Source organism: Arvicanthis niloticus, chromosome 23 (assembly GCF_011762505.2).
Source record: "Arvicanthis niloticus isolate mArvNil1 chromosome 23, mArvNil1.pat.X, whole genome shotgun sequence".
Lineage (NCBI taxonomy): Eukaryota > Metazoa > Chordata > Mammalia > Rodentia > Muridae > Arvicanthis > Arvicanthis niloticus.
In genome coordinates this window covers 14,898,513-14,968,551 of record NC_133430.1, presented here as the reverse complement: position 1 = coordinate 14,968,551, position 70,039 = coordinate 14,898,513, and the positions used below count along the sequence as shown (strand labels likewise).

The 70,039-nt window shown below is 45.4% G+C and overlaps 4 protein-coding genes across 5 annotated transcripts; all 4 read right to left on the bottom strand.

Moving 5' to 3' along the window:
- Positions 1-9,513: 9,513 nt before the first annotated feature.
- Serpina6 (serpin family A member 6) lies at positions 9,514-20,279 on the bottom strand. Its single transcript, XM_076921302.1, has 5 exons — positions 20,126-20,279; positions 16,926-17,542; positions 14,660-14,930; positions 11,499-11,643; positions 9,514-9,908 (listed from the first exon to the last, which is right to left on the bottom strand). The coding sequence occupies exons 2-5, from the start codon at positions 17,521-17,523 to the stop codon at positions 9,723-9,725; spliced, it is 1,200 nt and encodes a 399-aa protein (XP_076777417.1). The 5' UTR covers positions 17,524-17,542; positions 20,126-20,279; the 3' UTR covers positions 9,514-9,722.
- A 12,755-nt stretch (positions 20,280-33,034) lies between these two features.
- On the bottom strand, positions 33,035-39,700 carry LOC143436564 (alpha-1-antiproteinase-like). Its single transcript, XM_076920878.1, has 4 exons — positions 39,079-39,700; positions 36,559-36,829; positions 34,400-34,550; positions 33,035-33,247 (listed from the first exon to the last, which is right to left on the bottom strand). The coding sequence occupies exons 1-4, from the start codon at positions 39,698-39,700 to the stop codon at positions 33,035-33,037; spliced, it is 1,257 nt and encodes a 418-aa protein (XP_076776993.1).
- Positions 39,701-52,830: 13,130 nt separating this feature from the next.
- LOC143436626 (alpha-1-antitrypsin 1-6-like) lies at positions 52,831-57,146 on the bottom strand. Of its 2 annotated transcripts, none has more exons than XM_076920895.1 (4): positions 56,509-57,146; positions 54,906-55,010; positions 53,894-54,047; positions 52,831-53,054 (listed from the first exon to the last, which is right to left on the bottom strand). In XM_076920895.1, exons 1-4 carry the CDS (start codon positions 57,144-57,146, stop codon positions 52,866-52,868), a joined length of 1,086 nt encoding a protein of 361 aa, XP_076777010.1. In that variant the 3' UTR covers positions 52,831-52,865. The 2 variants fall into 2 exon arrangements, with proteins under 2 accessions (XP_076777010.1, XP_076777009.1); XM_076920894.1 differs by having other exon boundaries at positions 54,906-55,179; positions 56,513-57,146.
- Positions 57,147-61,489: 4,343 nt separating this feature from the next.
- Positions 61,490-67,498, bottom strand: LOC143436563 (alpha-1-antitrypsin-like protein CM55-MM). Its single transcript, XM_076920877.1, has 4 exons — positions 66,859-67,498; positions 65,151-65,421; positions 63,689-63,836; positions 61,490-61,501 (listed from the first exon to the last, which is right to left on the bottom strand). The coding sequence occupies exons 1-4, from the start codon at positions 67,496-67,498 to the stop codon at positions 61,490-61,492; spliced, it is 1,071 nt and encodes a 356-aa protein (XP_076776992.1).
- Between the last annotated feature and the right edge of the window lie 2,541 nt (positions 67,499-70,039).

Genomic DNA, 70,039 nt, shown 5'->3' with positions numbered 1-70,039 from the left:
CTGACAGATAAAAATGTAGCCTGAGGCCCCAAGGTAGTTGAAGGAGGAAGGCAGGCCTGCAATGTGTCCTATTGATCATCTGAGGACAGCTCTACACATTTCCCCCCAAACTGGCAGGGGTTGCTACTGCATTCATTTATGTCTGTCTCATACAGGGCACCTGTGTCTCAGGGCCAGCCGTGACAAATACAGTTGTCAACAGTGTCTTCACATGTTGTATCATTGTGACAAGGCTTTGATTGACAATGAGGCATCAAAGTCCCACAGTGTGTCCCTGTGAATCCAGTACCCAATGCAGGCACAGAGTAGTGGTTTCCTCCACCCACACAGAGACTTCCATGGAGAGGTGGCTGACTGGCACATTCATCAAAGTTGAGTTTACCGTAGTTTTCACAGATTCCAGGTATACAGTCACAGAAGTAATCTCCAAGAGCATCCTGACATGTGGCACCGTGTAGACATGGCTGGGAACCCCATTCATCATTTTCGAACTCACAGTTCACACCGGAATACTCTTGAGGACAGACACACATGTATCTTCCCATCTCGCTGAGGCCTCATTCGTGCAGAAATCAGAAACACTGGCATCGCTTCCAAATCACCCTTTCTATTTAAATGATTTAAATTTAAATCACTTTCTATTTAAGTGATTTAAATGGTTATCCAGTTGTCCCAGTTATGTAAGTCATTTATTATCAAATGATATTATTGTCATTTGTGCTTGGGTCGTTTTCAGACTTTCTGTTTTTACCCTTTAATTATCAATCATCTTTAATTATGTATTATTTTAATCACAGTAAATCAGTGAGCTAGATATTATTATCGTAGTTTAAAAATATTTTAAAATTATCTTGCAAAGCAGCAGGTTTCCTTTGTTTGTTTGCTTGTGTTTTCCAGCCACACTTTGTTTTGGTTGACTGTTCCTCATCCCGTTTCTGAAGTTCTTATCCTACACCATCAGTCTGACTGTTTGTTTCTGCACTGGTACCAGCATTTTACCTGTGGAGTCTGTGTCCTCCGCTTTCTGCCTGTCACAATATTCTCTCCCCTTCTTCCTGATCCTGTAGCTTTTCTGTATTATTGTTGTCCTGGAATCCTTAGACATTATCTGGGCATCAACTTCTTGGGCATCAAAATAGAGCTTGAAGTCATACTGTCAGAACTATGAGAAAAATTGTTGATATCATCTTTACTGGAACCCAATAAGTTAATATATTACACAAGAGAAAACACAGTACGTACATGATTTTGAACACTGTCTCTCAGGAAGGGACGGTGTGCAGATGAATTGAACAGTCTCTCTCAGGAAAGGGTAATTTTCTCCTTGTTCACACCTAACTTTGCATATTTAAGGAGCATCTTGTTTTACTCAGTGTAGGGTTGGAGCATTGTGACATTTATTCCCACGTTGTTGTATCTTTTGGGCTACTGTTCGCTTTGCTCTGCCATTGCATGCTTTGTTTGGCAGTTATTTAGGTATATGAAAAGTGGCATTTTATGCTAATTATAACCCTACGTCTTGCTGAATTCACTTACTGAGTTTGTGTGATCATTGGTTTTCATGTGTATTTTTTTATATAGACTCTGGTATCTTTTTGTCTATTTAACGATGCAGGCGTATGGCCACAGCATGAAAATGCAGATAGTTTTATTCCTTTTTTCCCCCCAGTTCTACTTTCTTGTCTTTAATTAATCGCACCATCTGATAAATAATCCCAGTACGGTGTGAAATGACAGTGGATATAATCAGTATTTTTTCTTAATTTTTGCTTTAGTAAGATTCAGTTTAATTTTTTTATGTAAGAAATATTCTGGCTTTAAGAACTCAGGCATTCAAGATATACAGTTAAGAAAATTATCTTTCAACTATTATTTTTCAAAGTGTATATTTCCATCCTTAGTCTGCACCTATCTAGTCACCTATCCACCCTTCTGACTATATTCTTTATCTCTGTTATCTATCATCTGTCTGTGTGTCGGTCGGTCTGTCTGTCTCTAATTATCACCTACTGCTCTGTCACACTTGTTTGGTCTGAACCAGGAAAGTGAAGCCACTTTATTCCACAACATCTCTCTGGTGCCCTCTACTGACAAAGGTCAGCATTGCATCCAATGTGGGATGCAGAAGCATTAAAAATGCAGGCTTTGATTTGCAGAGCAATGATGATGGAAGGACTTAGAGCTGATACGCAATACATTGATAATTTGCATGCCAAATTGTTACTGTTTCTGTTACAATAATTTATAGTTTAAAGATATCTTGGAAATATTTCCCCCTTTGCCCACATCTTTACAGTTCGGATGCTTTTCATTTTCTCATGTAAGTTCCGAACATCTGGAATTATCTTTCTGCCCAAATAACTACATTAAAAATATATTTAAAATTTGTAATATGCTTCATCTTTTGTCTTCTGAAATTCATGCTATCACATGTTTTTGTGTATATGGATGTATTTCCTGCATATCTGTGCACCATGTCTGTGCATGGTTCAGAAGTGGGCATTGATCCCCTGAACTGGAGTTAGCGTAGCTGACAGGTTGGTGCTGGGAAGTGAACCTGGTTCCTCTGGAAAGCAGCCAGTTCTCTTAACTTCTGGTTTGTCTCTCTGAGCCCTTTGCCTTCATTTTTGAAAGGTCTTTTTCTTCTTTCTGAAAACTGTTATCACTGCCCTCTTTTACTCTCAGAACTTTAAAGACATCTTTCTTTATATAGTTTTCAAGAGTTCTAGTTTTTAGCTTTCTATTCTAAGCATCCCTGAATTTACCAAAGTGGACCTAACCATCATATAATGATCAAACCCAGCAAATGTATAGGTTACTATATTGTGTTGATAATGTTCAATAATTCAAATCTTTTTAATTGTACTGCTTTTCTGGCTTAGAGTCCACTCTCAGATCTCCCAATGGCATTGGCTTTCATGTCCCTTGGTTGCCCTTCCACTCAGGCAGTAAGAAACTCAGATTTGTTTCTGCCTAGATATTTTTGTAGATTTTCCACTTTAGGCTTGTCCCAAATGCCTTCCTGTCAACTTCAGGTTGTATGGTATGGGTAGGGATCCCACAGGATGAGTGTACGACTCTCAGTTCGGCACATCGGCTGATTGGCACGACTTCGGATGAGAAATCCAGTCTTCTCTTTTTTAACCTTCGTCCTCTGTGTGCAGTGCGTCTTTCCGTGTGTGTGATTTTAGGAGTTTTCTGTTTATGCTCAGTCATGCTATTCCTTGCTTGAGGTTCTTTGTGTTTCTTCTGTGGATTGGCTCCATCTGTTGGACCTGCACACTTAGAACTTTCATTAAGTTTTGAGAGAAAAAAACAAACAAAAGGAGACACTCAGCCATTTGTGGTTAGCTTTTCTCATTGTTGTAACCAAATGCTTGACAGAAACAATTTAAAGGGGGGGGGAAGGAAGGTTTATTTTTCTCAGAACTCAGGCATTTCAAAACCATGATCCTTAAATCCAGCCAGTGGGGAGCTGTAGTGATGCGGGACCCTACGGTGGTAGAAACATGGGAAGGAGGTGGCTGCTTGCCTTATGTGGACAGGAAACAGAGAAACGGAATAGGGGAAGTGGCCAGGGTAAGGTGTAACACCCCACAACACACCTCCAGTGACCTGTTCCCACCAACCCAGCCCCATAGTCTACCTTCCCCATAACCTAATAATGCTAGGATATTTTTCCAAGTGGTTCTTTGTCTCCTGCGTCCACCCTCTCCTGGGGCTCTGATTTCAGATGAGAATGTTCTATGGAAGCCTGAATCACAGGGAGTTTTATTGATAACAGTATTGGTTTTATAGTATTTTGGGAAGATATATAAGAAAAAATTCAATCAGCTCCTATTGTCCCCAACTCAACACGATCTCCTCTTGGCATTTTAAAATATCAAGTGACATGGTAGAGAAATTAACTTTTATATTTTTATCCCTCCCTCGCTCAGTTTTGTCTCTTAAACTGAGCGAACTTCGTTTATAAAGTTCAATGCAGCAGCCCCTTTCTTTAGCAATTCTGGGTTTTAAATATACTTCATCCTTTTGAGGTTTGTTTTATTAGATATTTTATTTACACTTCAGATGCCATCCCCTTTCCCCATTCCCCCCCACCCCCCCTTAGAAATCCCCTATCACATGCCCCCTTTTCCTTTTTGCATTTATACATTTTTTTAAATAATGTTAATCATAAGTGTTATAAGTTTGGAATTGTTCAATCAGAGATGTAACCCACTGACCGACCTAGCTATAACAACTATCTTTGACTGGTGGAGATACATGAATATCTGCCTCCCTGTCTCCCCCCTCTTTCTCTCTTTCATCACCTAGCTTCTCCTATCCTTCTTCTCCTCCTCTTCTTACTCCTTTTCTTGCTCTCAGTACTCCTCCTACCTTAGCTCCTCCTACACATCACCCTTCCTGTTAAAATGAAACTTTTCTCTCAAAATACAATTAGAGCATAATTATGCCAATTTGTACCAGTGAGGTACAAGATAGTCCTAATACCCAGTCCATCATTTTGTTGACTAACCAGCACCTCTGTCATCTATCCTAACTAAAACATTTAGTTCTGAACCTGGCTTTAGGATGAATGTCAGCTGACTACCATCCACTCAAATCTTTTCTCTTACGGTAAATAGCTATAAGTTTTCAACCCCGTCAGAAATCCAGAATGACTGAGTTAACTATAATTGTGGGAAGCACAAAGCATAGCTTCTAAAACTTAGCCAATTTATAGAGACCTCTGAACACCTGAAAAGCCCCTATACCACCAAATGTTGGAGCATCAAATCTTCAGCCTTCTGGCCCAGAATCATCTGACAGACCTTGGTGATGCAGGATTATTAAGGACTGATTACTCTGTCTAGGCAGATATAATCAGTCGACTATTCTGCATGTGTGTCCTTTTCTGGACAGTAATTTGTCTGTAGATGGAGAGAGGCAATTCTTGCCTAGTGGCTGTTACCACACAACTGGAGTAACTCCAAGGATGCTCAATTTCTTCTTAGAATCCACGACAGGAAGCTGTCAGGAGCAGACAGGTCTCTAATCAATATGAACATTAATATATAAATATTTGTAGCATCAGTTCTATGGACTTCTGATGTTTTGAAAACCAACTATCCATGTAAGGTAACCTGGACTGTTTTCTGTTAACTCCTCTCAGCTATTTCTAAGTAAAATGTGGAAAGCACCCTAACAATAAACTCAAAAATATGAATTTGCTATAGTCCCTTAACTCATAGGTTAACCATCCCAAATCAGTTAAAAAAGGGCTGGGTCTAGGCATTGTATTCCTAAATGTGTTATACAGGCACAATGCCCATGAGTGTATCAATATTCATCTCATTTTTATATTAATAAGAGGCTCGTACCAATGAAAACCTTAAATTTGAGATCAAAATAAATTTTGTACCATTTAAGAATTTATAACTTCATCTTGATAATAAGTATACAGATTTCTACCAGTAGGTTATGGCTATGCAGTAAGTCCTAGCTAATCCCCCCTGTTCCAACAAAACCACTACTTGCCCCTAGAAAGACAGACCATTATTAACCACATTAGTCCCCAAGCTCAGGGAATAGGGGCGCTGACTCTTCTTTAACTTCTTCAAGCTGATTAAGGGCGTTGAGATTTTAGAAGAGGGGTGGGGGGGAGAGTAAGTTGATAAGCCTCTGATGCTGTGTCTTCACTGAATCCAGATGGAATTCCAGGACATCAGAGGTTTGGGCAGGTCTGCTCAGTATGCTTGATGAGTAGATACACCAAGGCTGTGTATTATGCAATATACAATTCTCAGAACAAGGTTTAGTATCAAGAAAAAAAAATTTTTTCCACCCCCAGGGCGCTGACATTTTTTTTTAAAGATGTTGGTTCTGAAGACTTTTTTTTTCCCCGCTTCTTAAAATTGGTTGTAGTATTTACGTTTCAGATTTTATCCCCTTAGCCTACTTCCTCCCACCACCCAGAAACCTATCCCATCCCCCTCCTCATGCTTCTATGAGGCAGTGACCACACCTACCCCCCTCACTATCCCCTCCCCGCCCTCACATCCCCCCCCACTGTGTGTTCATTCATTCATTTTTCATTCATATTTTTTATGGGACCAAGAAACTCCTCTCCCACCTATGTCTGACAGGGCCATCCTCCCCTACATATACCTCTGGAGTCTTGGGTCCCTCCCTATGTGTTCCCAGGCTGGTGGTTTAGACTCTGGGGGGCTCTGGTTGTTTGGTATTGTTGCTTTCCACCTGGGGTCAATAACCCTTTCTGCTCCTTCAGTCCTCTCACTAAGTTCTCCATTGGGAAACCCCTGATCATATCAGTGGTTAATTGTGAACATTGTCCTCTGAGTGTTTTAGTCTTTGGCTGACCTCTAAGGAGACAGCTATATCATGTTCTTCACATTATGCACTTCCAGCCATCCACAACAGTGTTTAGATTAGGTGGCTGTACATGGGGTGAATACCCAGGTGGAAAGGTCTCCTGATGGCCCCTCCTTCAGTTTCTGTTCCATGTTTTGTTTCCCTATTTGCTTCCTTGAGCATTTTTATTTCTCGTTCTAAGTAGAACTGAGGCATCCCCTCTTGGTCTTCCTTCTTCATGAGCTTCATGTGGTCTGTGGGTTGAGTCTTCGCTAATCCAAGCTTTTGGGCTAACATCCGTGGAGATATGTTTGTGTAACTCTCTTCTTTTGGGGTTTTTGGAAGATTACTTTCTTGCTTTTTCTAGGTTGTAGTTTCCCTCCTTGTGTTGGAGTTTTCCACCAATTATTCTTTGAAGTGCTGGATTTGTGTTGAGATACTGTGTAAATTTGGATTTGTCATGGAATATTTTGGTTTCTCCATCAATAATGATTGACAGTTTTGCTGGGTATAGTAGTCTGGGCTGCCATTTGTGTTCTCTTAGGGTCTGTATGATATCGGTCCAGGATCTTCTGGCTTTTATGGTCTCTGGTGAGAAGTCTGGTGTAATTCTTATAGGTCTGCCTTTATATGTTACTTTGCCTTTTTCCCTTACTGCTTTTAGTATTTTTTCTTTGTTTTGTACATTTGATGTTTTGACTATTATATGGCGGGAAGTATTTCTTTTCTGGTCTAAACTATTTGGAGTTCTGTAAGCTTCTTGTATATTTATGGACATCTCTTTCTTTAGGTTAGGGAAGTTTTCCTTTATAATTTTGTTGAGGATATTTACTGGTCCTTTTAGTTGGGAGTCTTCCCCCTCATCTATACCTATTATCCTTAGGTTTGGCCTTCTCATTGTGTCTTGGATTTCTTGTATATTTTGGGTTAGTAGCTTTTTGTATTTTGCATTTTCTTTGACAGTTGTGTCAATGTTTTCCATGGTATCTTCTGCACATGAGATTCTCTCTTCCATCTCTTGTATTCTGTTGGTGATACTTGTGTCTATGACTCCTGATCGTTTTTTTAGGTTTTCTATCTCCAGGGTATTGTTTCTTTGTGATTTCTTTATTGTTTCTACTTCCATTTTTAGATTCTGCATGGTTCTGTTTAATTCCTTTTCCCGTTTGGTTGCATTTTCTTGAAATTCCTTAAGGGATTTTTGTGTTTCCTCTTTAAGGGTTTCTATCTGTCTACCAGTGCTCTCCTTAAGTTCTTTGAGAGTGTTATTTATGTCTTTCTTAAAGCCCTCTATCATCATCATGAGAAGTGATTTTAATTCTGATTCCTGCTTTTCTGGTGTGATGGGGTGTTCAGGGCTTGCTCTGATGGGGGAGCTGGGTTCTGATGATGCCATGTAACTTTGGTTTCTGTTGCTTACATTCTTGCTCTTGCCTTTTGCCATCTGGTTAACTCTAGTGCTGCCTGTACTTGCTGTCTCTGACTGAAGCCTGTCTTTCTAGTTATCTAGCTTGTGTCTGATCTCCTAGGGGTCCAGATGTCTCTGTGATCTTTTCCAGCTGCACTAATTATAGTGGTACCTCTAGGATGCTTCAGGATATGGTGCCTCCAAGGTAGTAGTCCAGCTAGGTGTCTGCTGTTCTGGGTGCAGTGTCTCCTCTAGAATATCTCAGGATACGTTGTCTGAAGCTCTGAGTTCATTTGTTCCTCTGTGGATCTGGATTGAGTGGAACTTCCAGTATGTCTCAGGTGGAATCCGGGGTCCACACAACAGCAGACCTGGCAGAGGTCTGATCTAGGCCTCAGATCTGAGAACTAGTTTCTAAGACACTGTCCAAATTAGAGCGCCTGGGATCCCTGCTTCCTCCGGGTTCTTGGAGGTTGGGGACAGAGCTGCCACCCAAGATCTGCTCAGTGTTCCTGGGTCCTTTTGGTTCCCAGTTACTCCCTGTTTAGGGAGGGCCCTGCTGTCTGCTTACCTAGGATACTGCCTGAGTTCCAGTGCCTGGGATCCCTGCTTCCTCTGGGTTCTTGGATGTTGGAGGCAGAGCTGCCACCCAAGATCTGCTCAGTGAGGTTTGTTTTAAAACCATGTACTTTATAACTTAATGATTTAAACTTTGGTGCTCAAATCTTTGATCCATCTGGAATTGTTTGAAGGATGAGAAGAGTTACACAGTTCTTTCGGTCCCTAGTGATTCCCAAGCAATACATGGCTTGATAAAGTATTTTCCCCTATTGATTTCAAATGACACTTTTGATTCATGCTCAATTTCCACTCATAAAAGAATGCATATTCTGAAATGATGTTAAACATGCAATACACACACGGTATATTTAAGGATGGGTGGGATGGTGAACTTGGTTTGATTATTTTTTGGCTTGCAAAAAAAATGAAGCAAAACAAAAATGGAAACAAAAGAAAACCATAGCCACGCTGGGACAGAAACAGCATTCTGTTCATGGTCATATGGGGCACTCTAAGAAAAGGCAGAGGAACTGCCTCAGCGTGGCTGATCCAAGCCATGGGGGTTGCATCAGTGTGTGTGTGTGTGTGTGTGTGTGTGTGTTGACTTTGTAGTAAGAAAAGGAAAACAATCAAGTATTAGAATTGATATCATACATCTGCTGCTTTCTTCTCTGTCAACTCTGTGCTGCCCACCATGATAGGCTTTGTCTGTCAGCTCTTCCACTGAGTGTCCAAAAGTTGCCAGCCCCTCTTCCCCAAACTTTCTAAAGACAACCACACTATTCTGGTTTCATTTTAGAAGCACTCTGTGACCTGGGCTCTGTTTCAGGTCGGTCTCCCTCTGAAGCCACACACTACACTCAGGACCTGTGACTGAGATCAAAGGTGCCCCATGTTCTTGTCTCCATCAGAAAGAGAAGGTGGCTTTGTCGACTGGACTCACCCATCTTGTGAGGACTATGCATTATGAACTGAATGTCTCACTGATTTGTTTTGAAACCTAGTATTTGAAACCTATCAGGGAGTCACATGAGGTCACAAGGGTGGAACCTTCATGAGTAGGATTAGAAAGACCCTGGAGAGTTATCTCTGCTCTTCCCCCATGTGAGGACAGTAATAAGGCAACACCTATATATAAACCAAGAGAAGAGACACCCTCTTCAGAATGCAACTACCCAAGCACTCCAGAGTTTGCAAAAAACATCCTTTAATAACTGTTACTTCTTTCTCAGTGGTTCCTTCTAATTTGACTTGTCTTGAGAGTAACAACAAGGTCTATTCATTACTAGATATCTAAAAGTAGGAACACCTGGTTGGGTTGGAGGGACCTTGAAGAAGACTGGGGAAAGGCTTCCATGCCCCCAAAATCAGATGGCACCATGGATTCCCAGGACATCCTTTAGGCTGGATTTGTGATTTTGCTCATCATTAGGCTGCTCCATGTGAACTTGTCAAAGATCAGGACGATGAAGGGCTGGTTGAACCTGAGGGTGGGTGATTCAGAGGGCAGGTGTAGGGGAGCCCCGTTGGTGGCAACAGGCAGCGCATTCCCTTCATCCAGTTGTAGCATGGCCTTGTGGACTACCTGTGAGAAACACACCAAAGGCGGGAAATAAATCCCTGTTAGGAGGCAGGAGCTGTTCACATCTCATCACACGGACATCTCACTGTCAGTTCCATGGAAGGTGAAACAGCCAAAGTGCCCCAGACATCGTGTGTTTGCTCCACATCAAAGCAGCAGCTCTGACTCCCGACTGCACCTAACCTCTTCCGTACCCACCACACAAGGTCAGAGGAAGTCCTGTGCTCCATCTTGGGCTCTTCTTGACAGACCCTAGGCTTTAAGAGACTGCATTCTGTCTACCCTGCTATGGAACCAGCAGAGTGGAATGTATATAATGTGCGTGTGCCTACTCGGCTTAGGGAAGCCTAGACTGAAGCAGAAATGTACATCCCTGGCTGCTGCTGTTCCCTTTAATGACTAACATTAGTTAGAGTTCTGACGACATCCAAATGGTCAACAGCTGGTCTAGAAAACTTGGGACAGAGCCCACCCTGGCAACTAAACATTGGATGACAGCCAATGTATTCTTTGTACCCCCTGGTCGGGGAAACTCTCTCATCAGCTTCATTTCACAGCAAGTCTGAGGGGCTCTGGGTCTCTCTGTGATTGGCTCCTGCAGTCAATCAAGACCTCTGCAGTAGGTCTTAAGGATTTGAGATTTTGAGTTGACAGACAAAAGGTCAGATATTCCACTGTTCTTGTTGCTGTCAATGGTTGCTCCTGCTAACTCTGTGAGTACTTTGAGCTCTTTGCCCTTTCTGAGTTAAGGATCCCTTAGCATTGGGACAATGTCTACTGCTCCTATATGAACTTGGAGCTCCCATCAATGTTGTGTTCTTTAGGGCTTAGAGCAGTCAACCCCTCAGCACTTCTAGTACAGTTATACTGAAAAATATCCCCTTTAAAAAATGAATTAATTAGTTGTAAGGAGAATTTTGTGTGGCTGAGCCTTCTCAAGGGCTTTACCCATTCACACAACACATTTATTGAACTCATACATCACTAAGTAAGGCTTCCATGTACCCAAAACCCTTTTGTTTGGAGGACAGTGTCCATATCTGAGGAATGGAAACAGATCCAGATCCTAGCACAGGTACATAGTAGATATGTACCTGTTCATTCAAAATGCTCTGAACCAAGTTATGAATTCAGAACATCAAGCTGAAGACTGAAACGTGAAATTGAGTAGGTCTGGTGTGACGTTAAGGAGACCTTCACTCTGACTTCTGTTTCTTTTTGACAGGGGCTGCTCTCACTTCTGCCATGACAACTTTGTTTTTCAGTGTCCATCATCTGTAAGACTTCATGGGATGGGTAGCTGCCCATCCCATGGTAGCCAAGATGGCTATGACTCTCCCTAGTCATTAGCTTTCTGTGTGGTTGTTTTCTTGCTGGGCCTCTGTTTACTGAACTGTGCTCGAAGGGGCTTGGATCTGGGGTTTTCTGCTTGGGACCTTCGGGACCTTTAACAAATCAATGTCTTGCTTACTATTAAGATTTTTAGTGTAAAAAGAAAAACAAAAAAAAAACAAAAACAAAAACAAAAAAAAACAAAAAAAAAAAAAAAGATTTTTAGTGTAGATTTTGGAGAAAGGCTCCCAAGACACTTACCGTTAACGTCAAGGGAACATCTTCAGTGGTGTCTGAGAAATCTGATTGGTTGGTGAACAAGTCCTTAATGCCCACATCTGCCAGCACATCTTTAAGGTCAGAGGTATCAGATATGGAGAATTTCGGGATATACAGGTTCATCTGCCTGTTCAGGGTGAAGAAAAAGAAGTTAGAGGGTTCAAGGCTAGGCCTGCCAGTAGACAGAAGCACATCCTTCCCTAGACAGATGTTTACTTCTTTGTGTGATCCCACCAGCATTTGTACCACCAGCCTGACTCACTAACTATGGATACAGGGAAAGGTACCCCCTGGATGATTCCTTTCAAGAGAACATTATTTAAATTGTGGTATTGTTAATTACTTGCTGAATTTACTCAGATTTACAGGGAGAGATATCAGAAAACCGGAACAGAAAGGTGTGGAGAATACACAGTTTGGCGATGAAAGGAACTTATCCTGGATAAATATCATGAGGATAGAATGGGTTTAGATGAAGTGATTATATTTTTGTTAAAGAGATTAACATTGTCAATGAGAAACCAGGAACTCTGCACTGGGATAATAGAAAAGAGTGAGTGCAAGTCCCCACTCACTCCTCAAGAGCTCTAAATTATCATTTGAAAAGGTAGCACCTGAAATAATAGAACTTTCCAGATACCTTAAGAAAATTGCTGCCTAGGAAAGTATCTTTTAAGCATCGGACACAAAGGCAGACATCTGTGGCTCATCGGGTGGCATCTCAGCCTGGTAGCAGAACTTGGCATCATCCACATTGTAGAATTTGGGAGGCATGAAAAATGTAAAGTTGAAGGGTCATAGAGGCTAGCACCAACTTTCCAGAAAGTCTCTGAGGCCAAACAATGTATAGTATAGATTTCCTATGCAGAGCTCCTGAGCAGGCTAGGTGAAGGTTCAGTGGAGACCCCAGAAGGCTGAAAATGACAGGGCTTAGGAGATAGCTGCCAAGGAAAACTTTAGGCAGAGAGTAGTGCCATCCCTGGAGAGAGACTACATCATATACAGGCAGAAAAAGTAGAGAAATGGGGCTACCCAAAGCTGTTGGAGCCTAGGTCATGCTACCAAGAGGCCCAGCTGCCAGACATGAAATCAGGGTATTGTTTTTGTCTTTCTGAATTTCAGTCTTGCTTTTTTCTATCTCTCCTTTTCCAATCTACAATTTGGAATTGGAATTTTTTTTCTTTGTAATGTTGTATATTAGAACTATGTAAGCTGGTTTCTTTATTTTACAAGGACCCACAGTCAAGATCATTGTCTCAAGTCTCAAAGAAACTTTTGACTTTGAGCAGTGTCAATATTGTGAAGCCTATTGAATTTTTGAAGAATTATTCTATTCATTTTGCATTATGAGGTGGTTATGTACCTATGGGGGCCAGTAATGGGTTTTAATAGTTTAAAAGTGGTATTTTTTGAGTACTAAGTTGTCAAGGGGTGGATTTGTGATGATTGTTCTTCATTGTTGATTGGATTTTAGAATCACCTAGGAGACACACTTTTGGGTGCATCTGTGATGGTGTTTCCAGAGAGCTTTGACTGCTGATGGAGGACCCATCTTAACTGAGAGTTGGGTGTCTTGACTGAACAAAAGGGACAAAGGGGAGCCAGTGTTCTGCTTCACCACAGATGGGCCCAGAAACAACAGCCAAGTTATTATGGACTGAAGCCTCTGAAACAGTAGACAAAACCACATCTTTCCATCTCTTAAAATGCTTCTCTCTAGTATTCATGATAGCAGTAAAGAGAGAACCAACACACACACACACACACACACACACACACGGTACCGGGAGTGGGGTGATTTCTATGAATATCTGACAATGTGGTTTAGAAGTCTTGAGAACTGGCTTGAGGAATTTGGAAACACTTGGAGATATGAGCTAGAGAAACTCTAGAAGTCCGTAGAAAGGAGCCTAACATGTGATTAGGGTGGGGTCTCAGAAGAGCAGAATGAACAATATGGTCCTATCTAGAGAGTCAAGACTGCTTATGTTTGAGTTTCAATTGGGAACAAGAGCTGAGAGGGAAACAGGACAAAGGACATTCATGTTACATCTGACAATCAACTTATATGCTCTTTGTCCATGCCTTGAGACTTGCATGGATTTAAAGATGATGAACAAATTCACATAGAACTGGACATTTCAAGGCAGCTCAGTAGTCAGGCCATGTCATGGGCTCTGCCAGCTATTTTTGGCCAGATTTTTATAGTGAGATTGAGAACAAAAGAGCAGAGTGGAAAGATCTAAAAAAAATATATACAATCTGGTCAGAAAAAGAACATGTTAAAAGTTGTGAACAGGGAGGGGGAGGTTATGGCTGTTAAAGACATTTTTATATTTACAAAGAAATGAACCTGAACTTCGTGTCACAATCTTGTAATCTTAGTAACTCCAGACCCCAGAGCAGGAGTTTGATGTGTCAAAGCCTGCTTGAGGTACAGAATGAGTTCACAGCTAGTCTGGGTAAACCCTGCCTTTAAAAAGGGGGTTATTGGAGATATAGTTCGGTAGTAAGTCCTCAAAAAAGAGACCCTTGGTTTAATTCTGAGTACTGAATTTTAAAAATGAAATAGGAGGCACACCTTGAGGTTAGACCATAAACACAACAAGATCTAGATGTGAAAGTATAAACTCATTTACAAGACATTTTCTTAAAGTATTGCAGCTAGAGCACCATGCTCACCCTGAGCACATAGACCGTTGTTTCTCCATGATTTGTTTTCACTGGAGTCAGTTGCCCAGGATGCATAAAGTACAGTGCAATTACAGAGGTCCCGAAGATCTACAGTGAGGCTTGCTTTATAATAAGCCATCAAAGAATAAAGGAAAGGGGAAGATTAGTGTTTGATGAGCTCCCTCTAAGGAATTGATATAAAGATATAATATACAAGATGTATATGGTTATAAAATTCACAAGAAAGTGGGACCAGACTTGTGGTATGTACCAAATTACCTCTGGATAGAGGAATTGTAAGTTTAATTTCCGGGTTAGAGAACCTCACAGCCTATGGGAAAAGTAAGACCCGAGTTTGTGTGTGTGTGTGTGTGGGGGGGGGGTGTATATTGGAGAGAAAAAAGTCTACCTGCCTCATTTTCCAGAAACGTATGCCTTACAGAAATGTACATGCTGGCTGCAGGGCTTACCTTGGGGTCACAAGCTTGCCCCACCTATCAATTGTGTCCCGATTCAGTGCAGCGATGACAGTGTCCATCTGGCCCTGGTCTGGAAGAATGAGGAAGGCAGTTCCATTTCCCACATAGTTCATCTGTATCAACTGGCAGGGGATCTCTGAGTCATGAAAGTAATCAATGCTGCCTGACTGGACCATCATGGGCACCTTCACACTGCTTGTCTCGTTCACATAAAAGTCATCCTCTCTAGTGTTTTCTGGGCTGAAGGGAAGTTCCCATGTACCTGGAAAGATATGAGGGAGAAGAGATGGAGTGGGTATCTATCATTAGGTTTGTAGACCTGGAAATTAAAAATAATTCTTGGACAGCCTCTTCTGAGGCAACAGATCATCAATTCTTCCTGCAGAAACCAGTGATGCAGCAGCCTGCAGTGTGCTAGGAATAGTCCTAGATTTCCAGAGATGAGATGATCCCCAGGGACTTAATGCCTGTTCTACAAACAACTGAGTGGAGCATCAGCAGGAGGCTGGGATGGTCCTTTCCCTGCCTCTCTGATGGCTGAGGATTAGCTATGCTTGAGACTGGCTACCAAACCCAGGAGGTTGGGGGTGAAGGGCAAGGGAAGAGAAAAAAATGGCCTTGAGCCCACTTATGGTCCCACTTAAGCTAGAAGTTGGTCTCAGTGCTGAGAATTCTGGTGGTTTTAGAACTCAAGCTGTGAACTCAGGGTCTCTGGTAAGGAGAGAGAGGAGCTGGTTTTGGGAGAAATGAACCACCTTGACAGTGTGGTCAATTCCTGGAGGAGGCTCATACCTCTGCCGCTTGGAAAGAGGGCAGACAGTGAGGTTTCCTGCGTGTAGAGTCAGGACACAGTATGCCTTCCAGCTCACAATCTCTCTCACCTTCAGCTGGTGGGGTCACCATCCAGCCTGTTTGCTTGCTGTAGTACTGGTCAGTTCTGACAGAATGTCGCTCCTCAGAATGAGTCAAAGCTTGTCTGATTGCAACACTTCCCCCTCAGCCTCTTCTGTTAGGAGCTCACTCCTAACAGTGTGACCCATTCTAGTTTCCTGACTGTCATAGTTGTCACAGAACTATACTGGGAGGCCACATAGGCTTCCGGGGCGGGGGTGGTGGTGGTGGTGGTGGCGCAAGATGCTCAAGGACAGGAGAGGAATTTGATATCAGCCGGGGGAGGGGGGGAATGTGTGTATGTGTGTGAGGTATGTATATGTGTTTGTGTGTGTGTGTGTGTGTGTGTGTGTGTGTGTGGTGTGTATGTGTTTGTATATTTGTGTGTGTGGTGTATGTGTTTGTATATCAGTGTTGTGTGTGTGTGCTGTGTTTGTTTTTTGATATGTGTACATGTGTATGTTTGTGGGTATATTTGTGCATTTGTGTGGTGTGTGTGTGTATGTGTGTGTGCATGCGTGCTGTGTATTGAAATCTTAAAGGAAGAAAAGAGCTGAGACACAACTCTAGAGAAGACAGAAAAAGTAGAAGATTCTAGACCAGGCTTTCAACCTCGATACTCTGAATATTTAGGGATGATGGCACCATGGGGGGTGGTTGTGTGTTTGCATATATGTTTGTGTATTTGTGTGTGTTCTCTACATATGCTTGTTTGTGTGTGCATAGGTGTGTTCTGTGTGCTTGTGTGTATGCATATTTGTGTGGTATGTATATGTATATTTGTGTATGTGTGTGGGTGGTGTATGTGTTTGTATATCAGTGTTGTGTGTGTGTGCTGTGTTTGTTTTTTGCCATGTGTACATGTGTGTGTTTGTGGGTATGTTTGTGCATTTGTGTGTGGTGTGTGTGTTCATCCTACCCCACCCCTAGTTGTGACATATAATCCTGTTCCCCAAGGTTGCCTAATGTCCCTAGGAAGGTGGGGCTATCACCTTCACTTGAGAATCTGTGTTGTACAAGAATTACAGATTTGATTCTCTGGGATGAGGTGCCTCCAAAGCGATGTTAGGTTGGTGGAGGGCACACAATAATAATGCCTTCTGGGCTGTCCTGTAGAGATTTTGTTCCAGGAGGTCAGTCATGAGTTCTGGAATCTATCATTTTAACAACTCTTTTCAGAAGCGTTCAAGAATAGCACTGTTGATATCCTAGTTCCAACCTGATAGAGACTGGCATTTGTTAGGGGGCAGGACCTGGTCAAAGATGGCTGAGAGCTCTAGGCCATTTCAAGTGGGATGGCTTTGCGGGCTTTAGAGAGGTCTGTGGTGGAGTGGAACTTAGGGTGGTAAGGAAGGGAGAGCAATACCTTTAAGAAAGATGTAGCTGACCAGGATGAGGGTGGCTGGACTATCCAGGTCTGAGAACACATGCTCAATTTTTCCCTGGGTCTTTTTCTCAACATGCTTGTTGATCTGTTGGCTGGCTTTAGTCCAGTCCTTGGAAGGGAGGCTCAAGGCCTCGGACTCATAATAGTGTTTCATGTCTGCTAAGAAGGAGTCCTTCAGCTTCAGGTTCTGGAGGAGGAACATGACATTGCCTGAATTCATCTCCAAACCAGACTCAGACTGCTTGAGAAGGTAATTGAGGCTCTGGAAATTCTGGTGGATCACAGCTTCAGATGTCTCTGTGAGGTTGAAGCCCAGGCTCTGGAGAAACTGGGTCTGGGTAGAGCCCTGGGTGCCAAGGGATAGCATGGCCAGGGCCATGGAGATGCTCACTGGAGCGATTAAGGTGTTCTTGTTGGAATTCATGGCCACTAGGCGTTGGAACAAGTTGAAGGCGAAGTCAACGTTGGTGGGAGCCAGGCCTCGATGAGAACTTGAATCCTCATGGGTGTCAGCCTGGGCAGTCCAGAGGCCACTGGTGCAGAGCCAGAGGAGACAGGTATACAGGACAAGCGACATTGTTCTGGTTGACCAGGCCCTGCCAAATCAACAGTGTTTGTTAGGCGCTATGGCAGTCACACAATGAGGGGCACATGGCACTGTGAATGAAAGGCCCATTTTGTCCCCATCCTTCCTTCACATTGGCTGTGACCCAGGCAATCACAGCAGAGCCTTGGGCTTCAAGATTCTCATTTGAAGAAGTTTTACTCAGTGCGGTTGCTATGTGCCGAACACATCCCAGAGCATTTTGCCTATAGTCTCATCATGCAGGTTTTAAAAAAGAAACCTCAAAATAGACTTTATTAACTTGTCTGAAGGCAGCCAGAAACTCAAATAGGTTAAAATACCTACACAAGTCATACATGCATATTCAACATGCAAGAAAAACAAGCAAGCAAACACAAACAGAAACAGTCAACCAATGATCTATATCTGACTAAGCTTTCCTTCAAAATGGAGGGATTGCTAAAGCACACTCAGTGTGCACATGACTAAACTCTGCAAAAATGGGCTTCCTTTGGGTTCCAGATCAGAATGAAAAGTCACTGGACATCAGCTGGAAGCTGATGGAGGGATTAGTAAAGGTGGCCACCAAAGGGCAGTGTACAGACAATCAGCAAGCTGGGGGCCACTGGAACTTTTACTGTCCAAACCCACTGTCTTACATTCTATGTGATTTTTAAAAGCCTTGGTGTTGACCTGTTGATGGTCTTTGCGGTAACCACTGTCTACAGCAAAAAAGCAGCTTCTCTGATAAGGTAGGCTTGAGAGTCACACTAATCTGAGTATAACTAGGTTCTCCGTTGATGGCGCCTGGGAGGGAGAATCAGTTCTCTTTAGTAATGCCACTCCTGAGAGGCTAGCCATACCTCAGTAGCTGGCTCTACTCCTGTGCACACATTGGCTACACAAAGCAGCCTCAGTCTCTTATTTATTTATTTATTTTCAAGAGCACATGAGGTTGGGAAGAATGTAGGGCATGGGAGAGTTAAACCTGGAGGAGCGGCAACGGCGAGCAGATCCGGTCAGAACGCACATCCCTGCGTGAAATTTTCAGACAACAACCAAATGAGCCGTGGATCAAAATTAGACATCAATGTTTTGGGAGTTAGCCAATCCAGAAAGACAGCATCTGACTGAAGTGAGGTCCGGGTAGGACACTGCTGCACAGGAGGCAAGTTTACGGGAGTTCCCCAGTCCCCCCAGGAGATTCACCCTCACTGAGGTAGGCTAGAGGTCCTCATGACCCAGTCCTTCTTACTTTGGACTGATCACCATCTGGCTGCAGCATGGCTGAGCATCACAGGTCTCCCTCCCCCACCCCGCCACACACATCCTTACTCTGTTGAAAGCCAGGTCAGAGGTTAGGGCAGGACAGGGCAGGCGAGGCAGGGCAGGTCACTACAGCCCTGCAATGTTTGCTGAGTCCCGGCCTGAGACCTGGAGTTAAAGATGTCCATTCTTTGACTGTACCCCGGGTGGTTCCACTCTCGGCCCAGCCCTTCCTTTTCTCCCTTAGCTCATTCCCTTTTGTCCTTTGAGACTCAGGTGTTTGGTCACTGCCTCCAGGAAGCCTTTCTTCTTCCTTTCCCTCTGCCTTTCTCTTTTGTGCTCTACACAGGGACATCTTGGTTTTAGCACTGGGCCATACCTGTCTATGGATCCCCTTTGGGGAAGGACCCCAGTCAACAGTAGGCTGGGCCTTCTTTCTCTTGCTGCTGTTTCTGGCTGCAACCATGTGCCTCATTCTCCCTGTGTCAAACCTGCAGGCTGGAGAGTAAATCTCCCTGCCTTAGGAGACTGTTGGGAATGCCTGGTGTGGCTGCTGGCTGCCATCAGTGCATGATTTATGCAGGACTCACTTCATGAGCCACCTCACCGTACAGCTGGGACAACAGAGCTGGGTGAAGCAGAGCTTCTGTGAAGGACTGCATATGCACCCTCAGAGTCACGCCTCTTGTTTTCTCTACTGAAAAACACATGGCCAGCAAGGTGGCTCTTTAAGGACAGCCTACAAAAAAAAGGTTAAGGGTCATGTGTTTCTTTCTGGAAATATCTTCCTTGCCACTCGTCTCTGAAGAGCCTTGGATTAGGCAGGGATTTAGGCATCATAGCACTTGGTGTGATGTAGAGAGTTGCAGGTCCTTCTACTTCCAGCCGCATCACCCCCACTACAGGTTGCCAAGTTACTATGGCAGGGAGTGTGGGCACTCTTTAGAGGGTCCCTGCGTATACCATCTGTGTACTACAACCCCACCCAGTAGTGCTACCTGGCATTAATCCATCTCAGGTTTGACAATCCCTCCCATCCCAGGATGCTAAGGCTGCCCCATTAGGCAACAGGTGGCAATAAAGCACAGCCCTGGCTCTCAGTGACAAACTCCTGCTAGGTAAGAAAGCCAGGGGGAAATCAAACCCCAGTGGCTGAACCATGAGCTGTGAAATCTGAAAAGTCCCCCACATGGTTGCCTCATGCCACAGCTAGCTGCCCCCATGTTCATCTATTAAAAATCTCAAGCAAGCAAGGCTCAGCCATGGGTGTGCTCAGGAGTGCAGCAGAGTAGAGGCAGAGACCCTGGCAGGAGCAAGAGGCACAGAATGCTCTTAAGGGGTGACTCACGTATGCTGTGGGCTCTGGCTGTTCCTTCTGGCTCTGCTTTGCTGCCTGGGATCCTAGCACATGTACAGTAAGGCTTGGGGGGAGACTCCCCACTAAATCTTGTTTGCTGGTTAATGGTTAGAGGAGGGGGGGCAGTGGCCTTCACTATTTGGTGGTCCCCACCCACCAAGCATCAACCAATGGGAAGCTTTATAGAAAGTGAGGGTAAACACAGCAATTCTGCAAATTAACCCAGCACTGCATTCTGTCCCTTGAAGTTTTATTTTTAATATCAAAGTGTGGCTGGAGTTGCATCAGTGTTTGTGGTTGCCCTGTGCCATCTGGCAGGGGACTCATTGGTGTCACTGATAAGCATCATAGCATGGACTCTGTGAAGAGCCAGGTGACTGGCACCAAAAGGGGAAGAATCAGGCAAGGATGGGAGAAAGAGAGATGCATGAATGAGTGACCATCCAAAGACTCCCTGGCTTATCTCAGGTCTCCCAGTGATTCACTGAACAGACTGCTACTATCTCCCTTCTTTATGAGACTGACTTGACTTCGTTTGTTTTTCATTTGATTTTTCTGTAGTTACCAGAGGATGAACCCAAGACCTTAGGCATGCTGGTCAAGGGCTCTGCCATTGAGCTATATATTTTAGCAGTGTCTCTTCTTTAAATAAGGACACTGAGAAGGGCTGGAAATGAAGTGAGCTGTCCTGCAACCATCTCCATCCTCAAGTCCAGCACTCTTCTTCCCACCCATGTGTTTATTCCCCAGATCATTTTTGTTGCAGGAAGCATGCATCAAAGAAATATTATTTGTGTTTGTTTGTTTGTCTTCATAAATAGGACTTCCAAAGAGTGGAAAGGGCTGCAGTGTCTCCTTCAGTCAGTCACTATTAGCTGTCCTTTCCTTCGTGTCTCATTTCGTAGTACTTCCATGCTCATTCTGTTACAGTGGGGAGAAAGAGTCTTCCAGAGCCTCAGCTGATGCAATCTCAGAGATCTCACAGGCTAAGAGCAAAGGAAAAAGTTCTGTCTGTCTGTCTGTCTGTCTAGCCTCAGAGTTTCTTTCAGTCCCTCAGAGGACTGTGGACAGGACTACCTGTCTATCTCTGGACCGACCACAGTATCCAAGAGAATGTGCCTCTGTGAATACTCACCAGGAGCTCTGAGCCCTGGGCTCCAACTGCAGGAGTCCTGTGCCCCAAGTCCTGAGCCTGGAGCCCTGAGCCCCACACCCCAAGCCGAGCCCAGAGCCCTGTGCTTGGTTGACAGCAGCATCACTTCCAACCAAGGATGAAGGAAGCTTCTCCCATGGGAAATAAGAGAGGTTAGAGGTCATGCCTGGAAGTTGGAGACATTTCAGTTTTGTTAATAATTGTTGCCCTTTCCAAGCTTTCTATTTCATAAGCCAATTTTGGACTTTATAGCCAAGGATTTATTTCATCTTTATTTGTAGATTAAGTATTATTCATAGTTAGCTGAGTGTAGTGGCATGCTCCTTTAATCCTGGCACTAGGGAGGCAGAATCAGGTGTGTGATATGGTGTGCACTCCAACAGGCCTGAGCCAGCCAACCTCCTTCCACAGGGTGGTGTTTGAAGCCCTCACAGCCTTTGCTCATTCCCTTTGCCTTTTCTTGGCAGATATTCCACATTCCTGGTATCTTCGGCGTCCTGGGGTATCCACTGATGCTCAACTGCTACACCCACAGTCCATGACATTATTACCCATCCCAGGGGCTCTCTTAGTGGGATTTGTTCCCACTGCGTGCAGTTCAGCTCCCTGGCCTTATGTAAAAATGTGTGCGGATGCCTAAGTGAACCTATAACTCTTATACTGTCCTTATCTGTAAAGCCAGTACCGTGTGGTAGTAGATGATGTGAAGATCAGCCAGGTGGAGAGAATCACTAAAGACTCAGGAAGTCAACAGAGAACTCACCCAGCTCAGGAAACTCCTGAAAGTTACATGATTCACAAGGCCCCTCCTCAAGGTTAGGTAACTGGTAACAATTACTGGGTAGAGGGGACTCTTCCACAGGCTGAGCACCTTGGAGGTCATGCCAGGAGCTCCAAGGAGTCTTTTACCATGATCTACCTACCATGCATGCTAGCGTAGGGGCTTTGTTGATGAGGGAGACTTGAGCCATCCCTGCTCCTGTGAGAAGGCCCAGTAACCTTACTGGTTCACTAAGTGAGACTTACTTGGAATCTTTTCTTGGGTCTGTCACAGTTCAGGAAAAGTCCCACAGCAGCAGTGCTCTTTGGAATCTCATGTTCGGAAAGACTTGGGCACAGGCCTTGCCTGGCATGGGCAAGATCATGTCAAGCCAAAGACTACAGTGATCAGTTTTTAAAGAAGTCATTTGGCTGGCCTTCCCCAACCAGGCTGTTTACTCAAGGAGTCATGAGCTATGTTGGCAAATACAGATGTCAACTAGTGCCATTGGTCAGTGTGTGGGTGACATAGGGAGGCTGGGTGCTCTCCAGGGGACTTCCAATACTTCTCTTAAATCCTGAATTGAGAATATTGAACCTGGGCTGGGGTGTCACTGACACCAGGATCTGTCTTTTGGGCCACGAGACCCACCTATGTCCTTTCTTGTTGGTCATAGCCACTGGGGCCACCTGTCCTTACTCTTGGTCTCAGGCTTTGGGGCAGATGCTGAACCAGGTACTCCTCAAGCCCCCATCAGCCCTCATTATCCTGGGCAGGCCACTTTCTTTGCTTTAGTTTCCACAGCTTTCCTAATGAAGGGGTCTGAGTCTACTCAGTTACCTGCTCTGTCTTCCTTCTCCCTTCATCCCTTGAGTTCAGCTTTCCTCTTTATCCAGAGGCACGCAGCTCGCTGTGCCGAGTGCTGTGCCTGGCACCTCTCACGAGCTCCCAGCTCTGCTGTTGGATATGTGTTGACTGACTGGCTTATCCTTTCAAGAGCCCTAGAGGGTAGATGTATTTTCATCCAGAGAAACATAACAAGAGAAGGATCTTGGATTCAAATCCAGATCTCTCACTTCAGTGGTCCCCAGGATCACTGCAGTCCCCAGAGTCTTTCTGCCATGAAGGTTAGCACAGGCAATGCATTAGAAGAGTATGGGATAGTGATGCTGTATTGTAACTTTACTTACCATGGATGCCAGTGAGTGTCACTACCTCCCCTAGGCATTAGGGAAACTGGCAGAGATGTCAGACAAATTTCCTAAGAAACTTGTGCCAGGCAAATGGACTATGAAATGAATTTGAAACCATGTACCATAGCCAGAGCCCATGCTCCTCCCACCAATCTCTGCCATCCTGTCTCTGTTCGGCTCTCTCTTGCTATGTCTCACACTGGGGCAAAGGTCATGGCAGTCCAGGTTTGAGCCAGTGGAACTTTATGGTCCACATCCAGTGTTCCAGTCTGAAGGAGGATGTTGAACTGGGGTAGAGTGGTTACGAGATTGCCTGCCATTTGTTCAGATGTGTCCCATGGACTCACAAGTTAGTAGTAGCTCAAGAAAGTTCCAGAAACATGAGGTACAGGAGGCAGATTGTGCTGGGGCCATCATCTCCTTGAGGGAAACTAAGTTCTGCCTGGAGCTCTGTCATCATTGAGATCAATGACCTTAAACAAGTTGCTGGAATCCTCCAAGGATCAGTGTATTTGTTTGTTTTCCGTTTCTGTAATGAAATACTAGCAGCTGGGAAACTTTAAAAAGAAAAAAAGTTCATTGACTTCACAGTTGTGGAGGCTCCAGGGCAGTGTTCCTCAGCCTTCCTCATACTGGCGCCCTCACGTGCTGACCCCAACCATAAAATTATTTCGTTGCTACTTCATAACTATTTTTCTACTGCTATGCATCATATTGTAAATAGTTTTGAAGATAGAGGTTGTGACCCACAGGTTAGGAATGGCTTCTCTAGGGAGAGCATTTCAAGGTCATCATGTTGGCCCTGGTGAGTGTGGGTGATATCACAGCGGTCAGAGAACTCACAGGTGTGAGAGATCACAAGGCAAGACAAACAGCCAGAAAGCAACCGGGGAACCAAATAAGGCCTCACAAGACCTTCTTGGAGAACAACCTCAATTAACTAAGAATTTCCCATCAAGCCTTATCTGTTAGAAGTCATATCACCTCAATACCAAAATCCCAAACTGTAGACAACAAAACACATCCAAATAATAACTTTTAGCTTTTGAAAACTTTGTGTGTATGTAGTTTTATATTGTGATGTGATGTGGTGTGTGTGTGTGTGTTTGTGTGTGTTATGCATGGGTGCATACACACATGCTGAACCATATATGGAGGTCAGTAGTTGACATTAAAATATCTTCCATAATTAATTCTCTGTTTTTGCTGTGATTAAACTGAAATTGTGATATCTAGGCATGGTGGCACATGTCTTTAAATCCCAGACTTCAAGATACAGGCAGGCAGGTCTCTGTAAGAGCTACACAGTGAGACAGAATCCCTTCCTTCACACCTGAGAGAGAGAGAGAGAGAGAGAGAGAGAGAGAGAGAGAGAGAGAGAGAGAGAGAGAGAGAGACAGAGAGAGAGACAGAAATACAGCAACACACAGAGGAATAGACAGACAGACACACAGAGAGGGAGAACAAGAGAGAGAACGAGAGAGAAAGAGAGAGAGAGAGAGAGAGAGAGAGAGAGAGAGAGAGAAATACAGCAACACACAGAGGAACGAACAGACAGACACACACAGAGAACGAGAGAGAGAGAGAGAACAAGAGAGAGAGACAGAGAGAGAGAAATACAGCAACACACAGAGGAATAGACAGACAGACACACACACAGAGAACGAGAGAGAGAGAGAGAGAGAGAGAGAGAGAAGGACAGAGAGAGAGAGAGAGAGACCGAGACCTTGGGAGATGCATAATGAATCAATTCTAGCAAAGACAAATAGGATCAGACAGCCAGTGCCTGGGAAGCAGGTTAGAGATTATTAGGCCATCTTGGTAAGCTGTTTCCATCTTGGGCCGCCATCTTGGGTCCTATGTGTTACATCCTGGAGGATTGTTGTGGTAGGGGTTTCTGGAGCTGTTTGAACAGATAAGTAGAGACATGGTGATTAGTGATGTCTGCCATAGGCAGGAGGGCAGAAGGACTGGCATATAGACCAGTGCTTGCTGTTTACAAAGGCCAGAGCTCTCATGGAGATGAGAAAGTATAGGTTGGAAGATCCTGGAACTTCCCAAGGGCCACTGCACTGGAGTCAACAGGAGAAGTATTTAATAAATCTCATTCTATGTGTTTTATGCTCCATGCCATAAAGAACTCTGCTCTACCATGCCTTCTCTGGGCACTGGTGGGAAGCCATAACCAATTCTCAGCCTGTCCAATGGGAATGAACACCTGATAGCAACTGAGTATTGATTGTGATCTCTATACATGTACACCCACCTGCCTCTGACCTTCACCTGCCTCTGTTTAGTGAACAAACAAGCCTTTGAGCCAGTTGACTGAACCTCACCTGGCTAATCTCAGTGCTGACTCAGGGTGGTTGTCCCACACTATCTACTGTGTGCTTGGAGCTTTAGATGTAGCACCATATTTAAAAAACCAACCTCCAACCCTAGAAGGAATTATGAGCACCCCTGCCTTTGTGAATGGCAAAGAGGAGTTCAAATGAATTACCCAATAAGACACAGCTCACGAGTGGCTGGCTCAAGGAATGGATCCCAAGCCAAAATGCCTCTGTTTGGATGTTCTTGTTTGGGTAATACCTTTGGGTGGCCAAAATCAGTCATGATAATAATTCCATGCTTATTGCCTTAGTCCTGAACATGAGTTTCCCTTCAGATCCCAGGGGATGACACTCATCTATTCCTTCATTCCTCCCAAGGCAGATGTTAGTACATGCTCATTTCCCAGGTTCCTAACTTTGCAAGAGGGACCTTCTTTCCCTAAACTCTGCTGAACTTCTCCTTACATGCATCTTCAAGTTCAAGGACAAAGATATGCTTAGGACATGTTACTCTCCAGGTCCCTTTTCCTGTGGAGACTAGGCAAAAGTGTCTGTGTTACTTTGTTGTGATGTCCACAGTGGAATACCACACAATGGGTGGCTCAACATCTGGAATTCCTTGTGTCTGCCAGCACAGCTGGGTTTTAAATGCTCTTCTTTGCTTCTTGACATCATCAGGCACCTGGGCATGGTCACCTTGCACTTTCCTGTCTTGAACTTAGAATCCATCATTTGTCCAAGAAGCTCCTATTTCAGTATTGCGAATGAATTAGACAAGGTCTCAGTGTTATACATGCTCCTTGCAGCCTTATGCTGCTGCTTCTAGATTCTCAGCAAACTCTTCAGGAAGATGCCTGGAAGCAAACCTATGCACATGCACCTATGAACACCTATGCATATGCAGTCTATAAATATGTTAAGCTAAATATCCATTCATACTTATATCTCCAGCTATCAACCATAGGATATTTAAATTTTGTTTACATTTCTGTGTGAGTGTGTCTGTGTGTCTATGTCTGTCAGTGTGTGTGCACGCCTGCATGCACCACAGTGCACCGGGTGTTAGTTCTCTTTTACTACCACATGGGTCCCAGGGGACCCAAGTTGTCAGGCTTGGCAGCAAGTACCTTCATCTTACTTGCTGAAGTAAAGGTAGGTCACCACAGACCATCTTAAAGTCACCTTCTTTTCTGGTCACCTCCCACTCAACCCAGGCTTCAATCAACTTCTTTCATATGCTTCCTCTGGTGTATGTACCTGTTGTGGATGGCTTTGTGCAGCCTGCATTTTGATGTTACTTTCCGCTATCCTGGGAGGGACTGCTGACAAGGAGTGAGTCATGTACTCAGGTGACTTCTTGTGAACCAATGCCCTAATGAATAAAGGAGCCAATCACTGGGAGAGTAGGAGGGACTTCCAGGTTGAATGGGGGAAGAGAAGAAGTGGAGAGAGAGAGAGAGAGAGAGAGACTCCTTTAAGATGGGGACAGTGTGAGGACAAGATGTAGCTACTAATGCCCCCCAGTTTCTATGGCAGATCTGCCAAGATTTGCCACCAGAGAATTTAGATTTAATATGGTTTACAAGATTAGGATTCTAGTTGTTGAGGCCAGAAATTGAGTTACCATTGTTTCTGAACTAAGTTTGTGTGGTGTTTTCCTACCCATGGTGGTTCTACTTGGTGCTGGAAAGAAAGCATGGGTTTGCCAGATGTGCACCACAAAGCCCGTGGGGGATTTGAGGCATGGGGCTGGCATGGTAGCGACCTGCCAGTGGGAACTGGGTGAGCTGGATGGAGAGATTTTGGAACTCTGAGTCAGAGTCTCTATGAGGTAAGTACAGGTCAGCCATTGCCTGCCAGAGCATAGCCCGCCAGCCCACTGGGACAGAGAGTAGTAGGGAATAGTTCAGGAACTTGACAATCATTTTTAATATTTCCCACAACATATACGTACAGGTGTGTCTGAAGGGTCCAGCTGTACTTCTGTGGGGTATGCCTTAGTAACTAGACCTTTGACCTTTGACTTTGTACCCTTGACATATCGGGACTCTTCCCTCACCCTCTCTGACTTCCCCCATTTTAAGCACAGGGGGTCTTGTCCCATGTTGCTTTCCACCCTGAGATTCCACAGTTGCTAAATGATGTTTTCAAAGTCACACATTTTGAGTCACATACTTTGGCTCTATAATTTAGTTTTGGTAATGGGTTTTGGCAATATACATTGTAATGTGTTCATGGTTACATATCATATAACATGTCTTATCCCCTTGCCTCCAGCTCCATGTCTTCATCCTTCCAGCTCCCCAAACACCTGTAACTACTGATCTTCCTGCTGCTCCAGAATCTTCCTTTCCTATATGTCAGGACATTCTGGCATTCCTTTAAGCTAGAAACTCATATATTACAACTCTTATTTTCAAGAAGAAAATGTTCCAAAATTGATCTCAGAATATTTGGTACTCAGAGAAAAAGGAAAATGGGGGTTAGGAGAAGGAGGAAGAGGAAATAAAGAGGAAAGAGAAAAAGACAGGAAGAGGAGGGAAGGATGGAGGAAGGAAGGGAGAAGGAAGGAAGAGAGAGAGGCAGGGGAGGTTAGGGAAAGGGGCAGGAAAAGAATGTCTCCTAACCCTGTTTTCCTTTTCATCTGAAGCCAATATGTTGAAAAGATCATTCATTCTCAATGAGATTTCCTTGGCACATTTTCTTCTTGAAAATTGAATTTTAATATATAAGTTTCTAGCTTAAAGGAATGCCAGGTGGTTAGAACCCCACAGCTTGGAGCCTCTCAGTTGAGTTCCTTTCTCACTTCATTTCATATACATGTAAGACCACTGCATTCTTTTAGGATTTCATAAGTCAATGTCTTCTCATGGCTTTATCTCATCATTGTTTAGTAATCTTACTGTCATTTGAATGCTTAGCCATCTTCCTAAGGGATATGGCAGCTGCTTCCATATTCAGTGACTGAATTAAACCAAGAGACTTTTGAATATAATTGTGTGTGGGGGTGTGAGTCTGTTTGTCTGTGTAGAATATTTTCAAATTGAATTGTTAAACATCCAAGATGATGGCTTCCGAGTTGAATAAGACTCCATCTCAAATAGAAAGATGCCTATGTCTTATCTTTTCAATTTCCTGGAAATATCTTTTGAGGTCCAAGTTTGCTGATGTTTTGGTTTTCATGGTTTGTCCTTTTATTGCTCAGGGTTTGGGTGTTTTATAACATTTTTTTGACCTAACCTTAGGGCATGTAAATTGAAATTAAAGTTTATTTTAAAACTTTGATAGCTTTAGTTCTTATGGGTGTATGGATTCATTGTGTGTTAATTTTGAGTAGGGTATGAGGTGAGATTTAAGCTCTTTGTTTCTCCCTCCTTCCTCTTTCTCCATTTCTCCTCTTTCTCTCTTACTTTTCTCTTTTTTTCTTTCCTCTTTCTTTTCTTTTACTCCCTCTCCTAACCCCCATTTCCTTTTTATCTGTGTACCAAACATTCTGAGGCCAATTTATTGAAAAAAAAAATCATTTATTCTCAATAAAATTGTCTTGACTTAAAGATTTCAATTTTAATTGTGTGTGTGTGTGTGTGTGTGTGTGAAGGTACCCTCAGAAGCCAGGTGTGGAACCCCGTGGAACAGGAGTTACAGGTGGTTGTGAGCCACTTTATGTGGGTGCCGGGAATTGAATTCAGGTCTTATGCAAGAGCAGTCCATGCGGTTAACAATTGAGTTATCTCTGCAACCCTACAGTTCATTTCTTACAAATGCACTGCAATGTACTTGTGTTATATTGTTATCAAGTTGACACAAGCTAGGGTTGTCTGGGAAGAGAACCTCAGCTGAGAAAATGCTTCCATTAGTTTGGCCAGTAGACCTGTTTGTGTGGAAGAGCCCAACCCATTGTGAGAGGTCGTAAGACTGATAGGTTTGTCCTGGGCTGTATCAGAAGGCAGGCTGGGCAATCCATGATGAGCAAGCCAGTAAGTGGTGTTCCTCTGCTCAGTTCCCTCTTCCAGGTTACGGCCCTGAGCTCCTGCCTCGGCTCCTCTCAGTGATGGCCTGTAACCAGGACATGTAAGACAAATAAAACCTTTCCTCTTCAAATTGCCTTGATCAATGTTTTATCATAGCAATAGAGAGCCAAATTAGGTCAGAAATTGGTACCAGGAATAGGGCATTGGCGTGAGAGATTTGGTCATGTTTTGGAGACTATAGTGGAGGATTTTGAAATTTTGGCTTGAAAAAGCCATTGACGGGTCAGGATTAATGAGATGCTGTGAGACCTAGGAAGAGGATGCTGAGAGAAATGCATGCTGGGTGTGAACTTTCAGAAACAAAGTATCAGGGCCATTCATGTGCTGTATTTTATTAAGACAATATGGAAGTGAAACTTTAGTGCTCCTTAGATCTTTTTTCTAAGTTGAGATAGCTACAGTTATTTAAGAAAGGGATCCTCGGTTGAGGAAATGTCTCCATCAGATTGGGACAACCAATGTGACAACTGGAGGCTAGGGATGAGAAATCAGCTGTGATTAAGAAGAGACCAGCAGCACTGAGCTGAGATCTTCTGGAGTATTTCTCAGGGTGGCACAGAGGGGCTGTGGCCTAGAGGAGGTCAAGGCTGCATCTCACGCTGCCAGCTGAATGCGTCCTGTGTAAGAGTCTCCCATGTGGTACTGGTTTTGACAGTATGAGAGCTTCAGGATTGAGTTATGGTAGAGAACATATATGAAGCTTGGCACAGGGAGAGACTAGGAGAGATCATTGGTGAGGAAGGTGCAGTCTCGTTAGCAGTCTAGACTCCAGAATTGAAGGGATCAGGGTCCCCCAGGGGGCCACTGGTGAAGGTGAAGTGGTAAACTCTGTGAAGACCCCAACGTATTGGAGCTGTCAGGACTGTAGAAAGACTACCAAGGTCAGCAGCAGCTATGGAACGGAGCCAACCTGAGCCTGTGAGGTGAACTCTGTGTGTTGAGTGGCAGAGCCTGAGAGTGCAAGTCGCTCAGCCCTTTGGAATCCAGAACACCATGAGTGAGTCCCCCATGTGGGATACTGGGTGACAGGATTTCATTTACACTGCTTGTTTCTTTGTTTTGTTTTTGATATTTTCTTTAGAGCATGTGCTCTGAGTCTTCATTTTTGGAATAAGGAGTATATAAGATTGTTTTTTTTTTTTTTTATTTTACTGGGACACACACAAGAGACATTGGATATTTTAAAAAGACTGAAGTTTGAAAGACTATTAGTCTTTTTGGAAGTTTGGATGTGTTTTATATTGTGATACTGATATTAAGATGAGCTCTTCAGAATAAAGACAAAAAGAAAGGCCATGATTTAATAGAGATGTGTCACTTGACACATTTTTGTCTACTTTTTGTAGAATTTTGCCTATGTGACGCAAGCTATAATCATCTGGGGAGAGTGAACCTCCATTGAGAAAATTAGCCTAAAGGCAAGTCTATGGGCCATTTTATTGATCAATGATTGACATGGTGGTGCCCCTCCCCCCCCCAGTAGTGGTCTTTGGTAGTTTAGTAAGGCAGGTTGAACAAGCCTTGGGGAGCCTTGGTGATTTTTTGTCGTTGTTGTTTTCAAACTCAGATTTCATGGAAATTTCATATCCTGTAACGATTTTTATTCCCAGGCAAACCGGAATCACTGGTTACCCTGATGTGAATTCAGACAAATAATAATTTCTAAAAGCAGTAGTGAGAATGAGCAATGTTATGTCTGTCTGATGGTCTCTATATCTCTATCTATCTGTCCATCCACTTATCCATCCATCATTCATCAGATAACTGTATCATCACTTGTCTATTTCTATGTTCAATGCATCTACCCCGATCTATTTATTATCTCTGTGGCATCTATAGCAACACTACTTACCTATCTATCATCTGTACCTATGTACCCACCTAGTGCCTATCAATCTCTCTGTTTAAATAAGAGGGCAGACTATGTTTAAGAACCTAGTTGAATCCTGATTGCACAAACTTGGTGACAAGGAAGGTTTGTGACTAGGGAGTCTGAGGTGAGGACAGCCGCAGCAGCATCTGAGGGAGAGGCATAAAGTGCGACAAGGGCATAAGTGGAGGGGTGACTTCAGTCTAGCATGACAGGCTCCTGGTGTCCCAGGAGGGTAGACAGGGGTGGATGACAGTAGTTGATTGTTAAAGAACTGAGGTCGTGAGGAGCAGAAAGTGATTAGAGATGGGGTGGGGGTAGTGTGGAGCAGGAGATGGGATAAGAATGGACTGTGTGAACGAAAGGCCCATGTGAGCAGAGTCACTGTCCTGAGCACCAGGATAGCTGAGAGGCCAGAGTGGAGGGTGAAGTGAGATCATCCGCTTGCACACAAGTCTTTGCACTCCCCGAGGCAGCTGAGCCTCAAGCATGGAGTTGGATGTTTTTGCACAGGGATAAGAACAAACAGGCTGGGATGGGACTGATCTTCATGAACATTAATCTGAGCAAAGGGGACCTGCTGGAAGACGGGGGAAGCCAAACCATAAGACTCTGTGTGTGCATTGTGGTGGGGTGGAAGTGTTGCTGGAGTTGCGTACAAATGGAAGGATCTGGAATATCAGAAGGCAGCTGTGTGCTAGGCAGGTGCTCAGCTACTGAGATCCGAAGCAGCTGGAGCCAGAGATCTGGGAAACTTGGAAGAGGCAGCAGCTGATGTAAGACTTGGGGGGGACCGAGGGCACAGACCGAGTCCCTCTGATTCCCATCAATTTGACCAGCTTGTTCACTATAGCTTATTGACACTGTTAGGGGTGGGGGAAGAAACCTGACAGTAAGAACATGGATCCTGTGGGTAGATCAAGAAGGTATGTTAGTGTTAGCAACACATTCCTGCACAGCCATGATGACTGCAGAGTGGTGCCATAGCTTGTGCCTTTGGAATGGGGCTCTGGAAGTTGGAGATACCCCTCCGTCTTGATCTCTCAGCTTTATGATTGTGCTTTGTACACAGTTGCTGCTCCCTGGATACTGACTCTAATGATTTGTGTGAAGACATCTTCCCTCATGGAGGATGGCTTCCTCCTGGAAAGAGCATGGGGGGGGGGTCCCCCTGTGGGAGCAGAGCTGGTGGCTGTGTGAAGATGTCCTCAACACAACTGAAATTTCATCAGTTTCTTTCCTCAGAGAGACACAGAGAAATTCCCCACATGATTTCCTTCTCGAGCCCAAGTCAAAGAGATAGAAGCTTAGCGGACACCCTTGTGAGCCACTGGGCCAGCTGGATTCCAGTAAGCAGCCAAGAACAGACAGCCCGGAGATCTGTCTCATCAACACATTTCCAGGCTGCTCTTAGCAGAGTTTTCATGTCCCTCTAGGAAGACAGCCTGCCCCATGGTCCAAGAACACCTCTCAGAAATTCTCACTTGCTGTTTTATTGAGCCATTACTTCGAAGGGATGTCACTCTGCCACAACTCAGGTAGTGAGGGAAAATAAAACAGAATTCAGGGACCAAGTGCAATATTCATGTTGGCTCTAGTGGGATTCACCACTTTCCCCATGAAGAGAAGGCTGTTGCTGGCCTCATCCAGGATTAATAGCAGGAAGGATCTGTTGAAGTGGAGGGCAGCAAGGCCTGGCTCGGGTTGGATTTGGCTGTGGGAGACATCCTCTTCCTCTCCATCCTCATCCACAGTCAGCTCCACCCTGTGTACTGCCTTTGGAGACCAAGGTTCACAGTGTTGAGGGAACATGAGCTCTGCCAACCCCACCTTTAGCACGTTACACGGACTCTCTCTGCACTGGGCCTAGGATGCCCAGAATACAAGCCTTGTGCCATCCTGCTAGAGGAAGGCAGATGGTGTTGCAGAATAAAGGGGGGGCTCAGTTCTGCAGCTCTGTGAGTTCCCGGATACCGGGGCTTGTCCTCCACTCCGTACCCTCCATAAATTCCCCTTACTCCACCTCCTCACTATGCTCCTGGCAAAGAGGCAGCCTGGGTTTCAGGGAGCCGAGTGCTATGTAGCCTCAACTGACTGTACTGTGTTGCTCCTGTGGTCCTGGCCCTATTCATTGCCCAGACTCCTGGAAAGATAGCTTTCTTGCTCCTGCCCTATCTCAAGCCACCAGGTCCTGGAATTTCCACCTGTGCAATGCATCTTTACCAGAATCTCTTTCCATTCCCACCCGTATCTTTGAAGCCTCCTTTGCTGTCACCCACTAGCTTGTTTCTCTAGCGATCTGGATCAATCTCCTTCCACTGGCTCAGAGTCCATCCAGCCATTTTCTGCCAAAGCCCCCAATGGCCCTCAGACCCCACTCATGGAATGTGATCTGAAGGCCAGGCCACTTAGTCAGAGTCCAGGATCTGCTCTCTGGGCCTCCCCTGCAGTTTGCCAGCCAGTATTTTCGCTCCCTTTTTTTCTGTTCCAGGGAAAACCCCCTTGTAAAGCTTGACCCCACCCCACATTCTGTTGTAACTCAATTCTTAACCTCCGCAGTGGAGAGTGGAACACAGGAATGAATGACATAACCCATTTTTATATGATACCACTCTCTAGTGATCATTAGGGTTCCTTCCTGTCTCCAGGAGATCAGATTACATTCATACGCCCAGCATTGGTGCACCCAAGCTCCTGTCTCTTCCCTCACCAGACCATAAGCTTGAGAACCCAACTGTTTATTTCCCCAGATTCGCCACCTCTGAGGGACAGCCAGCTCAGGATTTGCCTGGAGTTGAGAGCCACCATTTCCTTGTTTAACTTCAGAGAGCACCATGAGTGTTCATTGTTGCTCTCTGAACAAGTTAGGAAAGGGAAACCACACGAAGCATTCAGCATAAGGAGCCTGGCAACAGGGTGTTAACCTACCGTGGTGACCCTCAAGGGTGCCTTTTGCAGAGTGATTCCTGAGAGGTTCATGTGTTTGTTGAACAGCTTAAGATTACTGTTAACATGCTTGAGCCTTTCCAGCGGAAGAGCAACAGGTATGGAGAATTTGGGGAAAAACAGCCACCTCTTTCTGCCCAGGGAAATGGAAGAAGAAAACATAGTTGAAATCACGTTGTCTTGTAATCTACCACAGACAGTGCACTCCCAGCACACGAACAAGAACAGCTGTGTCTACTGCACATCTGCAACAGGCAGGCTGTGCCAGGGACTCGTCAAGACAATTTGCTCCCCCTTGGCAATTCTGGGAAGTGGTCAATGAGCTTGCTCTAAAATCTCAGATCAGGGAACCTAAGAGACTACGAGTTTGTTGCAAACTTTAGAAAGCACAACTGGCCTTCCCGAATCCTCCCAAATTTTGAGCGATGCTTAGGCCCTAATCACAAGCTTTATCTCTCAGTAAGTGGAACCCATCCTTATGAAAGGGGTCCCGTGGACTTTTCATCCTCCATCAATAGAATCTCTCCTTGTGCTTATTATAAATTCTCCCTCCCTAGAAGGTCATCCTGAGCACTGTTGTCAGTCAATAGAACTCATTCTTACTGTAAAGGTCACAGGTGCTTTGTCACTTTGCTGCAGAGTTTCTTTTGGGCCATGCCTATAATTGTCATGTGGGGAACTTTTAAAAAACATTTTACTGTGTTTTAAGTGTGCAATAAAATAAACCTAGATTTCGAACTCTGGAAGTTTCCACCTAGTGCCTTCTGAGGTAGTGCTGATCTGAGTTGCATTCTTCACTTTGTAGGTTATGGGATCAGACACAAAGACATACTGTTTTAAACCCTGCCAGTCCTTGAGCTGTGGTGTTACTTCTCATAGACAGGTTGCAATGGAATGTCTGTCTGTGTTTCAGCAATACTTGCCTGGGTCAGGACTTCTCAGTCTTAACACAAACACAACTTCCCTGGAACCTGAAGGGCTCGAGGTATACCTGAGAATTCAAGCTTCCCACACACATCCAGATGAATGAAGCAAAAGATGTTGTCACAGGCTAGACTTTGTGTAGCAAAAGCATTAGCTATATAAGAGCAGTGGTTCTCAACCTGTGACCCCTTTGGGTGTTGAATAACTCTTTCACAGGGCTTGCCTGAGACCATCAGAAAGCACAGTTATTTGCATTAAGATTCCCAACAGCAGCAAAATCACAGTTATGAAGTAGCAACAAAAATAACTTTATGGTTGGGGGTCAGCACAACATGAGGAACTGTACTCAAGGGTCATGAGGAAGGCTGAGAGCTTCAGTTCCAGAGATGTTGGGCAAACTGATGTTAGAACAGGTCAGAGAAAGGCAAATGGCTAGAAAGCACAAGGCAGCCAGTAAAGAGGCTAGCTTCTGCCTCTTAGCAGGGCCACTAACAGGTCACCCGTTCATAGATGGCAAAGCAAGTACTTATCCAAACACCAATTCCATAGCACTGTGGCCTTCTTAGTGACACACTGATCCTTTCCCTCTGTGGTAAGTGAGTGTAGATGCTCATGTGTGTACATATATGTGGAGGTCAAGGAGAGACAACAGAAGTGTTGTTCTTTCCAACCTTTTTTTTTTTTCGAGACACGTCTCTCACCAGTCTGAAGCTCAGGGTGCAATGTGTGTTGGTTTGTGCTTTTGGTTTTTCTGTTTTTCAGCCTGAAACAACTAAGGGTCATCTGGGAAGAGGAGCCTCAACTGAGATTGAGAACATGACTCCACCAGGTTGCCTTGGTGCTAGGGTGGCCAGCTTCTTTTGGGTTTTCGGGGTTCAACTCTGATTCTCATACTTGCAAGGCAAGCCCTTGCCCAACTGAACCATTTTCCCACCTTCCCTGTCCACCATGGAAACTTCTTACACGAAGAGACAGTTGACAGATACTGTGACGGCGATGGTGATGGTTGTGGTTTTGTGTATTTTTCCCAACTTTGAAAGGTGTGGATCGCTGAATCCTGCCTGACTATTTCTGTGTGACCAAGTTCCGGATCCTGTATCATGACCCAAAGACTTGAAGGTCCTCACCTTAAACCCAGAGCCACAGTGGCCATTGGAAAAGTTCTGGTAGCACTGGAGGATGGTGGGGGAAAAGGGTCAAAATAGCTGGGTTCTTACTTCAGTGGAAAGGGCTGAATCCACGTGTCAAAACTCCGCTCCAACAGTGCCTTCTCACAATCCTTGAGTTTTCCATCATTGGGAAGAAAGAAGACGCCTGAGATGCGGCAGGTGAATGGCAGCTGGAGGACATAGCTGTGCATCTGGGAGAAATACCGCAGCTGGAACCAGCCTATCTTCTGCATCATTGGTACCAGAGTAACGATCCCAGGAGCTAACGAGAAGTACCTCATCCCTGTGTACTTCGGGTTAAAGGGATATTTCCATTTCCCTGATAAGAAAGTGCACAGGAATCAGAGGGGGACAGCAACATAAACGACACATCACACTGTCTATCAGGGAGACTCTAAGGCTTCTACATGCCAAGCATGTTCCTTGTGTCAAGTCACACAGGTGCATGTGAGAGACCCCTGTCCACACAGATCTTATGAAGGTAATATAAGCAACATGGCCGATAAGAAAGCCAGTGAATGAGCTAGGAGGGGATACTGAGCAGGGAGAGAAATCAAACAGAAGAGCCAGTTACATACACACACAACACACTAGAAAGTAGTGCCAATTAAAGACTTAACCATACATCGATCAAGCCATAGAACAGTTGGGGAACTGGGCCGCCTGGTGGTGGGAAGGCATTGACTTAGGGACACAGGGAAGATGAGCAGATAGAATGAGAAGGGAAGAGACCATGAGAGGCAGGCGAGGCCAGAGAGGACAGGAGTCCACCAGTTCCCAGATCAATGGTGGGAGCAGTAGGTCTCTTAAGGACAGCCATGAGCATCAGTGGGGTGCTCTAAGCAAAGCCCTGAGTACAGTCCTTTTATACAGCAGTTGCTCAGCAATTGCTAGAGAGCTGTTTTTATTATTATTAACTATCTATTTAATTATTATTTATTTAATTATTAATTAATTAATAATTATTAATTAATTATTAATTATTGTGTAACTCTACCAAGTCAGAGCACATTCTTTCCCCTGATATCTGCAGGAACAGCTAGACTACAATCCTTTGGACACAGGCCCAAGAAGTTCTACAGCCCAGCCCTGCCTGAGCTTCTTTCCCTACAGCTAAGGTTTTGGCATGGACTCTGATGGTCATCTCTTAAAGCCTCTCTGGTCTGGCCCTACAGGGCTGTGGAGATACTGATCTCAGAGCTCCAGCTGAGGCCAGAGAAACCAGAGAGGATGAGAAAGATGACTTTCTTGCCTTGTATTCCTGACTGGGTATGGCAAAGGTGGGTGTTTTGTAGAAGAGCCTTCCCTTCTGCATAAAGAAGCCCAGTGTCTTGGGAAAAAAAAATCAGAAAGTCACGATAGTGTTGTTCAGAGAAAACAGGAATGAACTCAGAAGCAAGTTGTTCCCTCCCACAGCTCAAAACTGACCATTTTCTGGGGTTCTAGGTTTCCAAAATCCAAGCCTGAATTTCTTTATTTTTTTAAATTTTTTTATTGGATATTTTACATTTTACATTTCAGATGTAATCCCCTTTCCCCATTCCCGCCCCCTCCCCAGGAACCCCCTAACCCATCCCCCCTCCTCCTCAAGCCTGCATTTCTTAAAGAGTCAGTCCACATACCCACCACACACCTGGCTATCCAAACTACCAAGAAGGCTCTCAGACTCCATGGACCAAACCAAAGCTTGTTTATTTTTTTTCTACACAGCCTTCTCTTTTGGGTAGCAGTAGGAGGCCAGGTTATAATGGAATGTCAGAGGTACAACAGTTGTTAAATACAGGTGACATTCCGTGCTCCCTTGTTTTCTTCCTAAAGCTGACAGCTTCTCCCTCCAGTGAGCTGGACCATGTCAGCTGCCTACAACCCTGCTGTGCTTTGGAGGCTCCCAACTCCATGTCCGATCTCTATGCCTGGGTGAGCCACCCGATAGCTACCCAAACCAGACCCTACTGTCTCACCTCCCTACTTCCTAAGTTATTGTGATGGTATTGAGCAATACTGAGCAGTAGGTTGTAGGACCACTGAGCTCGTGCTTTGAGTCTTTAGGAAGATATTTAGCAGTATTTCATTAATTCCTACATCCTACCCTACAGAATTACTCAATACCTTCCTAATAACTCAAAGGACCAGATCAGTGGTTCTCAACCTTCCTAACGCTACAATCCTTGAATACAATCCCTCATGTTATGCTGATCCCCAACTGTGAAATTATTTTTGTTGCTACTTCATAACTGTAATTTTGCTACTATTATGAGTTGTAATATAAATATATGTGTTTTTCGATAGTCTTAGGAGACACCAGTGACAGGGTCACTTGACACCCTACCCCCAGGGATTGTGACCCAGAGGATGAGAATCACTGGAGTAGCTGGAGTTGAGGAGATCTGAGAGACAGAGGTGAGAGAAAGATTAGGGAGTTGACACAAGAGGGAGGTATCCAGAGGTGGGCAAGAAAAGGACACTGCTCCAAGCTGAAAGAGCAGAGAATACCCAGAAAGAGCTAGAGTCTTGGAGGAAGTCTTGAGTCAGAAAGAGGCAGAAGGGTTTCATTCATGGCTCACTGACCTTTAAAGAAATTATAATTGACCAGAAACAAATTAGTTGGTGGCTTCAGACTTCTCAGCAGCCTTGTAACTTTGCCATGGGTCTTGGCACCAATAGCCAAGTCTATCTGCTTTTTGGCCAACCCGTGGTTCCCAAAAGAGACGAGGATGACATCGCTGTTGTAGGAGCTGTTGGCGAGTTCGAGGAACGTCTTTTTTGGCTTTAGAGTCTTGTCTATAAAGAGCAAACTTCCGGTGTGGATCCCACAGTGCTCAGTATGCAGCAGGGTTCTCAGCAGCTTCCCATACTGCATGGCGGCTTTAGTATCCAAGGTTCCTGTGACTCTGAACCCTAGATCCTGCAGAACCTGGTGTCGGGCTTCTGGCTTATCCTGGAAGGCCAGCAGCACGAGAGGCATAATGATGCTGAGTGGGGAAAAGACTAAGTTCCTGCCTGTTTTGGGCTCTGGTAGCTGTTTGTAGAGACTCAAGGCAAATTTTTGGTTGTTGAAGAGTGGGGGTGCCCCTTGGATCACTTGTATTTGTGACACGTTTGAAATCTCTGTGGGTGGTGTCTTTGGGTCACAGGAACAGGGAACCAGCCCAGGCAGGAGCAGCCAGAGGGACAGGATAGAGAGTGCCATCCTAGATTTAAAAAAAAAAAAAAATCAGTAGGATCATTCAATTTGGCTCTGTGGTTCAACAGAAGACACCAAGCTCCAAGGCTCCCTGCTGCACTGCCCTGTATAGAGGCCTTAGGTTAGCTTTGGTTGGGGAAGGGCTGGGAATGCTAAAGGACTGGCAACATCTTGGGCACAGTTAGGCTTGGGAGTCTGACCAGTCTGAGCCTGACTGTCTACTTCTGCCCCTCTCATTGGAGGCCCCAGGTATAAATGGAGTAGGAGGAAGTTGATAGATATTCAAGCAAACTGTAGAATGCAGCAAATTGGCTCTGACTGTTCCCAGCGGGAATTTGGGATTTAGCTGTGACCTCCTATGGCCTGTGTATATGTTCTCAGTATCTGGTCAACACCAACTCAAGTTCAGCCTAACACCTACTCACCTGAAACCCGTCTGCCGGTGGCTGCCCAGGTGCCAGCCTTTGTCCTCCTCTGTCCTGCTTGTCCCTTGGAGTATGAAGCGTTGGGACTTGGATCAACCTCTTCTATACCCACTGGCTTGCCCTTGAGTTTGACCAGAGAGAAGAGGCTGGTAGACCTTCCATTCCCTTGTCAGTGCAGATCCACTCCCCTGCATCCCCCTGTCAGCTAAAGAAATGCTTCTCTCTGGGTCCAGCTCTTGCAGCCACTCTCTACTCTTTTTAACTTGGGAGCACTTTCCTGCTCCTATTCACCTCTGTGGCCCACCTCTGGATACCTTCTTGAGTTCTTACCCCAACTCTTTCTACCCCTACCCTCAAATCTCCTTAGGACAGTCTTGCCCTTCCAGTCATTGAGAGGGCTTCAAAGCAAAGCTTCATTTAATCCTTAGAGCCATGCAAAATCTTGGGCCCAGGGAGGCCAGGGAAGTGAAGTGTCTTACTCAGGGACCACAGCCAGCTAGTGACAAAGCCTGCCACAGACAGTCTGTGTCTCAAAGATGCAGCTTTGTCTTTCACTGCCTTCCATTCCGAATGAAGCATCACTCTATAATTAGACCCTCTGAACACTAGCCTTCCAGGCCCTGCGATTCGCTGCCCAGTAAAGCAGAGGGACTCTCGGAAATGAACAGTGGTCTCTGGTCATGCAGAGAGCCATATCTCCAGGGGTAATCAAGGAGCTCTGGGGCCCATGCCTCAGGCTAGAGGAAAGTAAGTTTTACTTACAAGACATATACTGTGAGCTGACTCACCCGTAGCTGCCCTGGAGAGAGGAATGAGGGAACAGCACACACTACTTGCCAGTCTAGGCAGTCATGGCCACAGAGCAAGGTCAGCATGTACCCTCCTCAGGCAACTCTTCCAGCCCCAGTGCAGTGCTCACTGATGTATGGGGAACCTGGAGGCACAGAAGCTGCTGAGCCAGCCTGCTGTTCATGCCAAAAAACAAGAACAGAGACATCTTGGGACATCTTCTCTCCTATCCCATCCATTCATCCTTCCGTCCACTCACACCTGAAGCACTTTCTTCTATCTGTCCATGGCTAGGCATTGAGAAGGGAGTAGTTGTGTGTGTGTGTGTGTGTGTGTGTGTGTGTGTGTGTGTGAGAGAGAGAGAGAGAGAGAGAGAGAGAGAGAGAGAGAGAGAGACTGAGACCCACATCAAGTAGAGTACAAGATTCCTAGCCATTCTCTCTGTTGTCCTGCCTCAGAACCCTGTTTTTTAAGTTCCCTTGAACTCTCATAATTCAGAAGATAGCATTTGCTAAGACGAAGCCCCCCATCTGCCAGGATACTCAAAGCTGGATAGGAAAAATGGACAGGCTGCTCACAGTGAGAAAGCAGGCACAGGAAATCCTGGCTGAGGGTTCCTGATCTTGAACAGTTCCCTCAAAGATTCCCAGGGCATTAATACTGACTTTCCCATGGTCATCATCTTTGCTCCCTTCTGTGTTTCTCAGGTAAGAACATTATTTTCTCCCTCTATGTAGAAACACAAGCAGTAACAGATCTGTATTTTGAATAGAGAGAGCAGCAATTCTGACTCATTTGTCTGCTAGGGTGTTCCTTTGTGGATCCCCACAAGAGGCAGTAGTTGTATTTTGCAGGTAAGCCCAGAAAAGTTAGAGTGACTTCTTCAAATTTAACAACATGGAGAAAACGAGGGAGGCGGGCCAAGTTGGGCCACATGGCAAGATTCATGTTCTTTATGCTCTAGTGAACAACTTCTTGGGAACCAGTACATTTTGGGTTACCTCAAGATTGATAGAGAAACAGAACATGGAGGACTGGTGAAGTTCTTGAGTGCTGAACATCTTCATAATCACCAGCTTAGATCGGAGATCTCCACACAGACACCCCCCCCCCCACACACACACCTAGTCCTTTACTTAGTTGAATAGTTTGCCCTGGGGTTTCTTTGGTGTCCAGATTTCCTGAGGATGAAACAGTCAGTTGTTCTCATCTGGCACACCCCTGATTGAGAAAATGCATTTGGGACTCTGTCTCTTTGTAGGAGAGCACTGTGATCCACTAACCAAGGCTGTGAGGTGAGCACAGGGCATGTGCAATCATCTGAACAAATCCTACTCCTAGATGTTGTGCAAATCAGGTTTTCATTATCAAAACAAAATACCCGAGGCAGGTTAGCTTAATGGGGAAAAAAAGAGGCTTACTGATTCAGAGGTTCAAGGGTATGTCCATGGCATTGGCTCAGTTCTGCATATACCTTTCTTGTTGTCAGTGTCCTAAGGCAGCTAGTGATACCAAGTAGCAGGGAGTCTATGTTCACACCTACAAGTCTGGTCCCTCTCCTACTTCTTTTAAAGCCATCAGAATTCAGTCTTGGGAGTTCTGCCCTAACTTATCTTGCCTTGTTCACTCTCTAAAGTTCTCGTCTTTAGACCTTATAGCTCTGTTTGTTTGGGTGATGTTTGTACCATTAACAGATGACTCTGGAGACTCAACTCATCTGTGAGTCTGGTGAGCTGGTAATTGAAGCTAGTTCAGATATCTAGGAGTCATTAAAGAGACAGGGAGTTGGGATAGGCTAGGATGTGGGGCCATTGTCCTAGAGAGGACAAAAGATACGTAAGTTAGAAGAGAGGGATGGAACAGTGGGGTAAGTCTTGATGAAGGACCCTACCAACTAAAAAGGCTAAATATTCAGCACAGGAAACCCTTGGGAGAGGGTGAGGCTCGGGCTTAGTCAGTAAAGTGTTTGCCGAGCAAATGTGATGCCATGAGTTTAGATTCCCAGTAACTATGTTAAAGCTGGGTGTTGTAACACACACCTGTGATTCCAGTACTGGGTGAAGGCAGAGACAGACAGATTCCTGGAGCTCACTGGCTAGCTAGCCTACATGATATTTTCAAGTTCAAGTTCAATCAGAGAGCCCGTATCAAAAAAAAAAAAAAATAAGGTGTAGTGTGATATAGGAAGGCATCTGGTGTCAACCTCTGGCTTCCACATTGCCATGTACACAACTGCATGTAATCACACAACCATAACACACACACACACACACACACACACACACAGAGAGAGAGAGAGAGAGAGAGAGAGAGAGAGAGAGACAGAGAGAGAGACAGAGAGACAGAGAGAGAGAGAGACAGAGAGAGAGACAGAGAAAGAGAGAGACAGAGAGAGACAGAGAGAGAGACAGACAGACCTTGGGAGATGCATAATCAATCAGTTCTAGCAAAGACAAATAGGATCAGACAGCCAGTGCCTGGGAAGCAGGTTAGAGATTATTAGGCCATCTTGGTAAGCTGTTTCCATTTTGGGGCCGCCATCTTGGGTCCTATGTGTTACATCATGGAGGATTGTTGTGGTAGGGGTTTCTGGAGCTGTTTGAACAGATAAGTAGAGACATGGTGATTAGTGATGTCTGCCATGGGCAGGAGGGCAGAAGGACTGGCATATAGACCAGTTCTTGCCATTCACAGAGGCTAGAGCTCTCATGGAGATGAGAAAGTATAGGTTGGGAGATCCTGGAACTTCCCAAGGGCCACTGCACTGGAGTCAACAGGAGAAGTATTTAATAAATCTCATTCTATGTGTTTTATGCTCCATGCCATAAAGAACTCTGCTCTACCATGCCTTCTCCGGGCACTGGTGGGAAGCCATAACCAATTCTCAGCCTGTCCAATGGGAATGAACACCTGATAGCAACTGAGTATTGATTGTGATCTCTATACATGTACACCCACCTGCCTCTGACCTTCACCTGCCTCTGTTTAGTGAACAAACAAGCCTTTGAGCCAGTTGACTGAACCTCACCTGGCTAATCTCAGTGCTGACTCAGGGTGGTTGTCCCCACTGCTTGAGTACCTACTGTGTGCTTGGAGCTTTAGATGTAGCACCATATTTAAAAAACCAACCTCCAACCCTAGAAGGAATTATGAGCACCCCTGCCTTTGTGAAAGGCAAAGAGGAGTTCAAATGAATTACCCAATAAGACACAGCTCACGAGTGGCTGACTCAAGGAATGGACCCCAAACCAAAATGCCTCTTTTTGGATGTCCTTATTTGGGCAATACCATTGGGTGGCCAAAGTCAGTCATGATAATAATTCCATGCTTACTGCCTTAGTCCTGAACATGAGTTTCCCTTCAGATCCCAGGGGATGACACTCATCTATTCCTTCATTCCTCCCAAGGCAGATGTTAGTACATGCTCATTTCCCAGGTTCCTAACTTTGCAAGAGGGACCTCCTTTCCCTAAACTCTACTGAACTTCTCCTTACATGCATCTTCAAGTTCAAGGACAAAGATATGCTTAGGACATGTTAGTCTCCAGGTTCCTCCTTTTCTGAAGACTGTGTTACTGTGCTGTGGTGGCCACAATGGAATACCACAAACTGGGTGGCTCCCTACCTGGAATTCATTTCTTTGTACAGTTCCATAGGGCGGACATGCTATTGGCAGAATTCATTCCTCATCCTTGTCTCCTTGGCTGTCAGGTAGTCATCTTCATGTTCACATCCCATTGTGATCCCTCGGTAGCCTCAGCTGACATCCACTGTGTGTTCAAGTGGCTTAGCCAGGTCCATGCCTTCTCATCCAAATTTCCTTTTTTTTAAAATAAGAATACAGATTACATTAAATGTACCCAACACACTCATTTTCACTTGATTACTTCTGTGAAGACCCTGGTTCCAAAATACCTCCCTTTTTCTGTGTTACTGAAGGTAAGAATTTCAACATATGAAATATAATTCAATCCATGTCAGCACCTGTCAGAACCTGTCTCTTCATGTGTAGTATGACAAGGGATTTTATATTATTATGGACATTTCCAAATGTTTAACCATAAGTTCACCCACATTGTGGACCACCCAATGTAGGCACCCGTGGACAGTGCACAACCTGTATCACTGTCCATGGTGATCTCCAGGACAACCCTCTGAACAAATAATAGGACAGTAAAAAAGGCTACAAAACCCTGTCTCTCATTACAAAGACATTTGTAATTCAGAATCATTCACTGAACCTTTATGGCTCTCACACAGTGTACACAGTGTGCAACCCTGGACTGGCACATACACAGCACAAGATGTGTGAGAAGATGTGTAATTTGGTGTGAGAAACTCAATGGATGACAACTTGGTTGACCTAAATGACTTAATTGGCCTAATTTCTGGGAATATTGACTAGCAATCACCTACAAAAATTGTCCAAACAGAGCGGATGCCCACCAGGAAGAAATACCCCTTTAGAAGCAATTTTCATGGTACAGCCAGTAAAGTGGTTCTATTAATTATGATTCTCTATGGCGACTCTGGGGATGACAACCCTTGCCATTTCCTCAGGAGCTTTGCTCTCACTAACTGTCCTAGTTTTTGTCCATCCCCTCATGTAACCACAGAGACTAAAGCTGTGTATTGGATGGTGGATGTAGCTCAGGGGGAGAGAACTGCATGTTGAAGTCCCTTGTTCCATCCCCCAAATAAAAGCCTATATGTTTGTGGAGGATTGAGCAGGATTACTGTGGAAAATAAAAAAGAAAGTGAGGTGATTTAGCTAAGGAGATGAACAAAACAACCGTATGAAGGTAGTGACTGGGCCCTGTCGGTGCCTCCCTAGCCTGAAGTGTAGGTTAATATTAACAGGCTCAAGGTGATGTGAGGTTGTGCAATCGAGGGCTTGGCCACCAGCTCCCATGTTTGGTCCCACCATTCACCTCATCTCCTGGACCTCAGTTGCTCTCCATGTAATGCCCAGGATGGGGGATGTCAGTTCTGGGCAGCGGAGTGTCACCACCTGCTGTGATGATGTCACTCTGAACTAAGCATGTCAGCTGGTGTCTCAGAATATCAGTGTCTTTCCATGCAGGCTGTGAGTGTTGGGGGCAAAGGACTTCTGAATTTGTGTCAGTATCTCTGAGCACAGGAACATGCACGCAGGCAGAAAAACCATGTGTACAGTGGGTGGGAGGTCTGGAGTCTACACACACACACACACACACACACACACACACACACCACTTAAAAATAATAAAAAAACTGTTGGGGGCTGGGGGAGACAGGGTTTCTCTGTGTAGCCCTGGCTATCCTGGATCTCACTTTGTTGACCAGGTTGGCCTTGAACTCAGAGATCTGCCTGCCTCTGCCTCCTGAGTACAGCATTGTCTGAGTGTCTCCATTTCAAGATCAGAGGTGGTTTGAAGGAGTTGCCTCCATGGTCAGGACACTTGAGGAACAATGTATTCTCTTTTTCCACTTGGATGGGAAAGGCTCTGAGAAGTCCTTTAGTGAAGACTAATTCAAAATTCTCCAAAAATACCTGACCTGGCCCCAGGACCCTCTCTTGGTAACCTGATGAAGTTAGGTCCTGCAGGTCAAGCTCTCATTTGGGTAAGAAGAGAACTGCCTCCTTGAGCATCCTGATCTTCGGAGTATCCCTCCTCCTCAAGCATCCTTCCTCCTGGAGGATTCCTCCTCCCAGAGTATCCTTCTTCCTGGAGTATCCTTCCTCCTGGAGTATCCCTCCTCCTGGAGTATCCCTCCTCCTGGAGTATCCCTCCTCCTGGAGTATCTCTCCTCCTGGAGTATCCCTCTTCCTGGAGTATCCCTCCTCCTGGAGTATCCCTCTTCCTGGAGTATCCCTTTTCCTGAAGTATTCCTGGCCCCCTGGAGTATCCTGGCCCCTCTGCCCTTTATTTCCCCAGCAACCCTTTCATTTACTTCTTAAATTTATGTTACTTTTTTTTTAATGTTAGAGAAGGAAGTGACATGGTATGTTTCCACCCTGGCATAGTCTCCACTGCTGTGAGAGAACTGCCTGTTCACCATCCTCAAACCTGGCTAATCCACCTCTGCCCTCTTCCTGCCCAATTGTCCTCCCAGATCACTTACACAGATCACTTTTTTTATCCACTGTGGGTCTCAGATACCATCTTAGCAGTGGGCAAAGGGACCACCAACGGCTGTTTTTTCTGACCGCTGCATCTGAGCAGGCTCCTGGCCTTGACACTCCCCACATCCTGCAGAGCATGCTGCCCCATGGGACTGATCACCTTCCCTCTCGACATGCACTGGCTGTATGTGCCGGAATCCCGCAGCCACATCCTTTCTATAAATATGTATTTTTGTTTGTCTTGTTCCTGGTGGCACATGAGTGCCTGGCACATAATACATGCTCAGTGAACAGTTGGCAAGTGAATTAGCATGTGTGCTCACAGAAGAAACATCCATGCACTCTTTCTTTTCACTAGACTTTCTTTAGCTTTTTAGCAATCTTCCCATATTAGCCGCCACAAGAACTGTTTATAAAATCTTGCATGTGTATGTGGCACGTATGTTTGAGAGTGGGCATGCATGTGGTATATGTATGAAAGTCGGAGGACAACCCCAAGTGTCTCTTCTTTCTCTTCTTACCTTCTACCTTGTTTGAAACACTGTCTTTTATAAGCTGCTGTAAGTTTAGGGGGCTCTCAAGGTTCTAGGGATCTCTTGGCCTCCAGTTCCTATCTTGTAGTAGGAATGTTGGCATTCTAGCCAAGCATGCTACCACATATGGCTCTTATATGGGTTCTGGAAACACAAACTGGGCTCCTCATGGCTGCATGGGAGTCTCTTCACTCACTCATCCTTCTCCCCAGCCTCACACAGAGCCTTGTAAAAATGTTGTATCACGTTTCAGTTCAGGGATGTCCTGAGTTATAAAAAAAAAAAAAAGGATTCCATGTGGATTTTCCCCTCTTTGAGTGGTGGTGAATGGGATGGAATGCCATGTTGTGTGCTAACTGTCCTGTGTGGTAAATTCCCAGGCACGGGCTTCCTGAGTTGAAAGGTCTCCCTTTCAACTGAAAGGTGGTTTTCTCTTACTTTTAATAGATCTTACCAAGTTGTCTTCTGATGAGCCTGCAGAGATTTCCCTTGCTTCACACAGCAGGACAGGGTCTGTTTTCTCACCTGCTCATAGTACTGGACACCAATGCCATGTATCTGTGCTGACTGGGAAGGTGGATGTTTTAGTTAGGGTTTTACTGCTGTGAACAGATACCATGACCAAGGCAACTCTTATAAAGGACAATATTTAATTGGGGCTGGCTTACAGGTTCAGAGGTTCAGTCCATTATCATCAAGGTAGGAGCATGGCGGCATCCAGGCAGGCATGATGCAGGAGGAATTGAGAGTTCCACATCTTCATCTGAAGGCTGCTAGCAGAATACTGGCTTCCAGGCAGCTAGGGTAAGGGTCTTAAGCCCACACCCACAGTGACCCACCTATTCCAACAAGGCCACACCTCCTAATAGTGCCACTTCCTGGGCCAAGCATATACAAACCATCGTAGTGGACAATGGCAGGCTCTTAACTGGATTTACTTTTTTTTTTTTTAATGGCAAAATGTTAAGAAGTCTTACAAATTTCCACTGGCCATTTCTGTTCATTTTTCTTTCTTTCTTTTATTATTATTATTATTTTTTTTTAAGTTTGCTTTCTTCTATCAATCATTTGCTGGGTTTTCTTCTCAAGGCTTTGTTTATGACATTTCATTTTTCTTTATTTATATTTGAATCTCACATATTTTACTGTGAAACGTAAAACACTATTTTACAATAGCCTACAGTGTCTCCTTGTCAATGAAAGTATCCTTGAGGCACCTTCATTCCTATCATGTCTTGGTTGACCCTTTCTATCCGACTGCTCTTCTTCCTCCTTTCCTGACTCTAAGCCCTCCTACCTCCAGTATTTCCCAGTTCACTCTCATACCATATGTGTGCTCTAACCTGCACTCCTTCTCTCCCTTAAAGCCTCTGTTTCCCTCTCATGGTCCCATTCTAGGTTCCTGGTGTCCACATCCTTGGGGATCAGTCTGTAGGCACTGGACGACAGTGTGTGCGATGATGTTGGTAGAATGTTCTAGAAGGCTTCTGGATTTTAGCTCCCTTACTGATCATTTATCTGTTTGTTGGTTAATTATTGATTGTTGTCCTACTATGATGACAGACAGAGTAGCCCACCAGTCTGTCCACTCTGCTCAGCCTCTGTCAGGAGCTGTGATGTTTGGTACATACATAATGTACGATGGCTGTTCTGTCATGGTGAGCTGAACGGCACTAATCCCTGCTTTGTAAAGTCAAACAGCAATTCTTTTGATGATTTCTGGGGATTGTCTTATTCAGAAAGGCTGTGTCTTCTTAGTAGCTCTCTACGTTTAGATGGGCTGTGTTTCTCTGTCTGCCTTGAAGGTTAGTCCTTACCACCTGAACTGTGCCTCTTCTTGGGGAGCTCCCTTGCCAGCCTTGTTTAGTTCTCTGATCTTATTCTGGCACTGCCAGCGTCTTCTTTGACTGTCTTGCTCCAGTGCATCTCTAAAGACTCCATAAGGTACCCTAGCTTACCTCCAGATGGTCCTTCTGCCATGGCTGCCTTTCATGTCTGATACTCTGTAAATATCTAAAGTGAGGTGAGATACACAGCAGTAGAAACAGGTCAGGGGACCAGGAAGGCACCAAAGGTGAAGGATGGGGTCATGGATCCAGATAAGAAAGGGGAAGGAGGGGGACAGAAGGGCAGCCAGGTTATCTGAGGAGTTAATGAACACACCTACCCCCCTTTTCTGGAGTTCCCAGCAGGAGATCAAAGGGTCCCTGGGACAGTAGGATGGGCCCAGAAAGCAAAGGAGTGAGAGGATCTTGGACTGTTGCCAGAAGCAGTTTTGGGAGCTATGTTTTTATCAGCCATGACTGGTGAACGCGTTAGGGTTCATTCAGTCCCAGTCGAGGTGTGGGTATATGGCTGGGCTTAGATTCCAGAGGTATTGCTTAGGGGACAGCTAAGGCATGTACAAGAGGAGCAGGTGCCCTGTGTGCCCCAGACCCTCTGCCAACAGAGACCCAGGATCAGTCAGCCTAGGTCTGGGAGGGTGCTGTAAGTTGGAGCAGGTCACTAGGTCATCATGCCCAGCACTCCCTATAGGCCCACTATGTGCTGAGAGCTCAGACAAAGGCTATGTTCCTTCTCTGGCTCTGTCACAGCTGAAGCTGGACTCTTCAGAGTCCCTCTTGTACGAAGTGTGCTGAACTAAGTGGGTGGCTGGCAACTCCCCCACACCCTCACCCTGCATGGGCTCAGGAGGAGGCTGGTGAAAGACATACTAATCAGGATTTCCAAGGCCAGCAGGAGACATGTGGGCTGGATGTTCGGCACCAACTGTCCCTCGTGCTGTAGCTCTGGGGAATGACGGAGTGGGAATTGAGCATTCAGTCACTATGTGCCCAGGGGACTGTTGGTGAAGGAGAACCTTGTGAGCCTGGCCATGTGCCACTGTGACCAGATGAGGCCTGGCTGTTCTCTAGGTTTGGTCTAGTAGAAGCAGCTAGAATATTTGAAATCAGGGAAGGGAGAGAGTCCTCAAGGAGCCGCTAAGAGTAGAACAAGAAGTTCACTAACATCTGGGGCCTGTGGCTGTGCCTGAGCCATGGTGTCTTGAGTAAGAGCTCACTGCCTACCGTCACTGTGTGGGCTTCCACTTCTGCCCTGGGAGGTCTCACACAAGGACCTGGCACAGGTGCCTTGTAGTCTGCTTGGCAACAGAGAAGAGATAGGTCAAGTGCCTAATGCCACAGAAGGAGTCCTTGGTATGGCTGAGAAAAAGACAGTTGGTGTCCATTCCAGGAAAGGGGAGCTTTGCCTTGAGGGTGGAGAGAGTAAAGACCCTTCATCCTGACATGTCCACGAGCTCCAGGTATCATGCCTCCTGGACAGATGCAGCATGCTCTTTGACACAAATATAGGTATGCACAAAGACTGACAATGACAGAAGCACACACATACACAGACACACACACACACAGACACACACACACAGAGACACAGCACATACAGATATGCCTATAGGAACACACACACACACATACACATCAACGTGGAAACCTCTCTCATTGGAGGTCACACAAACACAACAGGGAACACACTGACTTTCTCCACAAAGCTCTAGTTCTGGCACAGAGGGCAAAGCTGTTCAAATAATGATGCAGGCTGCCACCCGGTGACCTTGCTCTGTAATCATGTCCAATGTCAAGGACAGTGGTTTATTCCTGGATGCCAGTGACAGCTGCGAGGATCAGGGAAGCATCGTGTTCTAAACTCAAGGCCAGAGTGCTCCAGCATGAGACATTTTGAGACAATACCCAGACTGACATAAAGTTTGGACAAATGCTGAACTTTAGCTCACCACAAAACCCTAACCACCAGCTTTTCCTTGTGTCCAGGTGAGCAGCTTCATAACCACTGGCAAGTGACAGCTCAGTTTGGCTTGCTTGGTTTCGGTTTACTAATGAAGAGAATGGTGCCTCGTTTCTCATCAGATCTATGAAGTGCTACTATGGAAATTCAGGGAAAGAATGGTCTCAAGTACCTCCTTGGGGGTGGGGGGGATCTGACTCCCAGTGGATACTCTCAACAGAAGGACATCATCCCTCACATGACACATGGGCTACTGAGATGGAAAAAAATACCATACCAAATCAAAATAGACTTTATCATCTCCAAGAGGAATACGGAGGCTCTGGGTGTGATGACTTCACAGAGGTCACACATCTGGTATGTGTCAGTCTCAACCAGAACCCAGGTCCTGATACCCTTCAGTCCAGAGCTAGTGCAGCCGTTATGATGGTCTCAGCTTTGGTGAAGTTGGGGGAGGTTGGAGGCACTAGGGCATTGGTATAAGGAGAAGTGTTGCTTTCAGAGAAATACGTGGCGTGTGTTAATTACTGTGTCCTGTGAAATCACACAACTATGAAGTTTTTAAATCTAAAATGTAACAATCTTATGATTCAAGCCAGTGCTTTCTGTCCATATTTATTCAGGGGGTCGGGATTGGGGCAGGGCTGGGAAGAGGGGATCTTCAGATGAGCTTGAAGTGGACAGCACTCTCACAGCACAGAAGTGTTCTGGGCAGTAGGTGCATTTCCTGGGAGGGGGATTCTGGCTGCTGCAGGCAGTAAGTGAGGCTGAGGGCTGAGGAGGATGGAGCAGACTGCCTGGCCCTGATGACAAGGTGATTCCTGAGATCTACTACAAGACCCTAGATTTATATTTATTCTTGGAATAGTACATTGAGATCTTGGAGATGGGGTAGGGGCAGGTGCATATGACTTCAGGAAGGTCTCAGGGGGACCCAAGGAAAGGAAAGGTGTCATTCTCATGTAGGTCTCTATCCTTATGCCCTTTTAGAGCCATCATGGTCAGTGAGGATAAGGGGAATAAAGTAGGTGGCTTTCTGCCCAGTGGCCTGGTTAGCAGGAGAAGCTAGAGGGAAATCACCCAGAGTCCTCTCTGTTCATCGGAGGATGTGTGAGTCTTCTCTGGCAGAGAAGAAGTGACAGTGACAGAGGCTGCGGCCCTGCTCCAGGCCTGAAGAGAAAAGAGTTCTACCAACTATTTCCTTCAGCCATTCTCAGGAAAGTCCTGGTGAGATGAAGAGGCCAGGCCCAGTGAGATGACACAGTACAACCAGAAGGGGACATGGCCCTCTCCCTTCAGTGCTGGAGATGGGACATCATGAGGATCCCCTAAACAAAGATGCAGAAGACGCTGTGACCTGGAGACCCCACATACCTCAGGGGACAGAGGAAGACACAGACACCACAAGGAGAGGGATTTGCTGGTTGCACTCAGGCATGGGTGAAACTACCCTGTGTTTAATGTCAGCAAGAAGGGGACACGGCTCTCAGGAGAGAGGCTGATTCCCAAGAGCGGTTAGTTTTTGGGATTTACCACTCTGCCTAAAAAGAGGGGGGCATCATTTTTTGTATCCTGGATGAAGATTAGGAAAGGTCTGTTGAACTGAACATGACCCACATCAACCGATCCGTCATTTTTAAAGCATATGCTTTTACCGGGTTTTGACCACTTATCCTCGTGGGTCAGCATGGCCTTACTTATCACCTGTAGGAAGAGAAGCAGAAGCATGTGAGAAGCAGGCAACACCTGCCCTGGCCTAGGGTAAGATCACATATGGAACTTACAAGGGAAGACCCTCCAATGGTTTGTATCTACCCTTTATGGTACCGCCCCACCCTCAGCCTGCTCCAAGGTGGTGACTCAAAGCCCCTCCCCCCCCAGCCTTTGTCTGCTTTGGCCCATTCCCTTTCATGTTCCTTTCCTGACTCCATCTCTCATAGCCTTAGATGCATTTCATAGTGGGAAGGCCGTTCGCATTTTATGTCCTTTGCGAAAGGATCCCTTTCCAGTGCGTAGCTGTGAGCTCTTTGGGGATAGGGTTTCTGAAGATTGCCTTGAGTCCAGACACCAAGGATGCCCATCCTGCACTACCTTTCATTTCCCTGAACTAGTGGTATCTTTGGAAAACTCAATGATACTTCTGACTCTTGAGTTGCTCTAAATGACATGCTTTTGCTTCTCTTCCTACAGGTGGTAAGACCATGCTGAGCGTCGATAATGTCCCAGCTCAGTGAGCCCAGCCCTCTCTGTATGAATATAGGAAAATTGAACCCCAAGGTCTCAATTGGCCTGGGCAACTGTGAGACTGAGGGTCAGGGAGGTCATTCAGGAGAGCTACTTTTATTATCTGAAGCACAAGAATCTCCCTGTTGCAGCCTTGACCTCTGACCTCATCCTCCAGATAAATCCCAAAGGTCCCTCTGGAGGCTCTCAGCCTTGCCTTGGTCTGTATGCTTTCTGCTAGCTGTCCCTAACCTCACTTCTGAGCTGCACCTCTACCCTATTTGGCTCAGACACAGGAACATCACTGTGAGGTGACTTACCTTTAAGGACTTCGGAAGTGTGTCATTCATGACCGATGAGCTGTCACTGTTGGTGACACCGTTGAAAGCATAGGTGATTCCTAGTAGGCTCATCACTGACTCCAAGTCATGGGTCTCAGACAATGACAGTTCTGGTGTCTCTAAATCAACCATCCTGGTGTGTAGAAAAGGAAGCTTTTCTTTAGTGTGGAAGAACCAATACCTTTGTCTCGGTAGTCCCTAAAATGTCATCTTCTCAGAGAAGCCCTTCATGCAGACTCAGGGTGTTCACATGGAACCATATTCCTGCAGTGTTTGGTCACCCCTCTTACTCAGCCAGATATTCCCCCCAAGACTCGACTCTCAAGAGGGTAGGAGTCAGTTCAGCCGAGTAGAACGGCTAATTAGTGAGGGCCTAGGGTTTACTCGGGCCTGCCTGAGTGTCCCTGTGTTTCATGTAGCCCGTGTCATGCCACAGGTAGCAAGGCCCAGACTTGTTTACAGAGCACCAGAAGCACTGATTTGTGGAGCATGGCTCTAGGGACCCAATAAACACCATGCAAGAGTGTCAGAAGAATTGAGTCTCTTAGAGTCATGCTCTGGGCTCTCTTTCCTAAGGTTTTCCATACAGGCTCCTCCCCTGTCACCAAAACACCCTCCTGGACTGTCCACCTTAACTCTAACCTTTAATGTGGCCAGGGTCTGAGCACCGTCTCTCTCTTCTTGGCTCAGCCATAATATACACTACATGTACACATAATATACAACTGTGGCCCCTGCTCTGGCCTCTGCATCTCTTTATGGAGTATGTCCCTATGGGGTGTGATACCCCAAGGGCAACATGTTTACCTCTTTATATTGAACAGTGTTTTTGTCAATAAACCTGGCCTGCATTACTGAAACGAATGTGGAGTCTGCTTGAAAGCTCAAAGTGTCTGTGGCCCCAGCTTCTGGCCAGTCTTTTAGGGCCTTTGCTATTTAATGATCAGAGATTGGGTGCCTCTGGGTAGTTCCTGGGACTGGGGAAAATCACCTTAGTGATAATTGTCGTCTCATCCGGCGGAAGTGTGGGTAAGTCAGCCTCTGTTCCACCTTCTTCATCTTCCCTATGTCAGGTAAGATGAAGTAGGTTGTGAAGCTGCCCGCAAGCAGAGAATACACCAGCACCGTGCTAGACAGGTCCTCGACTCGGAACAAGTGATTCAAGTCCACGGTATGGATCGTCGGTACCTTTGTTGCCATTCCGTATCCTAAGTGGTAGTCCTTCACTTTGAGGAACCGGCAGCCATAGTTGCTGATAATTTTGGCTGGAGAGGATGAAGAAGGGTGTCAGACAGGGATGGGTCTAGGTCTGTGTGAATAAATCAAATGAAAAGCGCCCAGAGCCTCCTGGATATAATATGGCACTAGAACTTTGTGAGAGTCACTTGAAGTTGGAATGTGTGTAGAATCTGGGTATATTCTGGTAGATTCCAAAGGTAAAGCACCTTAGGAAAAGGTTTAATATTCTATTTTAATATTAAATACTTTTATTTCATTTAAATGTTAAATAAAAATATGTTATGTTTATTTAATGGTTCCTCCAGGGATGCTAATGCAAATGGGCAGAGGTCCCTAAGTCACATGTGTACTCCTTTCTTTTGGAGGCTCCTTGTCCTTTGTTGACAATGGTTTAGTCTATATTCAAGGCAAACCTTTATGGTACCTTGAGTCCTTTCCTGAGCCCACAGATCCAGTGCACATGCATGGGCAGCCTCCCTGATACTACATAAGATGATGGCCATTTTGGCCATCAGATTAAGAAGGTGCTTTGGGAACCTACTGTTGAGGTCATCAGAATGAGAAGACCCCTCAGAGTCCCTGGCCCCATGTTCTCATTGGAAAAGAAGGGACCATGGGAAGGGATTGAAGCTGTGGTCTGCTTGCTGCACCCGGCAGGACTTTGCCCAGGGGAAAGGGCACTCTGGTGAAGAGGAGCAGCCCTTAGCCTTGACTTCTTCCCCAGGCTATAGACTTTCTGGGGACCAGCTGCTCCTGACCTTACCAGTTCCCAGCAGGACCTGGTCATACTTGGGGTCGACTTTAGTTGATCAAGTATATATACTCCACAAAGTTCCATGCACTGTGCAACCTCATTAATTCTTTCATTACCTCAGAGCAGCGGGCTACCTTTGTGAAATGGACAGTCATAGCACAAACAGATAAAATGGCTTGTCCAGTGTAGACAGGAAATGACTGATGGAAGCCACACTTGAAGCCAATGTTTTCAGACTCCAAAGCTGACCTGCTCTATAGTGCTTACTGTTTCAGAGCCTATGGAAACTGCCCTATGTATACTGAGCTCTCATTTGTCTTAGAAAATACTACATATTCTCGTTGTATTCACACAGATTTCAAAAGAGCATTTATATAGAGAATGATTCGTCAAGCCCAGCCTAGGAGTTACTTTAATACATCATCCTCCAAACTCAACGACTGCTGGAAATTGTTGTGCTGTTTAATAGTGAAAGACTGAAGAAGATGTATGTATGCATTCTACCCTCCTACATCTTGGGATTCCAAGGAGACATAACATTGGAATGTGAGCATCTATTTTGATAAATCCCCTGGAGCCAGCTCAGCCAAGTGATACACCCTTACCATTCAAGATAATGTAGTTCACCACAGCCAGAAACGTATCACTCTCCAGATTCTTGACGATGTCTCCTATTTCCTTCTTGCTTTTCTCCATCATGTAATTGTTGATCTGTGTCTTGGCCCTACTGCTGTCTGTGAAGTTGATGGAGATGACGTCAGAGTGGTACAGGTCCTTGACTCCTTCCACAAATTTGTTTTCTGGTGTCAGGCCCTGGTGGATAAACACACTGCTACCACTTTTTAGTGGTGAAAACTCTTCAGGCTTGTGGAGGGCACGGAGCAGATACCGGAAACACTTGTGGATCTCCGCTTCAGGCAAGCCTGTCTTGTTGAGCCTTAGAGCCTCCAAGATGTGTTTGCTCAAGTTACCTTTGGCTCCCAGGGACAGCATTGAGAGAGCAGCAATGACTCTAATAGGAGAGAATAAGATATTTCCATTTCCTGACCGCTGGGCCATCTCTTTGAACAAGGTGATGGAGACATTGCAAATGGTGAGAACCACCTTCCGGCACTGGAAGTGATCAATGCTTGGGTCTTCATAGAGTTCTTCATATAAATATGAAGTCTTGGTTATGGGAAGCGGACAGCACAGGCCTACTAGCAAGAGGAGTCCATGGAAGAAAAAGGGTGCCGTCATCCTGCAAGATGGAGGAACACAGCCCACAGTCAGAGCCATGACAACTTCCACTAACCAATGATTGGTATGTGTAAAAACAACCAGTTTCCTATTCCTGTGCTGTGCACCCAACCTGGGCCAGGTACTTTCTATAGCCTCATTATTAAAAGACCCACTGATACCTCTCGGGGCAAGTCATGTCTTCCTGGTCTGTACTTCCCTGATATATAAAAAGTATTTTGCCTTCCTGTCCCAGTCCCAGCTGGGGAGCTACACAGTTCTCCACTCCTTGATGAGAGCATAATAGGCCAGAGGGGTTAAAGAATATGTTTAAGGTTCATGAGCAGGGACTTCGGCAGAGCCAGGTCCCATACACAGCAGGCTGACTGGGTCCTACTCCACTCCCATCAACAATAATTCAATGCAAGAGAAACTTCCCCGTTTAACAAAAAGCCATGCCACTGGAACCCATGTGACCTGTAATGAAGATCACTTTCTGAGCTTTATTTTACAAACAGAAACATAGCGGAATTAGTTATAGAAATACAGACATGGTTACTGGTACCTGGATATGATCTTGGGGGATGTCTGTAGGTTTGGCAAGCTTCAGCCTTTAGGACCAGCTTGAGTGCCGTGAAGTCGGAATCAGAACAGGAGCTTAAATGAGAAAGGGGGTGGAGGGGTTGGAAGGGCAACAGCTCGGGAGTTAACGAGCATATCTTCCCTTGTAGATCAGAAATTCTTCCCAGGTGATCAAGGGCAGTTTGCCCCGGGGCAGATAGAAGAGGCCTAGGGTTCTGCGCTGTCCATAGAGAGTCTTGGGGAACAGACTTCTAAGGGTTGCAGTAACATTTTTCTCTTCTTAGAGATTTTTGTGTGGAGTTGTGTAAGTTTGTGTAACAAGCAAAGGTTGAGGTCTGTGGATTTGGGTAAAGGGGCCTGGAACCGGGTACAGAAGGATGCCCAAGCTGAGAATATATTGGGTGTGGGGATGGGGGAGATGGATAGGACTATCTGAGGTGTCTCCTTAGTCCCCTCTACCCCAGGTAGAGCCACACAAAGATAAGAGATCCAGAGCCAGCCCAGGACCTCCCCAAAGAGGGAAAAACACCACGTCAGCCCGACCCAGTATTCAGTAGTGGGTATTCTGTATACTCAGAGCCCAGAACAAGGTCTTTGTTCTCCTCTGGATTTGCCCTCAGGAGTTGAATCTCTGCCTCACCTTCCTCTGTGTGGAGGACTTATGAAGGCAGGCAGTAAGGTTGGCAGTGTCCACCCCATGGATTCAGAAGGAGGCTGGCTAAGGACTTACTGAGTAGCATCTGTAAAGGCAATGAGAAGCTCATGGGCTGGTCATGCAGCACTGACCTCCCCTTAAGCTCTCACCCTGGGGACTTGTGGGCACAGCAGAGCATGGGGGATACTTGGTCCCTATGTGTGTAATGACATTTCATGCTGGAGGAGAGCCTTGGGCAGCTTGTAATCCTGACCAGAAGATAGTGTGCTACGAGTTGCTGTGAGTGACCTAAGTATCTGGTTATCTTTCTCTGAACTGACTTAGTGAAGCAGAACTGTTCAGTGTCTACCTTTTTGAAAGGAGAGAGTGGGAGTCCTGTGGCTATTGCAGCCTACCTCTGGGAGTTGCTGAGAGGAGGTCATGGGTTCATACATATGCCTGGCCTTGGTATCTTCAATAATCATTACCTGCCAGAAGCCAGTGAATGTTCCAACTCCCAGCCTGGGCAGCCTCTCATGTGTACTAGAACCTGTGCTGAATTGCATTCAAGCCCAGTTGTCTAGGACAGACGGGGAATAATAGCCTGGAACTTCAGAAGAGATCTTTGGTGTAGCAGAGAGAGAAATGCTGATGTCTACTCCAAGGAGAATCAGCTTTGCCTTGAGGAAAAGGAGGATAAAATCTCTCCATCCTCATGTGTACATATGATCCATGTAACTCGTGTCATACCTTTCCAGATGCATACGTTAAAACACACACACACACACACACACACACACACACACAGAGAGAGAGAGAGAGAGAGAGAGAGAGAGAGAGAGAGAGAGAGAGAGAGAGAGAGAGACTCAGACCCAGATCCAGATCCAGAGCACACACGCAAGCAGCACTTCCTGCTTCTCTAACTTTTACCATCCGGTGCCTGGCAGGCCTGTGAGGGGTTCTAAGGCTGCAGAGGCTGTCATCTGGTAACAGCATGCTCTACACTCACTCTGTGAAGACACAGTTCTTGGCCTTTTTAAATGAATGGACAATATTCTTTTGGATGCTTGCCTACCTTTTGCTTGTCCAGCCACTCATCGATAGACACATGGCTTAGGGGTTTATTTCAATTTGTGTGTACCACGCCATCCTGAACAGGAGTGTGAACATACCTTTCACCGTCCTTTCATTTCTTCTGAAATAAAGGAGAGATGACATTGCTGGGGCATGTGGCGTATTGGTTGGTTCTGATAATCAGCTCGATTAGACTTTGAAAGCCGTAGGGAACTGGCAAGGCACAGACAGCTAGTGGTGTGTCTGATGGTTTTTCTAGAGCTGATAGATCATGAGGGCTTTGGGTTCATCTGTGCCCCGATCTGTGAATGGATTCATACGATGTCATTTAGGGGGAAGTGAGGAGCTTCCTGGCTGGAGGAAGCCAGTCACTGGGTGTATGTCCATAGCAATAATTATAAAACACCTTAGTCCCAATGAGCTCTCTGTTTATGTTGTGTCTCCCTTTAGGCTCAGAAAGCAAAAACAATCTCATATTTTAAGTTGGTATGAAGTTTTGTGTGATGATGTCAAAATTCAAAGTTATATTTTTTTACAGCATCCTGTGTATGCTATCCAAATAAACCTGGTTTAGAAATATTCTTTATATGATGAGGATGTTTCAAGGTTACAAAGGTCTATTCAGATTAAGAAAAGTTAATTTAAAATGTATGCCTAACTATTTATGTCTTTGCTAATATATAACCATTGTATGCTTTGTTCTGACCTGTCTTGAATGTGGTCTGAAAAGGGTGTGTAATAATCCATTCTCAGAGTTATCAATAAAGTAAGACAGCACAAAGTAGCTGTAGAGCAGAATGAAATATTAATCCATATTTAAATAACATCTGAGTCTCTATTATATTAGGGATCCCATAGCCAGAAAACCAAGAGCTGAATCGGGTCTGTGAGGCTGGTGGAAGGAGCAAGAAACAGCATTCCTTCACACATTCAAGAATTATAAAGCATCTTAGTCCCAATGAGCTCTCTGTTTATTTTTGTGTCTCCTTTTAGACTAAGAAAGCAAAACAATCTCATATTTTAAGTTGGTATAGATTTTTGTGTGATGATTTTTAAGAAATTCAAAGTTATATTTTTACAACACCGGGTGTATGTGATTCAAGCCCTCCTGCTGCTGCATTGTATTTCATAATCGTTAGGATCCTGAACTCAAGAAAATATGAGGTGTCCCATGGCAGTGCCCCAGGGTGAAGAGCTAGATGGTTCATGGAGACCCATGAGCTTATGGACTAAGGAGATCTGGGGGAGGCAGTGTTTCCCATCCATGCATTTGTACCAATCGTTGCTCTTTCAATCGGATGACTAAGACGGGCAGTATTTTCATGTTCTATTAAACCTGATTAGGTATGTTTATGTGTATGTTGATAGGGTGTCATATATCCCAAGCTGGCCTTGAACCTAGAGTTTTCTGTGTAGTCTGAAGATGACTTTGAACTCCTCATCTTCCCATAGTCATCAACCAAGCGTTGTGGCTATGGGTATGAATCACCATGCCCAGTCCAGGTGGTTGCACCCAGTGTATGTTAGGCAAACACTACAAGTTAAAGTCATATCTCTTTTTAAAAAAAACTTAAATCCATTCATTGCCCTACTCCTGGTCACCACTTCCCACAATCCTTCCCCCATCTCCTCTCCCTTTATCCTCTGAGCAGATGGAGACCTCCCTGGGTATCCTTCCACCTTGGCAATCAAGTCTTTGTGAGGCTAGGTGCACCCTCTCTCACTGAGGCCAGACAAGTCAGGTCAGCTAGAGGAACATATCCCATGCACAGCAACAGCTTTTGGGATAGCCCCTGCTCCAGTTTTTCGGGACCCACATGAAGACTGCACACATGTGCTACATATGTGCAGGGAGGCTAGGTCCAGACTATGTATGTTCTTTGGTTGGTACTGGGTCATATCTTTAGCCTAGCTTTTACAATTTTTTTAAAGCAGATCCTTAGCTGCCAAATCCCAAGACTGATTGAAAATGGCTTGTGGTGGATGACAGTGAACCTAAAGAGATTCAGGGGTTCTTCTCACCCTCTGTAAATTTTTTCTATATATACTGCTAACCTTGGAGTACCATGTAGCATTAGAAATGCATCTGAAAAATAGCAAAACAGCAGTGTGAGGAACTGTATCATTGTGGGGTGGGTTTTGAGATTTCAAAAAGCCTATGTCAGGCTCAGTCTCACCCTGCCTCCTGTTTGGCCTGCCTGCCTGCCTGCCTGCTGTCATGCTTCCAGCCATAATGATCATGGACCAATCCTGTGATACTGTAATCAAACCCCCAGTTAAATTCTTTCTTTTATAAGTTGCCTTGGACATGGTGTCTCATCACAGCAATAGAACAGTCACTAAGATAGGGTGAGATAATATATGGCTGGTGGGTGGAGCCGACTATGCTCTACAGGAGGGAACCCTTATGTGGTACTGTAGGTCTCAACGAAAACCTGTGGCTCAGGAGGTCAGAGACCCAACAGGAGGTTGGTGTCATTGTTTGTTTTGTTAAATGTATGCGATATGTCTGTCAGTTTACCTTCTGAATATATGGTTTATTACCATGGATTACTGTTACTGGTAGCCTAGGTCAGGGAAGCTTCTTTTTGCAATGGATGGTGATTACCACACTGAGTTACTGCCAGTCAGATGCTAATCCAGCTGTTGCCTCATGGCCCAATGCTTAGCTCTACACACAAAATCTACACACAAGAAAATGACAATACCGTCTAAGCCTCAGGGACATAGAAGAGGAAGCCAAGGAAGGGACCAGATGTTATGTAACTGCTTCTTTCAGACTGAAACGTTTTCTCATGGAGGCAGAGAAACCTCAGAGGCTCAAGAAACAAGATTCACCCAGCCCCTTCCTGAGACCACATAAGCAAGGCATAACTGCCCAGATGGGCATCTCTTCACTTGTGTAGCTGCCTGCAAGCTGTGTGAGGAGCTTCGGTCACACTGCTTTCCAGACGACTCATCCATGTTGCTGTGTGAGGCTGCTCAGAAGTTCAGTTTCCCTAAAGTCACTCATGCTCCTTTCAATATGCAACACACCCACGCTCTTGTAAAGAAGCCCAATGGAGTCATTCACTCATTTGCTCACCAAGCAGGACTTGGATAAAAAAAAAAAAAAAAAACTATTTTATTTTATTTTGGTTTGTCATTGCCTTTTCTATCTGGGGTGAGTAGAATTAGCCTCCCTGGAAAAATTCATATAATACCTGTGCTTGAAGTCATCTAGGATGAGAACCTGGTAGAGAAAGTAGGAAGACTGATGCTGGAGTGTTATTGTGTGTATGATGATGTTGGGTGCCCTACAATGCCCATGAACAAAGGAAGCTCGAGGGTTTCATCTTTGATGACAAGTAGGAAGGGCCTGTTGAACATCACAGTACTGGTTTTAGGCCACAGAGTGTTGTACACTTCTGGAATTCCTTCATTTTCAATCTTTCTAGTTTCAATTTCCAGCACAGCTTTATGCACAGCCTAGAAGGAGAGAGAGAGAGAGAGAGAGAGAGAGAGAGAGAGAGAGAGAGAGAGAGAGAGAGAGGTAAAAAACTATGACATACATCCCCACTTTAGGCTAAAGCAAAACTCATGTGAGAGACTTACTCAAGGAGTGCATCTCTGGGCCATCTCCTCCTGGACAGCCTTACCTTGTCACTTACTTCCTCTCTCCATGAACACTCAGAACCTTCCCTGACTTCGCCTGCTTTTTCATTTTTCTCCATTTCTGACTGCTATATCTCATATCCTTTAATGCCCCTATGTTCTCTGTGTCTACTTTCAAGTGCATAGATTTTAGCTTATTGAGTCAAAGACTCTGAATGGGACCCCCGGAGTACCCGAACTCACCAAATCTACAGCTCATGGTCAACCACCCTTGTTTTGGGTTTACAGATTTTACAGGAACTGTTGGCTACCTTGGTTAACTTACTCATAAATTGGACTTTGTGGTTCACTTGTCACTTTGTGGAAGATTCTAGAACATTCTCTGAAATAACTGAGCCTAAGACTCTCCAAATAATTATGAGCCAACCAACACTCAAGCAGTAGGAGGCCTGAGGCAAAGATGGTCAGAGAAACATCTCAGGGATAAACCATGGTACCACCTGCCTGAGAAGTCATTTCACAGCTCTGACCTTTAACTCCACCCTGTCTAGCTACCTTCTGAGACCTGGACCTTGCTCATGTGCCTTCTTCATCCTCAGCTTCATGCCCAAGTTGTGCCCTCTTCATTCCCTTCTGCCCTCCAAACACCTGGAACTACTCATTCTTTAGGTGGCCTCACCTTGGACAGTTTCACAGGACCATCCGTTGTGACTTTTGACAGGTCAGCCTCGCGGCTGAAGACCTGGGTGATGCCCAGCATCCTCATGACTGTCATCAGGTCATAGGTGGAAGAGATGGCAAATTTGGGGAAATATAAGCTGGCAATTCTGTCATAGTAGAAGAAAGACAAAGTCTCATAGCCTTTCCTGTTCTTCTGGGACCCACCATGTTGGGCAAATGTTTTCTCTCTCATTAATGCTTGTTGTCTCTGACCATAGCAGTAAGTTCCACCTCTTCTGAGAAATCCTCCTGACAGATTCAAGGTGCTCACATGGAACCACAGCTCATCTCCTCCTTGGTAGCTAGGGATGCTCCTGAAAGTTAGCAGGAGCTGATACAAAGGAGTGGTAAGTACTCAAAGAAGAAGAGCAGGATGACCCTGTACACTGAAGGAGGCCTAGGAACAGAATGTTCTTCAGTTATGTGACTAGTTCTAATCTCAGCCCCATCATGTCCTCTGTTCTCTGCTGGGAGTTCAGGGCCTTAGGGCTGTGCTCAGCAGAGTGGCACCTCGGCCTACACTTGCCTCAGGCTGGTGAAAGGGACAGCAGGACCTGGGATCACTGATGGAGAACACACTCTGACCTTTTGGCTCTTGGGAACCCAGAAAACCAAACTCAAGAGTGACCAAAGAACAGAGCCTCCTGCAAATGTGTCCCCAGGTAGCCACACTTAACATTTCCTTCTCTAGGCCTCTTCAGCCAAGCTCTGCCTGTGTCCACCATGAGAGGCATCGTACCCAGATGAACTCATTCTCTGAGAGAAGTGCCTTTTCAAGGAGAGTCAAAGGCCCAAGCACATCATACTCTGGAACACATGGCAATTTCTTTTTTAGAAGTCTGTATAATATTCATTAAGGCAACAGCAATTCAGACAAGTACTCTGGACAGAAAGCTTCCCAGCAACAATTCCTTTACCAATGCCTATTCCTGCCTCAGGGTTTTTTGATTAATGGACTGCATGTGTCCAAGAAGCTTATAGAAATTCCTCCCATGGCCCCTTTAGCCTTTCCCTGTCACTGTTCTCCTTCAGTGTGCTGGTGGCAGTTCTTTGTTGTCCCCAGGACAACTATCTTCTATGGACATTGTCAGACTGACATCCCTAGTGCACACTCTGTCCTGGAAATTGTACTAATTAGGGATCTTTTTCTCAAGGTCCATCCTCGTTCATAAACCCCTGCAGTACACATTTGGAAGTCACAGTGTACAATTTCAAATACCAGGGCCATAGAGTTCACAGTGACCATTGCTGGGCTATACAACCTGACCAGCACTGCTTTCAAGAGGTTCTAGGTCTTGAGCAGTAGCTGTGACCCAGGGATGAGGTCCACCTGCCATAGCTGGGCTGGTGGCCAGTCCTGAGGAGTGACTGACCTCAGAGGATAGGACAGTTCTGAGTAGGTCCACATACTGGGGAATCACCTTGGGTTAATGTGCCTCTGGATGCTATTGAGGTACTCATGGCTCAGGTTTTGTATCAGCTGCTGCATCTTCCCAAGGTCTGGCAGGATGAAGAGGGCTATGGCATTCCCTATATAGTGCTGTATCAGCACCCAGCTGGACAGACTGTCATCCTTGCGCAGGTAAAATTTACCCAAGCGGTGGACCATGGTCACAAAATGCACCAGGCCTGTATCCAGTTGGAACTTAGCTTCTGTAACATACTCAGCATGAATGTCTCTGGTCTGGAACCCTGGGGAGAAGGAAGAGGCTATCAGAAGAGTGGTGGGATCAAAATTTAGCCAAGTGTCAGATCAAGTGGTCCCCTGGCCCCTTGTGACATGCTACCCTCTCAGCCTCAGCCTCATCAAGTATAAATGGCATGCTGAGTGTGACCACAAAAGTCTGCCCAAGGGACTTTGTGATGATCATCTGAAGCTGTAGAAGATATAGAATATGTTTGTGTTGGACTAATTGTTGGAAAATTTGCAATTTCCTTTCTCTCTTCCTGCTCTTTTCCTTTTGGATATTAGGCATACTTGATAGTTTTTTTTTTTTTTTTTTTTTTTGGACTTGTTTGTGGTAGAAACTGAACTAAGGACTTCCCATGTACTCGGCCCCCTCTCCATCACTGAGGTACAACTCCATCCCTTCCTGGAGATTCTCAGCGAACATTGGAAGGTCCTAAAGTCAAACTTAGCTGCTGAAAGACCCCTTCCCCTTTCACATAACCATTAAGTCTGTATTCAGGGGAAAGTTCATATGTACAGATGCCAGGACAGAGTCTCCTCAGCTGTGCACGAATGTCACCACTGAGACCATCAGAGAAGGCAGGGCCTCAAGGACTGAGCTCACTGGAAAGGAATAGACAATGGGGCTGGGGTGTGGACAAGACCCAACTTTGTCATAGCAGAGCTGTGCATGACTTGGTGCAGGGACAAGGATGCCTGGTGGAGGGAAGACATTTTGGCCTTGATTCCCAGCCCCTACTAAAGGGTCATGATCTAAATGCTCTCAGACAGGATGTCAGGCTTGGGGGATCAGGAGTTGGTTGCTCTGGGTAACTATTACCTCTTCCCTCACCAGAGAGCAATGGCTAGCTTTCACTATGAAAGTTGGATGATCATATCCCAAACAGTAAAATAATTTTTTTTGTTTATTTTTCTCTTTTAGATATCATGGTTATTGAGTAGTTGAGTAAAAGGGCTCGCCATGCCTGATGAAGTGAATTTGATCCTTGGAGCCTAAATAGTAGGTAAGAACCACAGTAAAAGAAAGGAATTGACAGCCATGGGTTGTATATGGTGTGACCTCCGTATGTGTTCTATGTGTAGGTATACATGTACTCACAACAGTAGGTAAATCAATGTAAAACGTCACCACTTCTCACTTAAAGCTACTGATGTCCATGCTCCCAAGCCATGGTGATGTAACTCAGGTGTGACTTAATCACCATCAAAAGGTAGGGCCAGTCAAATGATGCCCATGACACACATCTTACTCAGCATCCTTTCTGACCCCAGAATGAGCAGAACTCCAACTGTCCCGATAAGATTCTCATTTATGAGCCCACCAGGCTTCTCTCTAGCCTGTCTGCTTTGACAAGTACTTCTTCTTGGTTGAGAATAAGAACTTGAACCCCAGGATCCTGACCTCTGTGGTTGCCTTCCCAGTGCAAGCCCTACCTTACCTTCAAAGTAGATGTGATTCACCAAGGCCAGGACTGTGTCTACCGGCAATTCCTTGACCGCCTTTACTATGTGACCATAGCTTTGTTCCTCCACATGTTTGTTGACCTGTTCCATGGCTTCTTGAGTGTTCCTGAAGTCTATGGGAATGACTTCCGAGTGGTATGACTCCGTAACCAATTTTTTGAACTTGTCTACCATCCTCAGATGGCGAGCGACAAACAGGCTGGTGCCCATGGTCAGCTGGAGCTGCTGATTTGGCTGGAAGAGTATATGGAGGAAATACTGGAAGCACTTGTGTACCTCCTTTTCAGTCATGTTTTTGAGACTGAGCCTCAGCCCCTTCAGGATTTGACGGTGAGTGCTGCCCTTAGCTCCCAGGGAGAGCATTTCGAAGGCAGCCACGATGTTCACTGGGGAGAATATAATGTTGGTATGTTTGGGCCAATGGATTGCCTTTTGGAGCAAGAACAAGGAGGTGTTGGTGATGGTGGGGATAATTCTCTGGCATTGGGTGAGCTCTTGGTTTTTGTTGTCAAGGTATGAGGCATCTGTTTCTTGGTAACCTTTAGTCTGAGAGCCAAGGAGCACACAGCATAGACTGGCTAGCAAGAAGAAGTTGCGATAGAAAGAGAGTGGCATTGTCCTGTAAGACAGAGAAGGGTACAAAAGCCCTAAATCAGGACCAAGGTAACTAACTCTCACTGACCAGCCCAACCATTGACAGCAAGTAAAAGCAATTAGTTTTTTAAAGCTGTGTACCCAACTGGACCTGGAATGCCCTGCATCCTCATGATGGAAAGAACCAGAGGAGACCATCACAGTCACGAGAGCTCAGTTACATTAACCCATTACTTTGGTTTTCTTTTTAAATACTTACAGTGTGTGTGTGTGTGTGTGTGTGTGTGTGTGTGTGTGTGTGTGCATGCACTTGTGCTTGCACTTGCGTACATGTGCATGTGGGCACCACATAAAGTATATAAAGGTCAGAGGACAAAATGTGGGAGTTTGGTCTCTCCTACCATGTTACCACATGGATCACTAAGGATCACCAAGCATGGCTGTGGCCATCTTACCCTCCCCATCCTTCCCCCACTGCTTTCTTGTTGAAGTCCTACAGTGGAAGCGATTATGGCTGTCCATTTCCTGACGAGAAAGTCAAAGTCCAGTGAGGTAAAAGCCCAATCCCAAACTCAGTGCTCAGGCAGAATGGCAGAACCAGATCCCACAGTGGGCTGACTATGTCCAGAGCCTATGCTTTTGACAGATCTTGTGTCAGCAGGGATTGCATATTGTATCTGATGTGATTGTATCTGACGTGAGTGCCATAGCCCAATTTTACTTGGGGTGAAGACCAAGACATAGTAGATAAAATGGAATCACAAAAAGTTGCCCAACAAGGGGGTCAGACCAGGATGAGGAGGAGTGTGGTGTTTCATAGAAGAGTGGGTGGTTTCCATTGGCCTTCATGATTTCATAGGCAGAGAAGATGCTGGCCAGAGAGGGAAAGATCTTGTGCTGCTGACACAGAGAGCACAGAGTAGTTGTGGCCCATCTCAGTCTTGCTCAGGTCCCCATGATGGCACACACTTCTGTCATCTCCCTCTTACCCTAACTACAGTTACCTTCACATTGTAGGTTACTTGAGTATAAACTTGCTTTTGGCCTGAGTTCCGTGACATTCTGAGCCTGGGGATTCCTGTTGATCTCGAGCCTATGAGATACACTAGGTTCTGGAGGCGGTTGTGGCCATTACCTATGGGTTTCAGACTACTGGCTCCTTCTGTCAGATTGACAGGGAAGGAAAAGGGAGGTTCAGAGTATAGTTTAACAACTTCATCAAGGTTGCTCAGCCAGGAAAACTGAGCTGGCTCAGGCTAGTCTCCAGCTGCTGGCATGTGTTCTGTGTGCAGCTGAGGCAATCCCTGTGGTACTGCCTCCATGGAGCATGGGGATCAGGGATGGGCACGGAGAATAGCAGGAGTCTTTTTGGCAGGGGCTACTCATTTAACTTGTAGGTATGTTGCCTCTGGCAGCCCAGCAGTCCCTGTCTGTATCCTGGCCACCTGAAGTCAGTCAAGGAGAATCAGGACCCTCTAGAGAAACACAGTGGTGAGGGTCATGAGGAGGGGAGGGGAGAACAAATCTAGATTCTAAAATGGACTTTGACACCAGTCATTTTGTGACAACAAATACTTAAACTTGTCTACATCTTGTTTTAGACAAGGTACCTGGGGAGAGTGAGAATTAAAGCCAGAGATGAATCTGTCACCACGATGTGACCTCAGGGCAGTTCACAGGGGAGGAACAAGATAGGTTTTGTAAACTCCTAGCTGTCAACACTAGCTGGGGGCATGGAGCAGCAATAGAATCTGGGGTTATGAACCCAGATAAGAGTGAGTGTGGAGGAGGGAACAGAGGGGCACACAGGTTATCTGGAGAGTTAATGAACACATCTCTTCCTCATTGGAGTGGGAGTTCCTATGAGGAGATCAAGGACAGATGGCACCTGGGCAGGAGGGTGGAGCCCAGAGAGCAGAAGGGCAAGGACTTCAGATGGAGCTCTGGAATTTGAATTTGGAAATCTAGGTCTTTCTCTTCTAAGGCAGCTGAGGGCCATTAAACCCCAATGCCATACTTTAGGTCTGCAGCTAGGCCTGGGTTCCAAAAGCATCAGAGAATAAGAACGCCAAAGGTAGGGCAAGTGTAGGTGGGAAGGAGGGGGAAGAGTCGGATTCCCTTAAACAGATCATCTGAAATGAGTATCCAGAGGAAAGCAGAAGGCCTGAGGCTAGCCTAGGCTGAAGAGGCACTTCAACACTGACCAATGCTCACCAATGTCCCCACTATGTGCTACGTGCTAGAAAGAGGCTATTCTTGTGGCCTGGCTCTGCCCACAAGAACTCCACCTAATGCCTGTTTCCCCTTTTGTGCAGATGGTGCCAACCCAGCTTGGGATATTGATTGATAGTGCCCAGGTGTCAGCTAAGGAAGGGGCTGGCAAAGGACTTACAGAGCAGAGTCAGAGTCGGCTGGGGCCAGTGGGAGGCTTGTGGGCTAGCTGTGCAGAACCAAATGTTTCTCATTCTCTTATCCTGGGGTTTTATAAGGTGACAGGGGGTGTGAGATGCTTGGTCCCTATGTGACCAGGACCCTCTGAGCCAAAAAAGAGCCTGGGGCTGC

Bases quoted from the DNA above. Each gene is read 5' to 3' on its own strand.
- Serpina6 (XM_076921302.1), bottom strand. From the start codon at position 17,523: ATGTCGCTTGTCCTGTATACCTGTCTCCTCTGGCTCTGCACCAGTGGC. The intron at 14,931-16,925 runs GTATTGCTCTCC...ATATCTTTCCAG, and splicing joins CAGCTACATCTTTCTTAAAG to GTACATGGGAACTTCCCTTC. The intron at 9,909-11,498 runs GTAAGTGTCTTG...TGTTTCTCACAG, and splicing joins ATGTTCCCTTGACGTTAACG to GTAGTCCACAAGGCCATGCT.
- LOC143436564 (XM_076920878.1), bottom strand. From the start codon at position 39,700: ATGGCACTCTCTATCCTGTCCCTCTGGCTGCTCCTGCCTGGGCTGGTT. The intron at 36,830-39,078 runs GTCAGTGAGCCA...CTTTCTTATCAG, and splicing joins CAATTATAATTTCTTTAAAG to GGAAATGGAAATATCCCTTT. The intron at 34,551-36,558 runs GTAAGAACCCAG...TTCCCTGGGCAG, and splicing joins ATTCAGCCCTTTCCACTGAA to AAAGAGGTGGCTGTTTTTCC.
- LOC143436626 (XM_076920894.1), bottom strand. From the start codon at position 57,146: ATGACGGCACCCTTTTTCTTCCATGGACTCCTCTTGCTAGTAGGCCTG. The intron at 55,180-56,512 runs GTAAGGGTGTAT...CATCCTCTCCAG, and splicing joins GAACTACATTATCTTGAATG to CCAAAATTATCAGCAACTAT. The intron at 53,055-53,893 runs GTAAGTCACCTC...CTCTTCCTACAG, and splicing joins CACTTCCGAAGTCCTTAAAG to GTGATAAGTAAGGCCATGCT.
- LOC143436563 (XM_076920877.1), bottom strand. From the start codon at position 67,498: ATGCCACTCTCTTTCTATCGCAACTTCTTCTTGCTAGCCAGTCTATGC. The intron at 65,422-66,858 runs GTAAGGTAGGGC...CCTTCTCCCCAG, and splicing joins GAATCACATCTACTTTGAAG to GGTTCCAGACCAGAGACATT. The intron at 63,837-65,150 runs GTGATTCCCCAG...CTACTATGACAG, and splicing joins CAGAGGCACATTAACCCAAG to AATTGCCAGCTTATATTTCC.